The following is a 72089-nucleotide window of genomic DNA, read 5'->3' on the forward strand; positions in this document are numbered from 1 at the left end:
TCAATAACCTTAGTGTTAGTTGTCATTTTATTTTATTTATTTCATTTATTTATTTTTTTTGCGGTACGCGGGCCTCTCACTGCTGTGGCCTCTCCCGTTGCGGAGCACAGGCTCCGGACGCGCAGGCTCAGCGGCCATGGCTCACGGGCCCAGCCGCTCCGCGGCATGTGTGATCTTCCAGGACCGGGGCATGAACCCGTGTCCCCTGCATCGGCAGGCGGACTCTCAACCACTGCGCCACCAGGGAAGCCCTGTTGTCATTTTATTATCCAAGGTCATTGGTTTGATCCAGGTGCCAGGCCTGCAGCCCACTGGCCTCCACTTAGATTCATGTCCTCTCCTTGTGGCTGGGCTCCTTGACAGGTGTGATTCCAGCCCAGGGCGGGATACTGGACCTGAACAAGATGATCAGACGAGTGACGGGGAAGAGACCCATCTTCTCCTATTTTTTCTATGGCTGTCACTGCGGATTTGGTGGCAAAGGCCAACCCAAAGATGCCACAGACTGGTAACTCCTCCCAATCATGCCCTGCCCCTACCCAGGGACCCTCCCCTTTCCTCTCCATCCATTTATTCATGTGGTACTATGTGCTAGGAACTCCGCTGAGCTCCAATCCAGCCCCAGCCCTTCTGGAGGATTCCCCAGAATCTCTAAAGGCCCCCTTGTACTCTCAACCCCAAACTAGTTAGAATACCCACACACTCCCCAGTGCCGTTGAACATTGTTTTTTAAAAGTCTTACCTCTTTTTGCCATGATCACATTTGGTTTTCACAGCAACCCTAGGGATCAGCCAGAGGAGGGATGAGAGCCAGCCAGGCCCGGGGTCAGTCCCCTCATCCACCACTTACAGGCTGTGTGATCTTGGGCAAGTGGCTTGACCTCCCAGAGTCTCAGTTTCTTCATCTGTGAAATGGGGATAATGCAAGCACCTCCATCATAGGGTGGTCAAAAGGCTTAAGAGAGAATTCATAGATAGCACAGGTGCCTGGTACACAGGAAACAATAAGAGTTAGCTAGAAAGAAGACTAGACCCTGCAGGCCTTGACTCTTCCAAGATAGGCACACGATTTCTGCTCTGGGGCAGGGATAGCCAGAGACCCGAGCTGGCCAAGGAATCAACACCACCATCCCCGTGTCCTCTCCCTCCAGGTGCTGCCACACCCATGACTGCTGCTACGCTCACCTGAAGCACCACAAATGCAATATTCACTTGGATCGCTACAGCTACAAGTCTTCCCAGGGGAACATCCAGTGCTGTGAGTGCCCAGGCCTCAGGGTTGGAGTTGGAGGCCAAGGAAGAGAGTTCTAGCCTGCATTGCCTTAATATGCTGTGTGACAATGCACAAGCTACTCAACCTCTGTGTTTTTCTCATGTGTCCAGTGGCAGTAGCTGGGCTGTGGAGGAGAGGCAGGAATGGGGGTAGGAGTATGGAGAGGTCCAATAGGGGCTTTGACCCCTTGTGGATCTGGAAGGCTGGCAGACCTCAGCTTAGATCCCTGACCCACCATTAACTAGCTGTGTGACCTTGAACACGTTGCTTAACTTCTCTGAACCTCCTCTGGAAACTCAGGAAGATAACAGTATTCTACTCCATAAAGTCAATTCAAGAACTAAAATAAGAGCAGACACAATGGGCCCTGCAGATGCATGCTCGATAAATTACACAGGCTATCGACGTTACTGTTAATTTTTTCATCATCATTTGTCCTTAGAGCAGCCCAGCCAGGAGGCAGCACCACCCTGGTGATCTCTATTTTGCAAACAAGGAAACTGAGACTAGAGTGAACTGTTTGCTCAGGGTGACACAGATGTAAATGTCGAAACTTGGGCTGTAACCCAGGTCACCTGGCCCCTGGGTTCATGCACAGAGAAAGGTGGCAGGTCCCAGGGCTGGGAGTTGAATGGGCTCATTAGCTGTCACTGTTAATTGAGAACTTAACAATAAAAACAGTAATAGTCAACATTTACTGACCACTTACTATGTGCTGAGGGCTTTGCCTTCTTGCTTTAATCTTTTATATATACATATATATATATATTCTTTTTCAGATTCTTTTCCCTTATAGGTTATTCAAAATATTGAGTACAGTTGCCAGTGCTATACAGGAGGTCCAGGTCTTCTTACCCCCATTTTACAGATCATGAAACTGAAGCCCCGTGGTCCTTTCCCCAGAGGCTTTGCACATGCTGTTCCACCTGCCTGGAACAGTCCCCTCCTCCACCCTGACTTTCGGGAATGGGGGCAAACCCTTCCGATCTCAGCTCAAATGGCTCTTGACACTGAGTCAGATCCCACCCGTTTCCCATCTCGTAGCCCCTGCATTGTTCCTCACTCCCGGGTAGCACAGTTGCTGGCACTCATTTCTGTGGTTCTCTGATATCTGCCCTCCCCAGGGGGGTGTGAACCTCATGTGTCCATTCTGTTCAGTCCTTTCCCCCCAGGGCCTGCCACAGGATAGGTGCTCAACTGTTTTCTGAAGGGATGAATAAATAAAGGAGCAATGGCACACAGGGAGGCCATGGCCCGCGCCCAAGGTCACAGAGCTAGAGTCAGAGTAGCTGGCAAGGGTACCAAAAGCCATGAAAGGGCTGAGCTGCCATCAGCGTCTCCCTCCAGGGGCCCTGAGACACCCCTGCCCCGGCTGGGGAAGGGATAGATGCTAAGTGCCCTCCTCCTCCACCCCACAGCTGACAAGGGGAGCTGGTGTGAGCAGCAGCTGTGCACCTGTGACAAGGAGCTGGTGCTCTGCCTGCAGCGGAACCTGGACACCTACAAGAACCACCTGCGTTACTACTGGCGGCCCAGATGCAAGGGCCAGACCCCCACGTGCTAGGAGGAGCCCCCTGCACCGTGCCACGCCCCCTACCCCGCTCCTGGCTTCTTGAGCGCCGGAAGTCCTGCAGGACCACTGCCACCCCCCCCAGGATCTAACCCCTGAACCAGCCTGGCTTCTTTAAAACACTCCCTGGAAAAGGGAGGGTCTTGGCCTTCCCCCCACCACCCCACCTTGCCTCTTGGACCTTCTAAATCTTCCCAGCCAAGGCAGCAGCTGTCTCCCCTGAGGGTGGAATGGGGTCTTAGGAAAAGCCAAGGCCAGGGAACCCCCAGGGATGGTGTTTAGGCCAAAGCAGCGGGCGTTGGGCGTGGGGTCTGGGGGCGAGGTGCAGCAGATTCTCCCTCTACTGCCGCTCCAGGCACCCCCCTCCCCAGGTCCCCCCCCGCCACCAGTCCAATGCACCGTCCAAGCTGCCACTGGAGTGGCCTCTCTAAAGGGTGATATTGATCTTTTTGTCTGCATGACTCTACTTCTTAAAACCCCAAGGTCCTCCACCACCCAGGATAGGGGCGGAGTTTGGGACCTGCACTGTCTGGCACTGTGTCCCTCTCCCTTGGAAGCTTGGGGATCCTTGCGGGCATGGCTTATGTCTGTCTTGGACTCAGTTGCATCCCTGGTGCCCAAAGCAGTGCCCAGAACCCAGAAGGGACTCCGTAAATACTTTTTGAGGGAAGGGCTTGTCGACTTAAAAAAAAAAAACACATGAGAGTTGCGAGTTAAGTTTTATTTGGAGCAAAATGGGGACTATAGCCTGGGAGACAGCACCTCAGATAGCTCTGAGAAACTGCTTCAAAGAGGTAGGGGGGAAGATCAGTATATATGTGATTTTGGTGAAGGGGGAGCACAGGCCATCGAGCACATTTTTTTGCAGAAGTTTGCTGCTAGTCTCGTGAAGGTTACGGCCAGTCACGAGGAACAGAAATCACCGTGAAGGATTTTAGTGCTTTTCTAGATTTGAGGAGATGCAAGTATTGGGCTCATAAAATCTTCTCCTGAAAATATCTAACTATCTAAAGGCCTGTTCTGCCAGTTTTTCCCAGAGCACAGAGGGCCTCATTTCTGCTCTCCACCCTGAACTCCTTTCAAGGGGTGTTGAAGGTCAGAGGCTGCAGCAGCTCGTGATTGAGTCCTTGTAGAGGTAGTTGGCAAGGGCCAGTGGCAAGTGTCAATTTGCTGTTGACAGGCTGGACCAAGCAGCCCACCCCCTTTGCTCCAGGCACCTGGTCCACAGGCCATGTGTCCTCCAGGCACCCGTTCCTCTCCCGCTGCCAGGCTTTTGCTCAGCCTGGGCTTCTACAGCGATGCTCCACTGTCCTGCCGTCTCCAGGTGGCTAAGCCCACGCTAGGCTCCTTGGGATCCACGGGCAACTTCCTACAGGAGTCTTCCCTGGCTGCTTCCTCCCTAGTCCTAAGGGCTCACTCCCGCCTTTGAGCTCCCACAGCACTGTATGGGTCTACAACTTGCCAAGCTGTCGCTTGAGTGGGCTATGATGGTCCAGACTGCTCTGACCTCCCTGGACCAGACTGGAGCTCCCGGAAGATGGAGGCCACATCAGTTTCATCTTTGTTTCCTCTGCTGCCCCACATAATGGGTGCTCAGTCAATGCTTTGAGATCAAAGGAGCCCATAATGGAGAGATGGTTGTAGGGGCGGGTGGCGTTCGTGCCAGCTAAGCCAGGTGTTGGCTGCCACGTGCTCACATCGGCCTCCTTCTCTTGAGGGTTGCCCTTGGCTGCTGGGAGCTACCGTGCCCATCGCCCACCCCACCCCACCCACCTCTAACCAATGAGTTGGGAGAATAATACCAGGTAGGGCATAACTGCCCCCCGCCTCGTGCAGGACCATCTGGGTCACACGCTGTGTGCCCCAGTGCTCCTCGTGGGGTCAGGCTAGATGTTTTGCTTTGTCCCCTGGCCTATCCTGTTTTCCTTGTCCTCCTACAGGTTTCTCCTGAGACCACTCCCTCAATAAATCATTCACTTGCACAAGAATTCCCATCTCAGGCTTGGCTTTTAGGGAAACTAACTTTGGATGGATGGATGGATGGATGGATGGATAACATTTTCATATAAGGAGTCACAATCTGTCATTCATATGTGATTAGCGGTATTTCCAGCTACGCGGCTGGGGCACCTGGAGCCACCCACACCCTTCTGCCCGTAACACACATCTGTGAAACAGCTGACCAAGGGGTTTTCCTTCCATGTGAAGCTCAGTGGCTCATGCTGGAGAGCGTAATAGGAATAAAGAACTACGGGTGCTGGGTTCGAATTCCAGGGAATTCCCTGGCGGTCCAGTGGTTAGGACTCCACTCTCTCACTGCCAAGGGCCCAGGTTCAATCCCTGGTGGGGGAGCTAAGATCCGCGACCTGCGCCCTGTGGCCAAAAAAAAAAAAAATTCCATTATACCACTAGCCAGCCAGGTGACCTTATATAAGAAATCTAGGTTTCCTCGTGTGTGAAGTATAGATGGAAATACTAAAATAAAAGAAGATGAGGCTAATGTATTAAACAAGATTAATGCATATTAAGCCTTAGCACAGTGCCTGGCCCATAGTAATCCCTCTTTCAAAATTAACTGTGTTATTACTGTTGTTGTTGTTGTCATTATGCAGAGGCCAGATCTGAAGTCACCCCCAGAATGAAACAGGAGGAGAAAATAGTTAATCAGTGTTGCCCTCTTTCCACCCAATTCCTCTCTCCTTTCTGCATGAAAGCTGTGTTAGATGATGATACACGAGGTCCCTTTATTCAAGACACACAGTCAAGAGCTGGCGACCCAACTTGCCCATCAGAGGTCCCCTGTGCTAGGCTCTGTGGCTCTGTGACAATATCAGTGTTGGCAGATACGGACATTATTATCCCCATTTTACAGCAGAGCAACCTGAGGCTCAGAATGGGAACAGGAACCTCCACAGGTCCCACAACCAACAAAAGGCAGAGCCAGGATGCCACCCCAAACTCTTCCCCCTCTGCTCCCTGGCACCCCCTCCCATTTGTACCGATCAGGAAGCTTCCATCCAAAAACTGTGACTCGATGGGTTTCAACAATGAGGGCACTTATCACCTCACATGACAAGACATCCAGGAGGAAGGTGGCTCTTCAGTGGCTTGATGATGTCATCAGCACCGGTTTCTTTCCTGGTCTCGGCTGGCCACCCTCACTGTGCTGGCTTTGTCCTCTGGGTGGCTCCCCTTCCCGCTCCAAGATGGCAGCCATCATTCAGCCCTCAAGCCAAGGCAGGATAACATCCAGAGGAGAAAGTGTTGTCTGTTCCGTGTCTCTCTTTAGTAAGCCCTACCACCACCACCCAGCAGACCTCTGGCTCAGGACTGGCCACGTTCAACCATGGTGGCCCCAGACCACCATGGACTCACCATGATTGGTTTAGATTCCTCAGGATTTATTTACTCCTGAGAAGGGACAAGGTCAATGTCCCTGAGGGGAGGAGAACTGCCAGAATCAGGGCTGTTAGGGTTATTGATGGGATTGGTGTTGGACGGGCAAGTCCAGGGCTGGGTCAGGAGGAGGACTCTGCCTGGAGAACCCTCTGTGAGCCAAGCACCTTAGTGTTGGTGCCTGCCCATCACATAGTAGGTGATCAATAGATTGTTGAATGAATAAATGAATGAATGAATCCCAGGTTGGTAAAGACATAGGACTTTGGACCATGAGGTGGGATGGGCAGGTGGGATCTCAGGGTAGCCAGGACAGAGTCCCCAAAGTAAGGGGAGAACCTCCTGCCCTGTGAGTTCTCATTCTGGGCCAATTTCCAGCTACTGGAATTGGATAAGAGGCACAAAGGAAGGAGAGGCTCACAGGCAGCTTCTGTCCTCCACCTCGTGTCTCACGTACCCCAGGATGAAGGAAGCAGATGGAAGGACACAGACGCCATGCTTCTTCTTTCCTCCAGAGTCAGACTCAGAAAAGGCAGGGGCTGGGAGGGGCGGACAATGAACCCCTGACACTGAACACCTGTGGCGTCCACTCACGCGGTCCTCTTAACTCACTCGGAACACTGGAATTGTCACCTGCATTTTCCAGCTGCAGAAACTGAAACTCGAGGATGAGTCACTTGCTGATAAATGGCAGGGCTGGTATTCGAACCCGGGTCTCTTTGGCTCCAGGGCCATGTCTCACCCTACCTCCCACACTCTTTATTAGAACAGTTGCTGACTCAGCCCTCCGTGACCCTCAGAGGGGAGCAGCTACCCCCAGGGACAAGGAAGCGAGGTTGGGGTATGGCAAGGAGGGATCCTGGAGGAAGGTATGGTGAGTAATAATCGTATTGACAATAACAGCTGCTCTCAGTTCGAGCCCTCACATTTGGAGCACTTTATCCTGCACTAATCCCCTTCCCACCAGGGGCTGGTCCTCTGTTCACCTGGATGTCGGGTTCCACCTCCATAGGGCAGGAGCCCAGCCAAGGGCAGTGATGGGCCGACGACTTCTCCATGTCTCTGCCAGTTTTTCCTGCTGGGTCTTGCTCCTTCCTTCTTTCCTGGGCTGTGCAGGTGGGGCTGGAGCCCCTGTCCCTGCTCCCCCACTTGAGGGGGGATGAGGGTGTTCCCACCTGGGGTCCTTGACATCCTTGCTAAAGTCAGCCCAAGAGCTGACCTGACCCCGGGCCAGCTGGATGACCCAGAGTCAGGACCTGCTGTCTCTCTCCCTCTCATTTTTTTCACTTAAAATAAAGGAGAGATTTTAAGACAGTTTGTGAAAACTCAAAGCAGGTCAGAGAAGGCGGTGCGGGGGATGCCTCTCTGTTCCCTCTGCTGTAGGTTCCTGGCCAAGCCGTGCCCACCTTGGGGCTTCTGGAAGGCACTTTCCCGAGCTCTTTGCAAAACTGGCCCCTTCTGTCACCCCGAGCTCAGCTGATAGTCACTCCCTCAGACAAAGTCCCCCCCTGCCCCGCCAACCTGAAGCCACCACCTCCCCGCCCTTACTTGCTCCCTGTCTCCTGCCTTATCTTCTCTGCTTCACAGTTTCTGATGGTTTTCCTCGTCACTTCCTCATCCACTTGCCTATATCACCCCAGAGCTCCACTAAAACGTAAACACGACAAACTCAGGGAGGGGCCACCACCTCACCAGCACCCAGAATGATCCAGAATGACGCCAGAGGCACATGAAATAGCTGCTGAACGAATGAGGATTGATAGGGAAACTTACCCTGTTTCTCTCAACTGGCTACTTCCCAGCCGTGTGACCTCGGGCTAGTGGTTTTACTCCTCTGACCCTCACTTTGTGATCAATCCAACGGGGGTGACAACACCTACCTCTTAAGACTGTTTATGATTCCCACGAAAGGGAATTTTTGACCAAATCTTCATCTCTTTCCCGATGAGTGCTTCCAGTTGGTGAGAAGGTTGAGACAGAGTGAAAGGGGTGGGGTGCCCAGATTGGAAAGGGGGCGTGTTTTATCACCTCCCTGCTTCCTCCCTCGGACTATCAGAAATCAGCCACCCATTCTCTGCCAAGAACACTCCCCTACTCCCAGAAGGCCATAGAAGTGAGGTCAAAGGTCATTCTCCAGGTGGGCCGCTTCATCTGGAGCCCCTTCCAGGGGCCGGGCTGGGCCGGGGCCAGCAGAAGCTAAGGCTGTCCCGTCCTGTTGAGGATCCAGCCCTGAGATGAAGTCTGCCTGTGCTCCTGGTTCTGCTATGGCAGATTGCCCCTCCCAGGCCCCAAACACCCCATGTCTGGGAACCACAGTGTAGAAGAAAAAACTCGGCTGTGGTAGCTCCTGGCTTCCCGAAAGGGAGATGGGAAGATGCCATTTTCTGGATTTCCCTGCGCTAAGAACCTTACATACGTTTTCTCATTTACACCTCGTTATACATGGCCCTGCCTCACTGTACAGATGAGGAAACAGGCTCTGACAGGTTAAATATCTTGCCAGAGGTGACTCGCTCAGCAGGAAGTGGCAGAGGCCGGGAGCGGGAAGTAAAGCCATCCTGGCGCCTCCTTCTCCAGCCCAGATGGGGCACTGCTTAAGGCAGTGTGTTTCTAAATCATTATGGCGGACAAGAATCCCCTGGGGGCTTGCTTAAAATGCAGTTTCCTGGGCCTCACACTCAGAGGATCTGATTTTGTAGGTCTGGGGTGGGGCCCAGAGACTTGCATTTTTTTACAAGTGCTCCTGGAGATTCTGATGCATCTGGATGAGAATCACACTCCCCCTCTCCTCTCTCAGTGGGTCTCCATGACCCTCACATTCCCTATGCTTGGCACCTAGAGCAGGTGGAGTCCATCCCCATGGCCAACCCAAGGGCTGACCAGCCCATTAATACCAAGGTTCCTCCTGTGCCTGCCCAGCTCACTGGACTGAAAGATTGGAGACCCACATTTCAGCTCAGACTCTGTGTAAACCCCGTTCTATGGGCCTCCACTGCATCATCTCTCAGACAGGAGGGGGTAGAGAACGGACGTGTGCACACGGCCTTTCACACATTCCCCAGCCTTTCACACATCCCTTTCCTGGTGTTTGGTTTAATATTTCATTTTTACTCTTTTTTTTTCAGGTTTCTTGGCCACACCATGCAGCTTGTTGGACCTTAGTTCCCTGACCAGGGATTGAACCCACGCCCTCAGTGGTGAAAGCGCAGAGTCCTAACCACTTTCCCTACTTTATTATTTTTTTAAAGCTTTCTTAATCTAAATAAATTTATTTAAGAAGGGAACTTACAGCACCCTGGCAAAGGGAAAACTAGCATCAATTGTCATAAACAGAAGGTGACCATGAAAATAAAACTCTTTTTTTTTTAAATTGGAGTATAATTGCTTTATAATGTTGTGTTAGTTTCTGCTGTACAATTAAGTGAATCAGCCACATGTATACATATATCCCCTCCCTCTTTTGGACCTCCCTCCCCCCTGCATCCCACCCATTTAGGTCATCACAGAGCACCAAGCTGAGCTCCCTGTGCTATATAGCAGGTTCCCACTAGCTATCTATTTTACACATAGTAGCGTATTTAGGTCAAACCTAATCTCCCAGTTCATCCCACCCACCCCTTCCCCACTGCTGCCATGTCCACATGTCTTTTCTCTACATCTGGGTCTCTATTCCTGTCCTGCAAATAGGTTCATCTGTACTATTTTTCTAGATTCCACATACATGCGTTAGTATACGATATTGGTTTTTCTCTTTCTGACGTACTTCACTCTGTGTGACAGATTTAGACAGACAAGATGCACAACCAATGGTTGTTGGGTGAAAGAGCAAGCACTTGAGAGGAGCTGAGGACACCCAGCCTCCAAGCTGAGACCACCTTCGCCTTGATGTTGTCTGAAGGATTGGGAAGGAACCAGAAGGGAAAGAGTGAGGCACCCTGTGAGCCAGTGTTATGTGTCCTCTCCTCTGGGAAGCCCCACAACGGGGGAAATGCCGGGCCGGGTGATGTTGTAGAAGGTCCTGGAAATGAAGGATGAGGAACATGGGGTCTGCTCCTGGAGAGCCCAAGCATGGCAAGGGAAGGGGGCAGGGAAGGAGTACTGTGCTGGGAGACAAAAGACCCCAATGTTAAGCCTGATTTTCTCACTCCTCCGCTGCATGGCCTTGAAAGCGATCAGAATATGCCACCCAAAATATGCCACTTTAGCATAAAATTATTTTGAGCTGAAGGCAACTGAGAATTAACAGATGCATGAAGAGTTCTTTTTCCTCCTGCTACCTGCCTAAAAGCAGATAAAAATTTCCCTTTGAGGAAGGTGCCCTCTGCCCACCACCCTTGAACTAGGGAGAGAAATGCAACTTTGATCATCAAAGACGGGGAGTCAGCTCCCAGATGAGTTTGCATAAGCAGACTTTACTAAAATAGCTCTTACCTTCCATTTCCCCCCCATATATTTCCAGGTTATTTCCCTACAATTTATTGTCCCTTGAAATCTAAACCCTCTTTCCTTCGCAAAAAAGGTAGATGAGTCCCTGAGTCTAACCACTTCTTTGAGTTTTACTTCTTTTCTGTGAACTCCTGTGCATGTAAATATTAATAAATATCATGTGCCTTTTCCCCTATTTATCTGTCTTTTCTTAGTTTAATTTGCAGGCCCCCAGGCACTAAACCTAAGAGGGGAGAGGAAAAGCTTTTCCTCACCAACACTGGTCTGCAATTCCCCATTGACACCAAAGTGACCAAGGTGAAAAAGCTCACGTTAAATGGAAAAATAAAACAAGAAGCACAACTGTATGTTCATCTTGACTGTATTGGGGAAATGTGCCACATGAAAGGTTGGCAGGAGAAATGCTCTAACATAGTAGTCAAAAGTGTGTGTTCAGGGTCCTGAAACTGAGCATGATCCTGTGGGGATCCTGGGCACCGAAGCTTTTCTGTATCCTCCGTTCCTTGTTTGTAGGGAACAGACTCCAGCCTCCACGACCTTCCCTGAGTCCCAAAGGGCAGATTCAAACAGTTGCTAATCAGGGAAGGGAGGGGACACAGACAAGAGAGGGGCAGCCAAGAAACAATAGTGCAGCCTCGGGGCATGGTCCTGGTTCCACCTCAAGGGATACAGATAACAATACCTTTAAGCTCTTTATAGAACCAAACCCCCAACAAATGAAAGATGTCAGCATTCTTCATTCCAGAGAAGACCATCTGAGTCCAGATTAAAGGAACCAGAGAAGCTCATCAAGAAATTACCTGAGACCAGATGAAAGGAGTGCAGGCCCTGCACACACCTTAATCTTATCAGCAGCCCCACCCTTGATGTATTGCTATAAAACTCCTCAACAAATCCCCCCAGGATGGGACACACAGTTTTCGAGGGCAGGAGCCTGCTGTGTCCCCCTTTGCCTGGCAAAGGAATAAACAATTCTTTTCTAGTTCACCCAAAACTCTGTCTCTGAGATTTGATTCGGCACCTGTGCACAGAGGCCAAGTTTTTGGCATCAGTCCCACACACAAGGGTCTCCTGACTCCTGGGCATGGGATTTTGTCATTGAACCTCTCTGAGCCTCAGTTTCCTGAGGCAGCTATCCTCAGTGGTGAAGCCTGAGGGAACTCAGGAAGGAAACAAAGAATACCTACCATTTAGCAGTCAGCAGACTGCAGCCACCTGCAAAGGTGCAGCTTGAGGAAACTCAGGATGTGAAAACACAGGATACTGGTCCCAGATAGCTGAGGCGCACATCAAAGGAATGACTTCAGTGAGCTCAGACGCTTGCATCTTCCCATATAGAAAAGGGCTCAATTCCTTAACTTGAGATATCTAGTTTTCTTTTATTAACAGTGCCTGTTAATAAATAATAGTCATAATAATAAATTAATAATAAATAATAGTATTAACTACCTGCCCTTTATTGAAAAACTATATATCCTAGCTCCCCCCTCACCTCCTAGGAGCAGTTTTCTCAGGGTTGCTGGAGATGCTGCCTCCTGGGCTTGAAGTCCTAAGAATGTCTGCTGAATAAAACATAACCCTCAGCTTTTAGGTTGCGCACCTTTTTTCAGTCGACGGCAGTCACAGTGGCTTGGGGGACCAGGGGCAGCCTATGGATGACACTGACAGGTAACTCTCCTGTCTGGGGACAGCAGGCAGGCTGGCTGAGGTCTACACTGAAATCTTTCCTGAGCATCATGTGAACAAGGGGCAGCCACATCGATTCAGCACACCGTTCCTGGGCAAAGAGGGCAGGCTCTGGGGTTCATACCCTTTTGCCCTGTTTACCAGCTGTGCTTCCTGGGGCAAGCTCCTTGACCTCTCTGTGCCTCAATCTCTTCACACACAGGATGGGGGCATTCACAGTACTTCCCTCATGAGTGAATATGAGGGTTCCGTGGAACCGTGGTGAAGCACACTTCAGATACTGTCTACACTGGGCTCTGCTCCATTGTGTCAGGCACCAGACAAGGCAGCGGGATTCATAAAGTAGTCCCAGTCGGTCCTCAAGAGATCACCATTCACACGAGGCACTCGAACATTGCTACAGGGAACCAGCTTGGGTTGGGGAGACTGCCCCAAGCTTCAGGGTCCGAGAACCTGGTTCAAGTGCCACTAACTTGGGTGTGACCTTAAGCAAGACACTTTTCTCTCTGTCTCTCGGTTTCCCACCCAGTAAAATGGGATGTTTTGAGGCTATATTGGATCATGGATTTGAAAATATCTTGAAAAGCATAAAATATTAAAAGGTCTGGGGTGCAGAGCAAGATAAATATTATAGGATATCCCTTACATGTAGAATCTAAAAAAACAGTACAAATGAACTTATTAACAAAACAGAAACAGACTCACAGACATAGACAACAAACTATGGTTATCAAAGGGGAAGGGGAGAGGGATAAATTTGGAGTATGGGATGAACAGATACACACTACTATATATAAAATAGATAAACAGCAAGGACCTACTGCATAGCACAGGGAACTATATTCAATACAGTGTAATAACCTATAATGGAAATGAATCAAAAAATGTGTATATATAACTGAATCACTTTTCTGTATACCTGAAAATAACACAATATTGTGAATCAACTATACTTCAGTTAAAAAAAGAAGGTCTGGAGTGTTCTACATAGAATGGGAGTCTACACACTATTTACAATTGCCAAGACATGGAAGCAATCTAAATGCCCGTGGACAGCCATGGGCATTGATTCCTTTTCAGCCATAAAAAGGAACGAAATTGGGTCATTTGTAGAGACGTGGATGGTCCTAGAGACTGTCATACAGAGTGAAGTAAGTCAGAAAAAGAAAAACAAATATTGTACATTAACACATATATGTGGAATCTAGAAAAATGGTACAGATGAACCGGTTTGCAAGGCAGAAATAGAGACACAGACGTAGAGAACAAATGTATGGACACCAAGGGGGGAAGTGTGGGTGGGATGAATCAGGAAATTGGGATTGACATATATACACTAATATGTATAAAATAGATAACTAATAAGAGCCTGCCGTATAGCACAGGGAACTCCACTGTACAGTAGAAACAAACACAACATTGTAAAATAAGTAGACTGCAATAAAAATAAAAAATAAAAGATTTCATTTTGTGCTTGGTTTGGGGAAGGCTAGAGTGTCAAAAATGTAAAAAGCCTTAGATCTTTTTAAAAGTGAGAAGTCTCATTCTCTTCAATAATCTAGGATATAATAAACGTTAACATAAACCACAGGAAATGATTCTGATAAGGCAAATTTTTGGTTCCTAGGCAGATTACCTTTTACAATCTCATTAAGAGCAGAGCAATATTCCAAGAAATCGTTGTCATTTTAGCAGAGACAAAACCAAAGTCTAATTTTGCACCAGTGTACTTTTTTTTTTTTTTTTTTTTTTGCCATACGCGGGACTCTCACTGTTGTGGCCTCTCCCATTGCGGAGCACAGGCTCCAGACGCGCAGGCTCAGCGGCCATGGCTCACGGGCCCAGCCGCTCCGCGGCATCTTCCCGGACCGGGGCACGAACCCGTGTCCTCTGCATCGGCAGGCGGACTCTCAACCACTGCGCCACCAGGGAAGCCCGCATCAGTGCACTTTTGATATCAACATTTATTTTTTAAAAAACTTTATAAATAAATCAATTCAGTCTTACCCACTTGACCACATATAAAAATCCGTGTTCTGCAAACCTACAACTTTCTACATCCATTTAGGTTTGTCCTTTTTTTTTTTCTCTCTCTCTTTCTCATTCTGGAACAACCAGTCATCTTAATTTAAGACAAAATTACTCTGTTTTTTCTTGAGAAAAACACAGCCATCATACCTTGTATATTTTTCCTTATCAAAAACATATCCTAATTTCCTTGCATACACTGTTCCTCTTATTATTTTTAGTAGTTTTATTGTCATATTTTGATTATAATTTTTAGCCACTAGTAACCTTTATTTAACAGAGAAAACTACAAAGTTTTTTCTGCGAAATAGTGACCTGTCATATACCAGCATTCTGTAGCAGACTAGCCAATTTTACACATACGTGTCACAATTTCTAGAGACGTTTCTTTATAGGTGGTTCCCAACTTACAACTGTTCAACTTATGACCTTTTTGTTTTACGATGCTGCTAATGCCATACGCATTCAATAGAAACCATACTTTGAACTTTGACCTTTTCCTGGACTAGCGATATATAGTGTGATGCTCTCGCGTGATGCTGGGCAGTGGCTGCCACTGCGGCTCCCAGTCAACAACATGATCCTGAAGGTACACGATCAATACACTTACAACCAAGTTGGTGGAGCATATCGTCAGCAGGGGTTTGAGAAGGGAGTTTTCGGTCGACTGAGAAGCTCCCATGTTCTTAATTATCAATTAGACTTAATTAGACTTATGAACAGAGATAACTAGGGCTCCAGCCCAGCTTCTGTGTGCCTAGGGCTCCAATGCAGCTTCTGGAATATACTCAGAACCTTAGGAACCAAAATCTGTCCTTCCTGTGCTTCAGTGAACGTTTGTCTGGAGCACTGGCTCAGGAGTCAGATTCGTCAATGGGTCCCCAATCAATGAGTCAGGAGTGAAGACAAAGGCTTCAAAGAGACCCACTTAGGGTCCTGGGTGAGAAGTCTGGGGGCCCATTGATGAATCTGATCCTATCTGAGTCTCCAGCACTTTAACCGTTAAAGAAAACCAGAGCTGGACAGTAGTCATAGCAGGAAAAGCAGATTTTTAACCAAGAATGATTTCAGTAGAAGAAAAGAGACTTCATATAGAACTGAGGTCAAGTCCAAACACAGCATGGACAAGTGGGGATTGACAGCCAAGGAGCAGGGTGGGGGTCAGTGGATGGAAAATTACTAGGAGGAGAGAGACATCATGGGTAAGGAGGGGATTCTTACTGAAGGCCGCCCAGGATAATCAGACATTACCTGGGGATGGTGGGGATTGGACATCTGATCAGATATGCAGGGTAGGGGATTCTCGGTAAACTGCATTATGATTCTTGCTTTGGAGGACAATGGCCGAGGACAGGGTCCCGTCAAAAAAGGACCGAGAGGAGCCTAACTCAAGTTTGGTCAAAGAAAGTCCCTGTCAGTAACAAAGTCCCAACTTTAAAAGGCAGAGATGTAACACGTTTGAAGAGAATGTTCTATCGTAAAAGATGAACAATTTTTTAAAATAATTTTTTAATTAAAAGAGAAAGTTATAAAACATACACACATTTGGGGGACAAAGACAGGGACACATAATTCTGTTTCCATTAGGAGAACACGTCTTTACCCTGGGGGCACTGTCGTAAATTTAGAAATGTACAAAATCAGGACCAGGACCACAGCTTGTCCCAGCCTCTGGGGTCGACATCAGGCTATCCCCATGGATACATGTGAGTACAGAAGGTAAGCTTTGCTCATCTTTTCTGACCTATACAACCTCCCAGCGTCCCCATACCTGACCACTATCTGCTTCACCCTGGAGCCGGTTTATAAATACAGATTTCTGGTCCCCAAACCAGAAGTGCTGATTCAGCTTGGGGAGTTGTATTTTTAACCACAGGTGATTCTGAGACAGCCCTTCTACCTGTCAGTCCCTAGGGCAGCCTTAGAAGGCATTGGGTTCCACCTGTGCAGAGCTTTCTTCTCCCCACTAGGACGAAATGCTTAACCCTTTCTATCGCTATAGAGACCGTACCTGACACTGGGAAATTGTGGTCTCTGAGCTGGAGTCACCAGGCCCCCCTGTATTGGTAGGTGGGGCTGAGTGACCTCTTCATGGCCTGAGAGTGCATGACCCGGGTCCTTTATGCGCAGTGTCCGTGCTCTTTGCTTGCCCTGGTGGAGGGAGATGGAGTAGAATCTGTAGGGAGGCTGCTGGCCCATGGCATTAAATGATGCCTCCTTAAATGATAGCCTCCTGGTTTAACTCAAAACTCCTTCATCAGGCATCCCATCCTCATCACGTGTGGAGTGCTTGTCTATTGCCTGTCTCTCTCCTTCCCTAGACCAAGCTGAGAGAGAGAGAGAGAGAGAGAGAGATTTATATGTTATTGTTGTCGAATCTCTGTGTCCCCGGGGCCCAGCCAGGCCCAGCACAAGCAGGTGTCCCATAAACGTGCACTGAAGAACTATTGACTTGTCCTCTATGGGGACCCAAAAGAGGAACAATGACCTGTGCTGGGGAAGCCGGAACAGGTGTCACCTGGAAGCAGCATTTAGGCCTGGCCTTGGTGGGTGGGAGGGACGGGGAGACAAATGTTCCAGGCTCAGAAACGCACAGCCCCTGGATTGGCTGTAGGACCGCTTGTCCCAGGCCCAGTTTGGGTCTCCCCACAGCTGCTGCCTCTCACCCACAGCTGCGGCTACTCCTTCCGGAGAGCTCAGCGGCGCTCCCCCAAATGGGACCACTACAACCACTGCATCACCAGTTGCCACATCCAATGTGGTAAGGGCTTCACGGGGCAACCTGGGAAGACGAGGAGAAGACCACCTTCTGCCCTGGACACCAACCTTGGCCCCTAGGGCTTGTGTTTGGAGTCAAAACTCTTGGGCTCGGGTTTAATGGTACTCTCCCATGACAAGGGCCATTTATTGAGTGCCTACTGTATGCCAGGCACTGCAGTGGGTAATTTATGTGCATCGTATCATCAAATATTCCCAACAACCTAGCGAGGAAGGTGTTATTAGTCATTTGACAGCTGAGGCTTAGGGAATGAACTCACAGCCCAGAAGGCATGTGGCGAGGAAATCCGCAGAGCTACAATATGAGTCCCTCTCGGATCCCAAAGCCCTTACACGCTAGCTCCCCATGACTGAAACTCAGTGGCTTGGACCTCTGTTTTCCAATCAGGTGCCACACACCTGTGCTTATGTCCTGTTCCTTTGCTGGGTAGTTATGGAATATTTAGGGACTGATGCTATCACAGGCTTGGAGATCCACTGTCAAAAGCCTAGTCCAAATCTAATATTTGAAGCGTGAGGGAGTCAGACATCGAGCCCCATGGGAGACTTTATGGGGTTTCGTATAATTAAGGCTAAGACATGGAAGCCACTTAGATGTTTGCAACTTCAGAGCCAGGCGGGCCCTGAGAGGTCACATGAACAAGGGTTTCTCAAATCCTTTTGATGGCAACCCGCACAATGTAATAAAATTGACGCCCGGACCCAGTCAACCCACATACACACTCCCGGGATAGAAACACGGTTTGCTGAAGCAGCACTTTATGACTTGTGCTATATCGGCACAAGCACACACACACACATGCATGCACACAAGCGTACGCACGCGTGCACAAGCCAGAAGCAGCCCTCTAAACTCATGTCACGATCCAATAATGGAGCAGGGCTACAGTGAAAACTATCTCTCAGACCCGCGCCTGTGGGAAAGCTGAGGTCAGGCAGGGTAAGGGGCCTGCCTAAGGATACCCAGGACGTGTGCAAAGTCAGACTAGAATCTGGTGTCTAGTTCCCAATACTTCTAGTTATCCAAAATACTGACTAATAGAATGTTAACCCAGGTGAGCGTGTAGGAGGTATTTGGATGCTTTGGGCTTCAGAATCCCTACAGCCAGACAGGGTCATACTGTGCTTCTTGGAGGGCTCAGAAGCTCAGGGCCTCTGGGTCACTTCTGTGTCCATCAGGTTTCACTGATCCATGGGAGTGTCGGTGGCCGGGCACCCCCCAAACCCGATTTTCTGTATTGAGTTCCTAATTCTGACTCTGGGCTGTGGTTTCTGAGAAGACGTAGATGTGACCCCTGCTCTCTGGGCGTCTGTGATCTAAGGCAGCACTGGTGGAAGCAAATGAGGCAGCAATGCGCAGGCAGTCTGACTCATGGACATTTACCAGGCGCCCCCTCTGTGCCGGGTCCTGTAGCAAGCAAGGCAGGGAGTGCTGAGAGCAATGAGGCATGGGCCCTGCCCCTGTGAGCTCAGCCTCTGGATTTGCACAGTCTCAGGGTCAAACCCTCACTCTGCCTTTCTCTGGTTGCATGGCCAAGATTACATGCTCAGCCTCAATTTACTCATCCATTAAATGGGATAATCACTCCCACCTGTTGGGTTGTTTGGGAGGATCAAATGAGATAACCTCTATGAAAGTCCCTGGCACATAGTAGGCAATCAGCAAGTGTTAGCTTTTATTATTATTACTGATAAGAAGAGGATGCAATTCACAGTTATAGGTAGGGAATGAACATTCCAGAAGGGAAGAAACAGCATGAGCGGAGGCAGAGTGGAAAGCATAGGGCAAGATTCAAGGAACAGATGTTTTTGGAAGTAGGGAGTAATCGGGAGAGCAAACTGGAAGCACACTACAGCCACAGGTGGAAAGGCCATTGTCAGACTGAAGAATTTGGCAATAGGGAGCCATTGAAGGCCTTGGAGGAAGGGAATGATGTAATTGGAGCGCATGATAGAATAGATGGATAGAGGACACTTGATCGATAGTAGCAAACCCTGCCAGGAGTTCACTTATCCTATAGTTGTGGCTTTCGGAAATTAGCAGGAAATGGGATTCTGTCACCATCCTGGGAGGCTTCCAGGAGGTGGCAGGATTTCTAATGTTCCCGAAGGAGGCTCTTGCCACTTGGGTGGGATGGGTTGGGTCTCTGTGATTGGCTAACTGGAGCTGAGCACTCCGGTTTCCTTGCTGGGCTGCTACAGGTCCCAGGAGCAAATGCCAGAAGCCGATCTGCAGGAGTGACCAGAAGTTGCCCTTGTGTCAACTGCAGCCAGCCTCCGGACACATCCAATGGCTGGAACCTCATTTTCAAGAGCAAGCCATGCAGGAAGTCCATGTTCCCCTAGTGGACATTAGGACACTGAGTTATCTTCTCCCATCCCCCCGGCCCTCTGAGGATACCACCTAGCATGGCTGTCTAATAAAGTACCCATCCCCTCATCCAGTGCAGGCCCAGACCAGGGAGACATCAGTGACTGGGAGGCCAAAGGTTGGGCCCAGCGCTGGTCCAGACTGCTCCATCAAGGAGGTAAAATGCCACAACCACTGTATTTTCGGCCCAACTTTTCAGTTCTCTGTGCTCCCACACTGGTCTGTGAACTCCTTGAGGGTAGGGACTGTGTCTCATTCATTCATTCATTTGTTCACTCAGTCACTTATTCATTCAGCAAACACTTGTTGAGCACCTGCCATGTGGCAAGCACGCTGTTAGGCACTCAGAATCCCGCTGTTATCAACCAGGGTTTGGTCAGAGTGGCAGAACTACTAAGAGGTACCTAGATATAAAATGAGGGATTTTTTTTTTTTTTTTTTTTTTGCGGTACATGGGCCTCTCACTGTTGTGGCCTCTCCCGTTGCGGAGCACAGGCTCCGGACACGCAGGCTCGGCGGCCATGGCTCACGGGCCCAGCCGCTCCGCGGCATGTGGGATCTTCCCGGACCGGGGCACGAACCCGTGTCCCCTGCATCGGCAGGCGGACTGTCAACCACTGCGCCACCAGGGAAGCCCAAAATGAGGGATTTTAATAGGGCTTTGTCTTTCTGTGATGCTGGGAGCCCATGAAACAGTCTGTGAGAGGCTATTCTCTTCTGTGCTGTTGCTGGCTGCCTGAAATCTTACAGCCCAAGTGGCAGGGCAAACTGGAACTGCAAGGATAGGTGGAGCCCAAGAGGAAAGCCTAGAACACCCTTCTGCATCTCACCACCTCCAAGTCTTCACCCAGAGAAGATAAAGGAGGCGATCTGGCAGGACCCAGAGTTGCCGCAGCCCTGGCTTCTTCGCCACAACAGCACAGTGAGCCAGCAGATACAGGACAACGTGCATTAGCCGCAAAGGTATCCCATGCCGGGCTCCGACTTTCTGATTGTACAAATCAAGTGACGTCTAGTCCACCTCTGCTTCCAAATCTCAGGCCAAACATCTCTTAAGAGACCCATGCTAACCTGGAACTCTGCAGGGATGGGAATTCTGGGAAATACAGCTTCAGCATAGCTAAGTGACACAGTACAGACCCATGACAGTCTACCCCTCGTTGACGTGGCATCCACACACATCTCTTTCAACCATTCTTAACCTCCAAATAAAGACAATAGCAAAATCCTGTTTCTGCCTAACATAACGAGTACAACTTGAAACAAACTAACATCCCCTAAAGAGGATACCAAGTCCTTTTACACATCATTGGGTCATGCTCATTTCTATTCCAGTTGGGTCGTGACCCCCTTTTGATATTCTCTGATTTAGATCCTGAGATGTAAGGTTAGCTGCATGAACACAGCTTCTGCATGACAGGAGGGCCACCCCAGAGGAGGTCTGTAACGTTGCAGCTGCCCACATGCATGGAGTGCCAACACATCGTGGTCAACCATCTGTAAGACAGGCCCAGAACTTTTTCTTCCTTGGGCATCTGGTCGTGGAGAACTTGCCCATGAAGTCACTGGTACAGATTAAGAAAAAGGAGACAATACAGCAGGTCTAGGGGCCGTGGACCTCTGTGCCCCTTACTTATGCAGTTCACCTGGCCTTCTGCTCCTGTTTAGGTCCAGATATTATGATGTGATGATGTAATTGCTGTCATGCACACCCAGTTTCGTAACCTGGTGGGTCAGATAACAGCCAGTCTCATGATAACTTGTTAACCCAAGGTCAAGAATTCAGTCTCCCTGAAGAACCATTAGCAAGCCAGATGTTGTTTCTCAAAAGGAGAACAGTTATCTGCAGCTGGTGGAGGGGCTTTGCTCCAAAATCCTAAGGGTTTACCCTGTGCTTTACCAGTAGGGCCCTGTGAAATCTTCCATGTGACATTTCTACCTGCACACACTCAACAACCATTGGTGTCCTGGGTCTCTTGTGCATTTTCAGTTTGGTAACAGCTATAATTAACACACCCCCATGTACGTCTGCTCTACAGATGATTTTTCATGTTTGAGAGGGTCCCAGTTGTATCTGAAGCCCACTTTCAAATGCCAGTGAGGGCCTGTACTTACAAGGCAACCTGTCCTTAAGTGTCTGTGTATCTGTGTCATCTGCCAACTTCTGTATAAAGATCTATCCAGGGAGGCATTTATGGTCTGGTCTGTACATTACAGTATCTCCCTTGAAAGGGTGGGGGATGTGATTTTGAAAGGGAGACCTTCCTGATGGTTCTCTTTACAGCCAAGGAATAGTCAAGAGAGCAGTCAAGGAGACCAGCTCTTCCCAGGTTACAGGCATCGTGTGACTCCATCATTTCCCCGTGGCTGCTGACTGCAGTGAGAGTGGGGCAGGGGAGCACCATGGAGGACCTCAGTGGGGTCCCCTCTACTGAGGATGAAACCAGTGCACCAGCGAGTCTAACCACCAAAGGACAGACTCTGGAATCCCCAGAGGGAGTCAGAGCAGAGAAGAAATAGAGCTGGCTCTCAGGCTGAATCCAGGGGATTCTCCTAAGAACTGCCAATGTGGGTGAGTCCCTGAACCACTCCAGGTTCCATTTTCTCTCTTTTGGGGCCAGAGTCGAAGACAGTGGGATAGTGGTCAGAACCTAGAGTCTGGAACGAGGATCTGAGGTCTAAACCTACTTCTGCTATTGATGTGCTGTGTGACTTTGGGAAAGTCTCCTAACCTCTCTGGGCCTCAGTTTCTTGGTAGATAAATGAAGGCTCTCCATGAGCCCTTCCAGCTCAAACCCGTGTCAGCCTGTGGTGTTGCTTTCATAATATTGCAACATCCCTCATCCACAAATGCCTGTCTGAATACCAGTGCTTTGAGCTTACTTGGATGCCCCAGTAAGAGGGGCCTGAATGCAGCCCCCTCCTGCAGAGCTTACCAGCAAGACACCACCCTGCCTGCTGCCTGACCCTGACGGGAGAAGGGAGAAGCCTGGGCTGAGGTCTCTTCTCCATCATCCAGAATATCGCAATTGAAGAGAAATGGCATTGAGAGTGAAGCTCTCAATTTCCTTTACATACCTATTTAAAAATGGATTCGGAAAATGGCTCTGATCAAAAAAATTTCATGAGCGAATTGGACATTTGAATTGCTTTCTTTGTTACTCTGTCAAATTTAGACGCGAGTCCATAGCAAACTTTTCGAAAACACTAGTACATTCAGGGTAATTGCATAAAATTAAATTTTATTTTGAAAATGTTCAACATTGGAGGTTTTTAAATATAGATCCCATTTATCATGTGGTTATTTTGGGATTTGTCAATGGAAGGAAGCCAAATGTCCTTTCTTGGAAAGGACTCTCCTTTGTTTTGGGATGTGTCCTTTCTTCTGCAGTCTGGGTATTAGAACACCCTTTCTTTTATGAATAGATAGATGAGGTGGGCTCTTTAGTGTCCTTCCTTGGTAAAAATAAACCCCATAGTTGAACTTTTTTTTTTTATATATAAACTTATTTATTTTTGGCTGTGTTGGGTCTTTGTTTCTGTGCAAGGGCTTTGTCTAGTTGCGGCAAGCGGGGGCCACTCTTCATCGCGGTGCGTGGGCCTCTCACTATCGTGGCCTCTCTTGTTGCGGAGCACAGGCTCCAGACGCGCAGGCTCAGTAGTTGTGGCTCACGGGCCCAGTTGCTCCGCGGCATGTGGGATCTTCCCAGACCGGGGTTCGAACCCATATCCCCTGCATTGGCAGGCAGATTCTCAACCACTGCGCCACCAGGGAAGCCCGAACTCTATTTTTTAATGTCTTGCTCTGTGAAATCCCAGAACCTCAGCATCGCCAGGTCATCATCAAGGTAGCTTTGGGATTCCCAATTTACATCGCAAAAAACATTACAGTTTCTTTTTTTTTTTTTTTTTTTGCGGTACGCGGGCCTCTCACTGTTGTGGCCTCTCCCATTGCGGAGCACAGGTTCCGGACGCGCAGGCTCAGCGGCCATGGCTCACGGGCCCAGCCGCTCCGCGGCATGTGGGATCTTCCTGGACCGGGGCACAAAGCCGTGTCCCCTGCATCGGCAGGCGGACTCTCAACCACTGTGCCACCAGGGAAGCCCTACAGTTTCTTTTTTAAAGAGACCAGAAATCAGAGGGGTTCAGTAATGAGCCTGAGACCACACAGCTGGAGAAGCCAAGTTGGCATTCAAATGCAGTGCTCTCTGGTCTGGAAGCCCAAGACGGCACGATGGCCAATCATCTTCTCCCCGCTCCCTGGAGGAAGAATGAGGTCCAGTGCTTGGCTCGAGTGGACCCAAGGTTTAAGGAGATGAGCCCCAAAGAAGGCTTGGTACTCATCCCAGGAAACCTTCTAGTTACTAATCTGTACCTTCTTCCTCTGAGGGAACATGGTTAATGCTGGGTCTGGTGCCCCAACAGCAGAGAAAGAGGTGCAGGCAATCCTCCACAGCAGGGGAAATACCTGTGTGGTTATTATTAGTCTTGAGAAGGAATTTTATTTAATATCTATGTGGCAGAATTATGGAGTCACTTTTGCTTCCACTTCTGTGAAAATTCTCTACAGGATGGTAGTGATAACCCAACTGCAGAACTGAAAAGTCAATGCATCCCAGGAAAGCCTCCCTCCTGGAGAAGCAGGGCTGTCTTCAGGGATGAGGAGAAACACAGCTGGCCTGGAGTGAAGGGCGAGCTTTCGGCACCAGAGCGGCTGATCTCACAAGTGGAGGCCGGGGACCCTGACCTTGCCAAGTCTAATGACTAGAGTCACTCTCCTGGAACTCTGGAGGATGAAGTGTGGCTGTGGGCCTCCTCCGAGCCCAGTGGAACATCAAGAAAGAATGAGGTCCCAGACCTGGGAGCCTCTCTGGGCATTCCAGCAGAGTGGGTAAGCTCTGTGCTGTAGGAGAGGGTGTAAGAATCTTGGTCCAGGAGGAGCTCACTGAGGCGACTAGATGCAGAGGAAGTTGGGAAAGTATTGATAAAGAGGGTTGTAGCTCCTCATGTTTCTTTTCAGGCAGTAGACGAAATGCCAGTCACAGGCGCAGAGCTGCATCTGGCAGAGGGACCCACGTCCTGCAAACAGGACACCAAATGCAGGATGAGGAAGAAGAGATGCTCTGTGACACTGACTCTGGACTTGCTTCAGTCAGGACTTGCTGCTAGCCTGAGCAGACTCCCCAGTCTCCTTCCTGCCCTCAGTCTGATGTGGGAGGCACAGCATCTATACTGGGGGTGCATAACCTGATGGAAGAGGCACAGCTGCTGCCCAGGGTGAGGTTTCAGCTCCTGCCCTCAGGGAGTCCCCAGTCTGATGGAGGACACGCATTCCCTCCCCATCAGACTGGGAGCTCTCAGTCTGGTGATGGAGACAGCCCTGTCTCTGGAGGAACTTCAGTTCTCAGAGAGGAGACACCATCCCCAGATTCAGCTTTGAACTCAGAAGGACCTGAGCTTGAATCCCAACTCTAGCTGTGTGCACTGGCAAGCCTTTGACTCTGTTTCCTCATCTGTAAAGTGGGGACACTAAAGCCACCCCACAGCAAGCAAAAGGACATATGGAAAGCACTTGACCCCTAATACATGCTGAGTCTAAGATGTTTCCGCCCGCCCCCTAGAGGTCAGATACAGCTGCAATAATCCTGCCCCTGTTGCCCCCATCTCTGCCCCCCCAAGATATAGACTGGCTGACCTCTTGGGGCACCTGACCTCAGAGGCAGCAGGGACCCAGGCTCTTCCAGTGGCCTGAATGGAAGCCCCAGCCTTACCACAGGTGACCAGGCCGCATGCAATTCTGTATCTGTACACCTGTGTCAAGGCATTGCAGCCTTTTTTCTCCAGCCGCGCGTAGCAGTGGTCATGCATCCAACAGCACCTGTCAATGCAAGAGATTTAGATCCTGAGCAGAATGGGCCTGTCCCTTGAGCAGAGGCCATCATGGTTGGTGAGATCTGACCAAGAAAAAATCTCATGATATGGCTGAGTCCTTCCTGCTCTTCCATTAAGTCTGTCCCACACATGTACCAGTTCACGGACCAGCTCTTTCCTCCTGGGCCCACGGTGAGACTACATTTCCCAGCCCCCCTTGCAGGTATGTGTGGTCACATGACGAGGCTGGCACCCTGGAAAATGTACAGCACTTCTAGACCTACCCATAAAAATCTCCCACTCTAGGAGACCTTCAAGATGGCGGAGGAGTAAGACATGGAGATCACCTTCCTCCCCACAGATACATCAGAAATACATCTACATGTGGAACAACTCCTACAGAACACCTACTGAATGCTGACAGAAGACCTCACACTTCTCAAAAGGGAAAAGACACCCTCAGGAGACCTACACACAGAGGTGGGGCCAAATCCAAAGCTGAACCCCAGGATCTGTGCAAACAAAGAAGAGAAAGGGAAATCTCTCCCAGCAGCCTCAGGAGCAGTGATTAAATCTCCACAATCAACCTGATGTACCCTGCATCTGGAATACCTGAAGAGACAACGAATCATCCCAAAATGGAGGCGGTGGACTTTGGGAGCAACTGTAGACTTGGGGTTTGCTTCCTGCATCTAATTTGTTTCTGGTTTTATGTTTATCTTAGTTTAGCATTTAGAGTTTATTACCATTGGTAGATTTCTTTATTGATTTGGTTGCTCTCTTCCTTTTTTATATATATATATATTTATATATATATATATATATCTTTTTTTCCTTCTTCTCTTTTTGTGAGTGTGTATGTATATGCTTCTTTGTGTGATTTTGTCTGTATAGCTTTGTTTTGACCATTTGTCCTATGGTTCTCTCTGTCTGTTTTTGTTTTTTGGGTTTTTTTTAGTATAGTTTTTAGCGCTTGTTATATTTGTGGATTTCCTTTTTGGTTTCGTTGCTCTCTTCTTTCTTTCTTTTTTTAATTATTTTTTTATTTTTAATAATTTTTTTTATTTTAATAACTTTTTAATTTTATTTTTTTTTCTCCCTTTTCTTCTGAGTTGTGTGGCTGACAGGGTCTTGGTGCTCTGGCTGGGTGTCAGGCCTGTGCCTCTGAGGTGGGAGAGCCAAGTTCAGGACATTGGTCCACCAGAGACCTTCCAGCTCCACATAATATCAAACAGCGAGAGCTCTCCCAGAGATCTCCATCTCAAAGCTAAGACCCAGCTCCAGTCAATGACCAGCAAACTACAGTACTGGACATCTTATGCCAAACACCTAGCAAGACAGGAACACAACCCCATACATTAGCAGAGAGGCCACCTAAAATCATAATAAGGTCACAGACACCCCAAAACACACCACCAGACGTGGTCCTGCCCACCAGAAAGACAAGATCCAGCCTCATCCACCAGAACACAGGCACTAGTCTCCTCCACCAGGAAGCCTGCACAACCCACTGAACCAACCTTAGCCACTGGAGACAGACACCAAAAACAATGGGAACTACGAACCTGCAGCCTGCGAAAAGGAGACCCCAAACCAGTAAGTTAAGCAAAATGAGAAGACAGACAAACACACAGCAGATGAAGGAGCAAGGTAAAAACGTACCAGACCAAACAAATGAAGAGGAAACAGGCAGTCTACCTGAAAAGGAATTCAGAGTAATGATAGTAAAGATAACAGAAATTTTGGAAATAGAATAGAGAAAATACAAGAAACGTTTAACAAGGACCTAGAAGAACTAAAGAGCAAACACACAATGATGAACAGCACAATAAATGAAATTAAAAATTCTCTGGAAGGAATCAATAGCAGAATAACTGAGGCAGAAGAACAGATAAGTGACCTGGAAGATAAAATAGTGGAAATAACTACCACAGAGCAGAATAAAGAAAAAAGAATGAAAAGAATTGAGGGCAGTCTCAGAGACCTCTGGGACAACATTAAATTCACCAACATTTGAAGTATAGGGGTCCCAGAAGAAGAAGAGAAAAAGAAAGGGACTGGGAAAATATTTGAACAGATTATAGTCGAAAACTTCCCTAATATGGGAAAGGAAATAGTCAATCGAGTCCAGGAAGTGCAGAGAGTCTCATATAGGATAAATCCAAGGAGAAACATGCCAAGACACATATTAATCAAACTATCAAAAACTAAATACAAAGAAAAAATATTAAAAGCAGCAAGGGAAAAACAACAAATAACATACAAGGGAATCCCCATAAGGTTAACAGCTGATCTTTCAGCAGAAACTCTGCAAGCCAGAAGGGAGTGGCAGGATATTTAAAGTGATGAAAGGGAAAAACCTACAACCAAGATTACTCTACCCAGCAAGGGTCTCATTCAGATTCGATGGAGAAATCAAAAGCTTTACAAAGCTACGAGAATTCAGCACCACCAAACCAGCTTTACAACAAATGCTAAAGGAACTTCTCTAAGTGGGAAACACAAGAGAAGGGAAAGACCTACAATAACAAACACAAAACAATTAAGAAAATGGTAATAAGAACATACATATTGATAACTACCTTAAATGTAAATCAATTAAATGCTCCAACCAAAAGACATAGACTGGCTGAATGAATACAAAAACAAGACCCAAATATATGCTGTCTACAAGAGACCTGGGAACACATACAGACTGAAAGTGAGGGGATGGAAAAAGATTTCATGCAAATAGAAATCAAAAGAAAGCTGGAAGGCTTCCCTGGTGGCGCAGCGGTTGAGAGTCTGCCTGCCAATGCAGGGGACGTGGGTTTGTATCCCGGTCCGGGAAGATCCCGCATGCTGAGGAGCGGCTGGGCCCGTGAGCCATGGCCGCTGAGCCTGCGCGTCTGGAGCCTGTGCTCTGCAACTGGAGAGGCCACGACAGTGAGAGGCCCGTGTATCGCCAAAAAAAAAAAAGAAAGCTGGAGTAGCAATTTCTCATATCAGACAAAATAGATTTTAAAATGAAGACTATTACAAGAGACAAAGAATGACACTACATAATGATCAAGGGATCAATCCAAGAAGAAGATATAACAATTGTAAATATTTATGCACCCAACATAGGAACACATCAATACATAAAGCAAACGCTAACAGCCATAAAAGGGGGAATCGACAGTAACACAATCATAGTAGGGGACTTTAACACCCCACTTTCACCAATGGACAGATCATCCAAAATGAAAATAAATAAGGAAACACAAGCTTTAAATGTACATTAAACAAGATGGACTTAATTGATATTTATAGGACATTCCATCCAAAACCAACAGAATACACTTTCATCTCAAGTGCTCATGGAACATTCTCCAGGATAGATCATATCTTGGGTCACGAATCAAGCCTTGGTAGATTTAAGAAAATTGAAATCGTATCAAGTACCTTTTCTGACCATAATGCTATGAGACTAGATATCAGTTAGAGGAAAAAAATCTGTAAAAAATACAAACACGTGGAGGCTAAACAATACACTACTAAATAACCAAGAGATCACTGAAGAAATCAAAGAGAAAATTTAAAAAACCTGGAAACACATGACAATGAAAACACGATGACCCAAAACTTATGGGATGCAGCAAAAGCAGTTCTAAGTGGGAAGTTTATAGCAATACAAGCCTACTTCAAGAAACAAGAAACATCTCAAATAAACAACTTAACCCTACACCTAAAGCAATTAGAGAAAGAAGAACAAAAACCCCCCTAAGTTAGCAGAAGGAAAGAAATCATAAAGATCAGATCAGAAATAAATGAAAAAGAAATGAAGGAAACAATAGCAAAGATCAATAAAGCTAAAAGCTGGTTCTTTGAGAAGATAAACAAAATAGATAAACCACTAGCCAGACTCATCAAGAAAAAAAGGGAGAAGACTCAAATCAATAGAATTGGAAATGAAAAAGGAGAAGTAACAACCGACTCTGCAGAAATACAAAGGATAATGAGAGATTACTATAAGAAACTCTATGCCAATAAAATGGACAAACTGGAAGAAATGGACAAATTCTTAGAAAAGCACAACCTTCCAAGTCTGAACCAGGCAGAAATAGAAAATATAAACAGACAAATCACAAGCACTGAAATTGAGACTGTGAATAAAAATCTGCCAACAAACAAAAGCCCAGGACCAGATGGCTTCACAGGTGAATTCTGTCAAACATTTAGAGAAGAGCTAACACTTATCCTTCTCAAACTCTTCCAAAAGATAGCAGAGGGAGGAACACTCCCAAACTCATTCTCTGAGGCCACCATCACCCTGGTACCAAAACCAGACAAAGATGTCACAAAGAAAGAAAACTACAGGCAATATCACTGATGAACATAAATGCAACAATCCTCAATACAAGTAAACAGAATCCATTAAAAGGATCATACACCATGATCAAGTGGGGATTATCCCAGGAATGCAAGTATTCTTCAATATACGCAATTCAATCAATGTGGTACACCATATTAACAAAGTGAAGGAGAAAAACCATATGATCATCTCAATAGATGCATAAAAAGCTTTTGACAAATTCAACACCCATTTATGATAAAATCCCTCCAGAAAGTAGGCAGAGAGGGAGCTTACCTCAACATAATAAAGGCCAGATATGACAAACCCACAGCCAACATCATCCTCAATGGTGAAAAACTGAAACCATTTCCTCTAAGATCAGGAAGAAGAGAAGGTTGTCCACTCTCACCACTATTATTCAACATAGTTTTGGAAGCTTTAGCCACGTCAATGAGAGAAGAAAAAGAAATAAAAGGAATCCAAATCAGAAAAGAAGAAGTAAAGCTGTCACTGTTTGCAGATGACATAATACTATACATAGGGAATCCTAAAGATGCTACCAGAAAACTGCTAGAACTAATTAATGAATCTGGTAAAGTAGCAAGATACAAAATTAATGCACAGAAATCTCTGGCATTCCTATACACTAATGATGAAAAATCTGAAAGAGAAATTAAGGAAACACTCCCATTTACCATCACAACAAAAAGAATAAAATACCTAGGAATAAACCTACCTAAGGAGACAAAAGACCTGTATACAGAAAACTATAAGACACTGATGAAAGAAATTAAAGATGATACAAACCAATGGAGAGATACACCATGTTCTTGGATTGGAAGAATCAGCATTGTGAAAATGACTATTCTACCCAAAGCAATCTACAGATTCAGTGCAATCCCTATCAAACTACCAATGGCATTTTTCACAGAACTAGAACAAAAAATTTCACAATTGGTATGGAAACACAAAATACCCCGAATAGCCAAAGCAATCTTGAGAAAGAAAAACGGGCTGGAGGAATCAGGCTCCCAGACTTTAATCTATACTACAAAGCTACAGTGATCAAGACAGTATGGTACTGGCACAAAAACAGAAATATAGATCAATGGAACAGGATAGAAAGCCCAGAGATAAACCCACGCACATATGGTCACCTTATTTTTGGTAAAGGAGGCAAGAATATACAATGGAGAAAAGACAGCCTCTTCAATAACTGGTGCTGGGAAAACTGGACAGCTACATGTAAAACAGTGAAATTAGAACACTACCTAACACCATACACAAAAATAAACTCAAAATGGATTAAAGACCTAAATGCAAGGCCAGACACTATAAAACTCTTTGAGGAAAACCTAAGCAGAACACTCTATTACATAAACCACAGCAAGATCCTTCTTGACCCACCTCCTAGAGAAATGGAAATAAAAACAAAAATAAACAAATGGGACCTAATGAAACAAAAGCTTTTGTATAGCAAAGGAAGGCATAAACAAGACGAAAAGACAACCCTCAGAATGGGAGAAAATATTTGCAAATGAAGCAATTGACAAAGGATTGATCTCTAAAATTTACAAGCAGCTCATGCAGCTCAATATCAAAAAAACAAACAACCCAATCCAAAAACGGGCAGAAGACCTAAAAAGACATTTCTCCAAAGAAGGTATACAGATTGCCAACAAACACATGAAAGAATGCTCAACATCATTAATCATTAGAGAAATGCAAATCAAAACTACAATGAGGTATCACCTCACACCAGTCAGAATGGCCATCATCAAAAAATCTACAAACAATAAATGCTGGAGAGGGTGTGGTGAAAAGGGAACCCTCTTGCTCTGTTGGTGGGAATGTAAATTGATACAGCCACTATGGAGAACAGTATGGAGGTTCCTTAAAAAACTAAAAATAGAACTACCATATGACCCAGCAATCCCACTGCTGGGCATATACCCCGAGAAAACCATAATTCAAAAAGAGTCATGTACCACAATGTTCATTGCAGCTCTATTTACAATAGCCAGGACATGGAAGCAACCTAAGTGTCCATCAACAGGTGAATGGCTAAAGAAGATGTGGCACATATATACAATGGAATATTACTCAGCCATAAAAAGAAACGAAACTGAGTTGTTTGTGGTGAGGTGGATGGACCTAGAGTCTGTCATACAGAGTGAAGTAAGTCAGAAAGAGAAAAACAAATACCATATGCTAACACATATATATGGAATCTAAAAAAATAAAAATATAAAAAATGGTTCTGAAGAATCTAGGGGTAGGACAGAAATAAAGACGCAGACGTAGAGAATGGACTTGAGGACACAGGGAGGGGGAAGGTTAAGCTGGGATAAAGTGAGAGAGTGGCATGGACTTATATATACTATCAAATGTAAAATAGATAGCTAGTGGGAAGTAGCCACGTAGCACAGGGAGATCAGCTCAGGGCTCTGTGACCACGTAGAGGCGTGGGATGGGGAGGGTGGGAGGGAGACGCAAGAGGGAGGAGATATGGGGCTATATGTATAGCTGATTCACTTTGTTACAAAGCAGAAACTAACACACCATTGTAGAGCAATTATGCTCCAATAAAGATGTTAAAAAAAAAATTCCCACTCTGTCCTCCACTCTCTCTTTCTCCATCTCAGCTGGATGGAGATGACCCAGCCAAGGACTCTGAGGCCATGGGGAAAGTCATGAGACAGGAGAAACCTGGGTCCTGGAATTGATATGTGATTCACATGGTCAAATGAGCAAAAACTAAACTTCAATTGTGATAGCTGTGGGCAACTGCATTTTTTTAAAATTTAGATTTACAGAAAAATTGAGAAGATTGTACCAAATGCCCCCTTTTACCCCACACCCAGTTTCCCCTATTATCAACACTTTTTATGAGTATAATATGTTTGTTACGGCTAACAAACCAATACTGATACATTATTAAATAAATGTTAACTAATTAAATAATAATATATCACTATTGATTCATTAATTGTAAAAGTCCATAATTTCTTTAGATTTTCTTAGTTTTTACCTAAATGTTCTTTTCTATTCCAAGATCCAGTGATGGACACCATGTTACATGTACTTGTCCCGTCTCTTTAGGCTCCTCTTGCCTGTGGCAGTCTGTCACACTTTCCTTGCTTTTGATGACCTTGACAATTCTGAGGAATGGTGGTCAAGTCTTTTGTAGGATGCTCTCCTACTGGGATTTCTTTGATGTTTTTGTCACGATGAGATGGGTTATGGGTTTATTTTGGTGCCATGTTGTTCCAGTTTTGGCCATTAGGGGGCTCTCCCAGTTGGCGCCTGTGCTCTTTGACATATTCCTATCAATGAGGGATTTGGTTTGGGTTTGTTTTGTTCGAGCCCTTCCTTAATTTGGGGCACTACAAAAAGCTCCAGGTTCCTCTTGTATATTTCCTGCCCTCGTCCTAGGATCAGCCATCTCTCCAAGGAGCCTTGGTTCCTCTTATTGGAGAATGGTGTCAGAAACCAGGTCTGGGCACTAGGTGCTGCTTCTTGCTTCTGGGGTATTGTTTCTTTTAGGGTCTCTCAGACGACAGAGCAAAAAAAATATGTGTCTATATTAACCCACGTAATTACACATATCTCTACATATTTTTATATGTAACCATCTGCATCTATATACAGCTAACTAGGAGTTTATACTGAAGTCTCCAACTCTAATCCATTATCACATAGATCATTCTAGCTTCCTGTCCCTGCTTGTCTGGTCTGTAAACTCCCACTCCAGCAGCGACAAGCTTGGCTCCAACCATCTGCCCTCCATTTGTTTAAGCCCCTCATCCCCTTATACGTGTCTAGCTGTATAAGAATTGTTAACCCAGCAGATTGTATTTTTCAAAGAGCAATCTCTCCCATCTCACATGTTCTTCTAGAACATTGCCACTTCCCAATCAAGAGGTGGAAACTAGGCCCCCTCTCTCTTAGAGCCTTTGTGACTGCCTTGATGAAGAGAACAGTGGAAGTGACACAGTAGAATTTCTGATGCTGGATCACAAAAACACCATGCTCTTTTGTCATGCCGTTCTGGAACACTCACGCTTGAAACCCAAGAGGCACCGTGCTGTGAGGAAGTCCAGACAACCTTAGAGAGGCTTAAGTGAGAGGAACTGAGGCCCCTGGCCCACAGCCTCAGCTGAGCTCCCAGCCAGCAAACAGCAACAACTTGCCAGCCATAGGAGTAATCATTCTAGAAAGCAGATCGCCCAGCCTCAGCGGAGCGGCCCAAGCCGAAGCCAGGTGGAGAAGAGACAAGCCATCCCGCCAGGCCCTGCCCAAGTGGCAGAATCTTAGCAAAATAAGGGGTTGTCATCGCTTTAGGCTACTACATTTTGGGGTGGTTTGTTACGTAGTGATAGATCAACTGATATATTAGGCACTGAGATTCAGGGAGTTACTAGATGTATCTTGGGCAAGTCAGTTAACCTCTCTAAGACTCAGTTTTCTTATCTATAAAATGGTGCTTTAATACTCATCTTTCAGAATTGATATCGAATTAGATGAGATAATGTGGATACAGAGCCTGGGGCGTAAAGGGCAGTTATGACAATTAACTCACCAATCAGTACAATCCTTGGGGGTTCCTTGACCCCCCCAGCCGCAGTAACAGCCGTAGAAGCCATAGCTCATCAGGGCGGGCTTCCTAGTCACCTTCTCAATCATCACCTTCAGCTGCAGCAAGCTCCCTGGGACAGCAGGCACACCTGAAAGACAGCCCAGGCAGACCCGCTCCAGGCCCACTTTCCCACGTGCTCCCTCCCTTTCTTTCACCTTGAGGCTTGGAGGGACCAATGTGTCCCTTTTTTATCCTCCCCATTCATGGGAGAGGAATGAGAAACGTGAGGGCAAACAGATAGAGAAGGGATTAGAAGTTTGGATGTGGACGATCCCAGCTCTGCCACTAATTCACAGTATGATGTTGAATAGGTCACTTCATCTCTCAGAGCCTCAGTTTCCTCATCTGCAAAATGCGGGGGCGGGGGAGGGCCTAAAATGAACGCCTACCTTTTGGAGATGTCATGAGGGTTGAAAAAAGATAAAGTATGTAAATTTCTAGCACAGTGACAGACACATAGTAAGTGACCAAGAAATGTTCAGGATAATGAATATCGTATCAGTATGAAGCAGGCAGACAGGCACTTCCTGTCTCTCCTGATGATACACCCGTCCCTTCCCGCGGTTGACACCATCTGGAACGGGAGGCACAGAATCTTAGAGCAGTGTGGGACCCGTAGAGATCACTGGAGGCAGCTCCCTCATCTTACAGTTGGGAAACTGTAGCTCAGAGGGGAAGGTGACTTGCCCAGGGTTTTGCAGTGAGCCAGAGGCAGTCTCGCACTCTCCCTGCAGTCTCCAGGGATCTGGCGAGGCATCAGTAGGACAGCCTGTCAGAGGTTGTGTACATGGTGACGGGGCTGCAGGGGAGGCCTAAAGCCAGGCTCCCCCCACGCTGGGCAGTTCCCTCCAGCTGGGAGGTGGCAGCAGGTGGGACATGTAGAAAACCTGGACAGGCTTGAGCAGAGAATGCCCAGGAATTGTGGAATGGAATATTTATATAAGGATCTTGTGTTGTGATAGTTTTATCGTATTTTATTTGGCATCAAAGTAAAAAATCTGCCTCCCATGTCTACAAGCACCATGTCTTCCACATGGCACAATCTTTCCATATCCCCTCCTAGAATCCTGCAGCAGCCCAACCTGTCGACTATTATTCTGTGTCACAGATAAGGAGACAGAGGCTCGGAGAGCCCAAGGCTCTTGCTGAAATCGACATGGTCAGGGTAGGGCCAGGATTCAAAATCAGGTCGCCAGGACTTCCAAGACTGGTCTCCTTTCCACTACCCTATTGTTCCTGTGGGGTGAAAGGTCAAAAGTTCAGAGGTCTCGGGGCAAGCACTTACTACAAGCCAGGAACCAAGCCAGTGTGAGGAGGCCCTTCATCTCCAGGGTTCTGGAAAAGAAAACACAGCCCATGACATGTCGATCGGGAGAGGCCCTCATGGCCCATTCAGACCCACTCCTGGCTGGGGAGGGCCACTCCATGGCCCACCAGGCCCCACCCTCTCAAGTTGGGCAGTAAACAGGCAACAGCAGCTGGAAAAATGAGGCAAAAACCTCAAGGAGTTGACCCAAGGGGTCCCTGGGAGGAGAGGGGCACCCTGGGTCGTTGTCCCCATTAGAGATGGGAGAGAATTTTACCATGGCAAATACCCCCAACACAATCGCTCCTTCCTGAAAATTCTTTTTCAATTATATTTTACAGCTGTGTTGGTATAAATACAATCCAGGCTGGATTCATTCTTATACGTTCATTATATTATATTATTTTTTCTCCTGATTTTAAAAGAATTTAAAATTAAAACATTTTCATGGGCCCCAGGCACCATGTCTACCTACAAAAATAAGTCAACCCTGGGTACTCACAACAGCTCTGAAGGGTAGGTATCATTGTTCTGTAGGGGAGCAAAATTTGAACCCCAAAGTGTGTCTCTTTGGCATAAGGATTAATTTAGGCTGATTAATTTTAAGAAACAGAAGATTAGGGGAGCCTTTCTTTTTACCTCTCCCTTAGCTGCCTTAAGAATTTAGATAAAGGTTCTGTTCCCGGCACAGAACTATTATAGAGGTATCTGTAAGGAATACGGGAATAGCTGTGGCTGGAGAAATTTGACAGGGCCTAGAAACCAGAGTCGACCCTGTGTTCCATAGTCTCTGCAGACCCAGCAAACATTTGCATAGCAAACATCTGCTTTTCCAACTCTATGTGAATTGCCTTCCTCCCCTTTGAAGTCCCAAACCCCTACCCCCAACATCCTCTCTGGTCTTTAGCAGAAGATCGTATTTAAGATAAGGGCTTGGGCCATTTTGGTGAGTTCCTTAGTTTTCCTGGGTCTCTCCCATGTGTCCGTGTTACTAAACTTTGGTTTGATTTTCTCCTGTTAGTGTATCCCATGTCAATTTAATTCTTAGACCAGCCAAGAGAACTTAGAAGGGTAGAAAATGTCTTCCTCCCCAACAGTTCTCATTTTGCCAGTGCAGAAATGGAGGCTCAGAGAGCTCAAACAACCTGCCAGAAGTTACACAGCTGATAAAAAGTGGAGGTGACGTTCCAACCCAAGCCTGGCGCGTCGCTCACTGCCCCATACATCCTCCCTCCCTAGAGGGATGTGTTCCCCTCTGAGCGGAGCGGGCTAGGGTCCTTCACATGCTCTATCCCATGGGCCTGGAGGCCCCAGCTTCCCTCCCCAGCATCTACCTTTGACAAACGCATGAATCACTAGCCGCAAGTCCAAAACAATCACACCCAGAAGGCAAGGGAAATTCCTTATGTCTCGGGCCAGTGATGGATTCTAACTTGGCCTCTTAGGAGTTCCTTACCAGTGGCTGCCTGCTTCCCTTTCCTCTCTGGATCCCAAAGTCCTTGTTCACCCAGAGCTGCTCAGCTGACCTATAGTCTGCCAGGATTCCACTCCGATGCCCTGCTGTCTCTGATCCCTGAGTTCCGTGGTCACTCTGCCAGAGCTCTGCCCCGGGCCCTGGTACCTCCTGTGGCCTGGCTCCAAACACACAACCTCCAGCTCCCCAGGGCTCCCAGCAGCTGGGCTGGCCTCTCCATGCCATCCTTTGTCCAGCAGCTCCTCTGAGTTCCAAGAACATTCCTGAGGGTTCTGTCCGCCCACAGCCTCCGCTCTGAGGGCTCTAAACAGACAAGGAAAATGACCCTAGACCTTACCCTTCCAAGCCAATCTTCCTCACTGCTTCCTGGAGCTGTGACAGGAGGAGGACACCAGCTACCATGTACTGGGCACCTAAGACATGCCAGACACCGTCCACTGTCTCCTTAAACCTGCAAATGACCCTAACACGTGGGTACTGTGAAACCTGCTGGCAGTGTCTGCCCTGTAACAGGCATTTATTGAAAGAGAGAATAGCCGTTGTTGACTTTACCGGCGAAGAAATGGAGCCTCAGGAAGGGAAAGTGAGTTGCCCAAGGATTCAGCCCAGGACCGTGAATCTGCTCCTTTGACTGACCCTACTCCGCTGCTTCTGAACAGCCCCTGTGTACTAATCATCTTGTTCATTTTCTATATTTCATGACACTTTAACATCTTGGGGACCTTGCTGGGCTGGAAAGAGACAGCCCCTCCAAGACTAGCTAATCCCCAGATAAAGCAAAACACTCTCCTGTGAACACGGCTTTCAAGTGCAAACCAACCGATCCTAAACTCCCATGCCCAACCACTTCCTCTATCTCAATTTCACACCCCCAGCCAATATTTCCCCTGGCCTAAATCGCCCCAGGGCCGGGACCAGCCCACCGGGGACCACCCCTACGGCCTGAAGTCCACTGAAATTATTCAAGCTAGCCTGTCCTAAACGGTTTACCCTGGCCTGTCTTGCCTCAGCCACAGAAGACACAATGCAGGCTCTGGGCCATGCTTTCCCTCATTTCTTCTGTCTCCTGATCAACCCTGCTGCTTCTCTGTGTGGCCCTGCTAGGTGTGGTACGTCCCCTTCTCCTGGAAACTGTAACAAACTAGCTTTTAAACGCAATCGTCTCCTGATCTGTTGCCTTCACCATACCTGAAGAAAACCAAAATCCCAGGTGCACATTAGATCATCTTGGGACATGGCTGTTGACGTGAGGGAGCAGTGCCAGGTCCCACACAGAGGAGTCAGGAGGTGCACAAAAGAAGTTTCACAGAGGACGTGGCAGAGGCATTGAAATAGCTGCTCTGGAGGCCGGGAAAGTGGACCATCAATGGATCCCAAAGGAGGCTTCCAGCAGAAGGATGTGGGGTTGGATATTTTTATCAGGCAACCACGGAGGAGAATGAGCGAGGCCAAGAGATAATTGTGGAGTGGAGCTCTGGCTGCGGTAATGTGAGGTGGGGAGAGTGGAGACAGACAGCCTGACAGAAGCATGGAGACATGGGGGCCGGGGAGTGGCCGGGTCACTGGAGAGACAGGTCCTCCAAGTCTACATACAGCAGCCCGCCTGCTCCCAGGACCACCCCCTGCATCCCAGTTCATGTCTCCTGGGTGGAGATGATCAACAGCACCAAACCCCCACTATACAGAAGGTGCTACTGAGACCTCCCCGAAATCTAGGGGAGGCCATGAGGGGCCAGAGGTCTCCTCTCACAGCCCCGTCCCTCTATACGCCCTGACCCCACCCCCTCGGGCAAGGCAGCCCCCAGAATGAGATTCCTCACCAGTGACACCTTCTCTCTGTCCTCTGTCTGGAGTAGAGGCAGGAGCTGGGCCCAGCTGGTTTTAAGGGCCTCCCTGCCCACCTCTTACACCCCACCTGGGCCAGCTCCAGGATGCATGGTAACTCCCACAGAAAGCCTTACTTCACCCCTCAAGACCCCTGGGGATATCTTTCCTGTCTGCACTCAGAAGTAGCTATTTCCTGAAGCACACCAGGCGCCTGGGAGGCTTCCGGGAGAGACACAGAGGAGGGAATAACCACAGTCAGGGTTATTCTCCATCCATGGCCCATTTTCCCTGACACACCCCCCCCTCCACACACAATTTTCTGAGAAGATGTGGGTGTGAGCTCCTTCCTCTCCTTGCTCTTGACTCCCTTTTCTCTCCCCCTCCCCTCACGGCAGTATCAGAGAGAAGCCCCTCCTTGGGCTCCGATGAGCCCTTCTCTTCCCAGGACCTACGCACCAGGCACCCGCAGGAACGCTGTGAATTCATTTCAATACGGAAAGTACTTACCGAGTGTCTAACCCCTGCCAGGTTACTGCTGGGGATCCACTGTGAATAGGACAGCTTCTCTTCTGGTTGGGAAAACAGATAGTAAAGGCAGCCAGTAAATATACAGTACGTCCAAGGGCAGTAACTGCTGTGGGGAAAAGTCCTCTCTGTTCTGCATTTTCATTTCCTTTTCTCAACCAATTCCTTCCTCTGCCTATACAAACTTCACCATCCTAAACCAAACAAAAGGAAGCCAAAACAAAAAAAAAGGAAAACATCGCTTGCCTCTGCTGACCTCTCTCCAGCTCTTTTTCCTCTAAAAGCCAAAATTCAAGACAGAGGCACCTCCTCTCGTCCATCACCCACTCTCTTCTGAACCCCTTGCTGCGTACCTTTTGTTGCATCCCTAAGCCGGCCCTCAGGGATCCCCCAAAGCCTGGCATTGCCCAAGCTTGGGCTTCTCTTGAACACTCCATCCCACTGATCACCTCCTCCTTCTTGAAACTCTTTCCCTCTGGCCTTCAAGAGGCCACAGTCTGCCATCTCTCCTCCGGCGGCTCACCCCCCATCTCTGTTGACCCCCAAATGCAGATGTTTTCAAGGGACCTGCTCCTCTCTCTCTACCCCTCTCTCAAGGTGAGTTATCCGTGTACAGGGATTTAGGTCTTATTTCTAGGCAGATGTCCCGAGATATCCCAGGTCAAGCAGTATCTGGCACTAACTCTCACTCAACAATAAACTTTCAGCCCAGGGCAACAATAAACTCCCAGCCCAGACCTTGGAAATGCTTTGCTTGTCCTACCAAGTGACTTTAAAACATGGAATTAGTAGGGCTTCCCTGGTGGCGCAGTGGTTCAGAGTCTGCCTGCTGATGAAGGGGACAGGGGTTCGTGCCCCGGTCCAGGAAGATCCCACGTGTGTTCATCGGTAATGGGACAGGGAGTGCCTTGAGAGTAGAAACCATCTCTTCTGCAAACACGTGTTTGAAGTGCTCAGCTCAGAGCCTAGTCCATAGTAGTTGCTCAGTAAATGTTGTATAAGCACATTAAAGGAACCCATCCCAGGATGAAGAGGTCACTGAGGGCTTTCTAGAAGAGGAGGCACCTGGACTGAATCTCTAAAAGTAGGTTTGAGAAATTGGAACCCTTGTGCACTGTTGGTAGGAATGTAAAACGGTACAGTTGCTGTGGAAAACAGTATATGGCAGTTCCTCAAAAGTTAAAAGTAGAATTACTATACACCCCAGCAATTCCACTTCTGGATGTGTTCCCAAAAGCATTGAAAGCAGAGTCTCAAAGAGATATTTGTACAACCATGATGATAGCAGCATTCTTCACGTAGCTAAAACATGGAAGCAACCCAAGCGTCCACTGACAGGTGAATGCATAGGTAAAATGTGGTGTGTACATACAATGGAATAGTATTCAGCCTTAAACGGGGAGGGAATTCGGAAATAAACCAGTCACAGAAAGACATAGACTGGGCTTCCCTGGTGGCACGGTGGTTAAGAATCCGCCTGCCAATGCAGGGGACACAGGTTCGAGCCCTGGTCCGGGAAGATCCCACATCCCGTGGAGCAACTAAGCCCTTGTACCACAACTACTGAGCCTGCGCTCTAGAGCCCGCAAGCCACAACTACTGAGCCTGCGCGCCGAGAGCCTGCGCACCGCAACGAAGAGTAGCCCCCATTCACTGCAACTAAAGAAAGCCCGTGTGCAGCAACAAAAACCCAATGCAGCCAAAAATAAAATAAATTGATGAAAAAAAGAAAAAGACTGTATGATTCCATTTACATGATATACTTAATCAACATCATAGAAACAGAAAGTAGAATAGTGGTTGCCAGAGGCTGAGGGAGGGAGAATGGGGAGTTAATGTTTAATGGATGCAGAGTTTTAGTTTTATAAGATGAAAAGAGTTATGAAGATGGTTGCTGGTAATGGTTGCACGACACTATAAATGTAGTTAATGCCACTGAACTACATACTTCAAATGGTTAAGATGGTAAATTTTAGGTTATGTGTATATTACCACAATTTTTAAAAATGAAAAAAAAAAGAGAGCGAGAGAAAGTAGATTGGAGTTCACCAGGACAAGAATGTGAGGAAGGGCATTCAGGTAGAAGGAACAGCACATGCAGGACTCATAGGCATAAATTATAAGGGCTCATTCAGGGAACTGCAAACAGATGGGGTAGCTGAGGGTGTTAGGCAGCGATATTCTAGTAAATATTTAATAAATGACCCTCCAGGGGAGTAAAAAGCCCTGATTTTTAACATTTGCCAATTTCTGTCGTGTAAATACTCTCACTCTGAGCAATTTCATGCAACTCACATCATGTCACTGAATGTAGAAATGGGAACACACACTTACCAGGCAAGGATGCTTGGTAGCTAAGAGCCCGCATTCTGGAAGTGCCACTTATTAGCTGTGACCTCGGGCAAGTGCTCTGCTCCTCAGTTTACCCACCTGAATAATGGGGTGAATCATTTTACCTGCCTCATCCCTATGTTCTGAGTTGACACATGGCAGGCGTTTAGAATTGTGCTGGCACAGAGTAAAGGCTCAATTCATGTTTGCTCTTCTTCCTAGGAAAGACGGACATGCGCGCTCTTGACTTCTCAGAAAAGGAAAGTTCCTACGTGTACAGTAGGAATTTAGGAATGGTGGGAAAGGCTAGCTGAAGAGATGCAACTGGGTGTGTCAACAAAGAATCTTGGGTGTCAGGCTAAGGAGTTTTACTCTTCTGCTGAGTGTCCCAGAATGACCTCGATCAATAGCAAGATGATGTGACTTCAGTAAGAAGAGACTGAATAGGTCTTATCCTAAGATCCCCAGAACTGAAGCACACAAGGACAGGGGTGGGTGACACAGCTCAGCAGTCATATGTATGGTCCCCAAGCCTGGTATCAGTCAGATCACAAAAGCAACAGCTGTGTCGGCAGTGACGGCAGGAGTGGGTGCCCAGAATGAGGTCCTAGCTGACCTTACCTGGAGGGGAGTGCCTGTTCCTGAGCCCCATCTCCAGGAGGGCTTCTTGAAACCTGGGGGTGTCTGGGTCACAGGATGCCTGTCAGATAGATGGAATGGGGGCCGACTGGTGTTTGGAAGGGGGTTTGGGGTACCCAGCCTCTGTCTCCAAACTTCTGAAGGATATTCAGGGGTAAAAAGCAGCATCGTTGTCCCACGTGGCTCCACTGCAGAGCTGGCCCCAAGTGTGGGCACCCCAAGGAGTCAGGTTTGAGCTAGAGACAAGAAAGATTTTTCTAGCAACTCCAGTGTCCTGGGGAAATAATGAGCTGTCTTGGGAGTGGTGAGTTTCCTGTGTCCAGGGGCACTTTTTATTTACCACTTTTTAGGAACAGAACTGTAGTAGGGGCAGGGGGGGGGGGGGGGGGGGGGGAGTCACGCCCTCACATGATTTCACAGGAAAAGGAGCTTTCTTTAGGTGTTGGGAACACGAGAGCCTCATCAGAAACACATGAAGTCAGTCATGCCAGTTACGAAGATTAGGTTCATAGGTTTGTAAAAGTGTAGAAAAAATATTACATTTTACCAAGATTGAAAAGAAAAAAAAAAAACCCAGAAAACTCAGGACCCCTTCAGTTGCTCTATGGCATGGAAAAATCTATCAAATATTCTCTGCTCCCCACCTTCTTGGGGGTCCTGCCCCAGCACTGATTCACGCCCAAGTCATGTCCAGGGATGTTGCAAAGAGCAACATTAAGTCGGACACGGGCTGGATGAGCTCCAGGGCCGACCTTCTGTGACAGTGGGTGCTCTCATGTTAACCTGTTCCTGAACATTCCAAGCTTTTCTACTGAGGACTTTGGCACTTGCCGTTCCCCCTGCCTAGAATACTGATACTTAGCAAGACATGGTGCTCTTCATTCCTAATCCTCTAGGTCTCATCTTAAATGACACCTCTTCCAGGAGGCCCTCCCTGACCATCTACCCAAGGTAGCTCCTCCTCCTCCCATTAATCCCATATCACTGTTTTCCCCCTGCACAGCACTTACCACCATCTTTTTTTTTGATGTTGTATGCAATATATTATTCAACAAAAATTTTTTTTCCTTCTGCAAATATACAGATGATTTATCTACTTAGGTACAAATGATGAAAATTCTATATAGTTGAAATGATTTCACATTCAGTGATCATATTCCTCAAGATTAAACCAACAAATCATAGAAATATTCTGACCCAACTCAATAAACTACTAAATTGGATTTTTTTCCCTTTATAAGCTTTTGCCAATTATCAACATTCAGCTAACTTTAACTTCTCCCATTAACCTAGCCAAACCTAAGTAATTTAGCAATTTCTCATGCCCATTTCACCTTTCTACAACTCGACAGCCCTCACAGCACTTTGACATCAACTTTCACTCTCTTTGATGTATTTCTTTACTTGTTTATGACGTCCGTCTCCTACCCCTTCCCCTAGAGAGCAGGAAACTTGTCAGTCTTGCTTTTCATCACATTATCAGCCACTAGCCCAAAGCCTAATACATATTCGCTGGTTGATACTTATTTGTGGAGTAACAGCAATTGGATTGGTAAACCAATTAACTCCGGAGGGAGTAGCAGCCTCACTGGATTTCAGCCATTCTGTAGGTTGGCAGTTTGCTCTAAGGACGCACACAGCCAGCCCAGTCTTTGTCTCAGTCTATTGGTACATATGTAACAGGCTCAAGTTCAACTTTCACCAAAACTTTTGCTAAAAATGCAATCCAAACACCTACTTGGTAGCAAGGACATGTTTTGCTTTGTCTTTGAAAAATCAATTCAGCTGTTCGTTCTCGGGAAACATTCCCTGAACGAGTCTTCCGTTCTGACTCTGTTTCTGTTGGTCCCTCCATCTGGAATGGAGGGACCAACATCACTCTCTTTTTCACCTGGTAAAAGCCTACTGTTCTTCCATGCAGTAATGCCACCTCTTTTTTGGAGGCAGGAGAAACCCTAGAACAACCTATGGCTCTGACTGGCAAGATCCGAGACCTAAGAGCAAAGCTTCTAGGCTCCTGATCCTGAGATACTCACGATTCCAGGCCAATCCGCTTGTCTTCAACCCCAATCCAACCCAGCAACCATTTCCTGAGCAAGTCCTGCGGACAGAGCTGCAGTGAGGCACTAAGGAAACAGACGCAAAGCGAAATCAAGAGATGGTGATCCGGCGCCTGTTAGCATGGGGGAGATGAGAACAGGGCTTTAGAATGCCCACGGCACCTAGAAGGACGTTTGAACTCCTTCCCAGAGCTTAAGGGGAGGAGCCACCTCTTCCAGACGCCTCCCTGATATCTGCCTGGCAGAGTTCACGGCCTCCCCTTCTGCTCCTGGGTCGATCGGTCTCACCTCTATGACAGCACGGGCCACAAGCTGCCAAAGTACCCCGGCAGGTCCGTGGCCGATCAGGACCTGCTGCCACGCCTCTCCAGGCTTGCCTTGGATCCGCACACAACCCAGCGCTTTGCTGGGAAGGAGACTGATGCCAACCCCTTCCAGTTCTCAGACACACCGTCTTGTGCTCTCTCTCTCTCTCTCTCTCCACCCCCTACTCGCCTCCCTCCCTCTCTCTTTTTTCCTCCTTCTCTTTCTTCTTTTACTCCCCCCCACTTTCTTCTCTTCCTCTATTCCTTCTCCTCTTTCTAGATTTAACATGCTTAGCATTCAGTAACTCTTTTGTGAGCACCTACTATGTGCCAAACTCTGTTCTGGGGAAAAGCAATGAACAAAACAGATGAGAACTCCACGCTCATGGCCCCCAGAGACCTTGCATTCTGGTGGGAGCAGACAGAAATAGACAAGTCAATAAATAAAATATATAGAGTTTGGCAGGTGTTGATAAACACTGTGGAGAAAAATCAGGAAAGGAGGAGAGTGGTGTGTGTGTGTGTGTCTGTGTGTTGTGGGGAAGAGGGCTGATGGTGGGAGCAGACAGTTTGAATAGGGTGGCCAGGAAACATCTCAGGGCAGAGGGAACATGAAGGAGGGGAGGGAGCAGGCTGGGGGGACACCCTGGAGAAGAAGGCTCCAGGCAAAGGAAGTACAAAGGTCCTGGAACAGAAGCATGCTTATGAGTTGGAGAAATAATAAGGAAATTAGGTCTACCTTTGCCAAAAAGCCTTCTTCTGGACCCATCGTCCTGCCCCAAACTGGAAAAGTTCTGCTTCTCTGTGTTCTCCCAGCAGCCTGTGAGCTCCCACATCATAGCATCAATCACAGTACATTACAACGTCTCCCCACCAGACAGGGAGCAACTTGGGGACTTTTGACTTTCCAGCACCCAGCATAGGGCTTAATACATATTTATTGACTGTCTAACTGAATCAATCAATGAATAAACAAACTAGGCTATGAATCCTGGAGGATGTCTCATTCATCTCTACCCCTGGCAGCATCTAGTACACAGTATGGCACAGATTGGGCCCTAGAAAAAAAAGTTTGTTGAATGACTAATAGAAATAGCTAATGCTTATTAAGCACAGACACCACGCTAAGTCCTTTATGTGGCTTACCCCATTTATCCTTAAAGTGATCCTATGAGGCAGGCACTACTGTCAGATGCAGTTTGCAGATTAGGACAGCGAGGCTCAAAGGAAAAGAAATGACTCACCCAAACCAGACAGCTGCTAAGTGGCAAAGCTCTGAGTTGAACCTCGTTAGTTTGACTCCCAAGGCCATGTCTGCTCAGCCCAAAGCTAAACTGCCTTCCAGAGAAGACAGCCTGGGAGTGGAGGGAGGGAGGGGTAGGGAGAGATAGAGGAAAGGAGAAGAAAGATCTCCCTATATGGGCCAAGAACAGCATCTTCCCCATCTCTGTATTCCTCTCCACATGTACCAAAGTGTATGGCATACAGAGGAGTTTAGTAAAAGTTAAGGAATATTAAGTAGATGTTGATAATTCCTTTTCCTAAAAAGGAATAGTTTTGTTTGGTTTAAGTTAAAGAGAAATTCCGGCAAGGCCTCAGATTAACACGAACAGAAGTCCCAACTTGAATTCTACGGATAACCCTGCCCAGCTTTGCCCCTAATCTTAGGAATGATCTTCTGGGTAACCTCCACCTCCCTTTAGGTGTGGCCTTGCCTCTTTAAGAATGACACAGCTCACAAGGTTTGACACATTCTGGGTAAAGGACCCTGCAGCCCGAGGGATCTCCTCTTACAGGGTCTGTGCCTTGCCCACCCCTCCCAGGACCCCCTCTTTGGCTTCCTGGACCCCATCTTCTCCAGTCTCACCCACTCCAGCTGGTTGGCCTGCAGCCTCCATGCCCACAACTGACCTCTCTGGCCTGGCCTCAGCTCCTGTTCCCACGAGCAGCGTCATCGGGCAGAGCCTGGAGCCCCAGGCCCTGCTGGCTCCCCTCCTGCAGCCACAACATTGGGGTCCACGGGCTGCGGATCCCAATGGATTCTAGGCTTCCAGATTCTTAAAGTCGTGAATGAGAACGAGTGGTGAAGACAGGCCTGGAGGTGGTGAGAAGGAACTTCTGCCCAGACCCAGCCGGGCATCCGCCTGCTCAGCCCACAGCTGCCCTGGCAGGTGCAGGAAGTCCAGCAAAAGCCTGGAGCCTGGAACTGGCTCTCCTGCCAAACAAGCCTGGGCAGTCACCCAGAGAATTCCAATGAGGGTTGATGTGAGTCCTGAATTATCCAGGTCACAGCCTTATCCGGTTTCACAGGCTTTGCTAATCTCCTCAAGCCTGGAGGGATCACCCCCACCCACCCACCTCCTGGGTCCTGAGCTCAGAACTTTCTTAAGGATCCGACAGTCTGCTAAGTAACTCGGCTATTTTAGTCCCTGGGGTCCTCAGTCTTGACAGAGGCAGAGGCCTGAACACAGAGCCTGGGGATGGATGGGATGCCTAGGAAAACAGATGGGGAGGAAGGTGGTCAGAGGGGGAGGTACTGGAGCCGTCAGGGAAGCAGATGTACTTCTGGAAGTGAGTTCTGAGAGTGGGGACCAGTGGCCAGAAATCAGGTGGTGTCATTCATCTCTGAATACCTACCATCATTATTTCCTGAATACCTACTGTGTGCCAGCTGCTGGGCTGAGAGGCAGGTACAGAGATGAATAATGGAGGGGGCGGTGCGGGAAGGTCCTTGCTCTCAAGGAGCTCAGAGTTTAATGCTGGAGGAATGAGCACACCACCGAAAACACTGCAAAAGTGCCGGGATAGATACGCCCGGAGCAGCAGCGGGGAGAGGGAAGCCCCGCCCAACCAGCACAGGCTGGGGACTAATAACTCAGCAGCCACAATAATGATGGTAGAATTAACGTTTGTGGGTACTTACTGTGCACCCTGCTAAGTGCAACACATGATTTATCCCGTCTAACATAGGCATTAACTCCATGGGGGAAAGGGCTATTCAGACAGTGATCCAGGAACTTGGCCAAGGTCACACAGCTAACCAGAGCCTCCCGTGAGCTTAGAAGGACCCTTTATTCAGATTGGCAGGCCCTGCTTTGACTGGTATAGTCCTTGACACAATACAGATACTGTCTTTTTCTTTTCTCATCATCAGAGAGGGAGATAAAAGCCTTAAAAAACAATCCAGAAATGCATAAAGTTAAAAGTGAATCAGAATCCCCCCAAGATAACCACTTTTCAGAATGATTTCTATTCTTAAGAATAATATTTAAAATAGCTCTGATTAAAAATAATTTTTATCTCTTTCTTTGAGATTTTGTCCATATTGGCTTTTATTTTATTTTATTTTTTAGAATTAAAGCCTTAAAGATTGAATTGGAATTCTTCCTTGACGCTTCTTCTGCCCTATTTCCAGCCTTCCTTCCCTATCCACAGATAAACAAATCATGAAATTGAGGTGTAGCCACAAAATTAATAACATTATTTCCTGGTTTTTATTTCTACACAAATGGAATAATAGTGAACTTAACATCTTGCAAGGTGCTTTTTTCACTCTCTCCACATTGATCCCTATACAACTGATTGAAGGTATATAATGAAAAAGGCAATGTTGGGTCATAGACGATCCACATGTTTTCTTAAAATTTTATCTTGAAAAATTTGAAATCGACAGAAAAGTTGCAAGATTCATGTCATTAATACTCATAAATCCTTCAATTCACCAATTGTTGACGTTTTGCTATAATTGCTTTACTCCTGTCTCACACACACACATTTGAGGGTAAGTTGCAGAGACTTCATTCTAAATAATTCAGCATCTATCGTCTAAAGATAGACATTCTCTTACATAACTTAACGCAGTTATGACACTCAAGAAATTTAACATTGGTAGAATACTATTATCTAGTATACATTAAAAATGTCTAATATCCAATTTTCCCCTGTTGTCTCAATAATGCTCTTTATAACCAATTTTTTCATTTTTTTTCCAATCCAGAATCCAAACAAGAATCAGGCATTGCATTTAGTTGCAATCCGTTGTGTCTGTTTGGTAATCTTTCATCTAGAATATTCCTCAGTCTTTTTTGTTTGCTTGTGTTTATGACACTGACGTTTTTGAATCCAGGCCAGCTGTCTTACAGAATCCCCCTCCATTTGGATTTTCCTGATTGTTTCCTCATGGTTAATCAGGTAAAACGTTTTTGGTAAGAATACTCCATAGGTCAGGTGGGAGGTGAGTATGGTATGAGGTAGGAATTCTGTATCTCTGTAGGGAAGGTTGATGATTTCAGTACCTTTTGTCAAACAGTACAATCTTTCCCTTCTGATTTTAATGCTCCCTCTATCACCTAAGTTTCCAGCTATGCTTGGATCTGTTTCTGGGCTTGCTTTATTTTACTTTGATCTATTTGTCTACACTTGCCCTAATATCACTCTGCCCAATTACTATGGCTTTTTAAGTCTTCATGTATACTGAAGACATCTCTCTTCTTCCTCCTTCTTCTTTAGAAATGTTTTGGTTATTTTTAAACACTTATTCCTCCACATGAATTTTAGAATCAGTCTTTCAAGTTCTATGACAACTCCCATTGGAATTTTTATTGGAACTTCATTGAATTTTGTAGATGATGTGACGATATTTAGTCTTGCTAACCCTGAACATGACATGGGCTTACTCTCCATTTACTTAGGTCTTCTTATATGTCCTTCAATAAGGTTTTATGATTTTTCTTCCATGCAGTGAGATACTATTCAGCAACAAAAGACATGAAGCATCAGGCCTCAAAAAGACATGGAGGAACCTTAAAAGTATATTACTAAGTAAAGGAAACCAATCTGAAAGGTCTACATACTGTATGTTTCCAACTATATGACATTCTGGAATAGGCAAAACTATTGAGAGTAAAAATATCTCTGGTCGTCAAGAGTTTGGGATGGGGAGAGCACATGAGTAGGTGAAACACAGGGGGATCCTTAGGGCAGTTAAACCATTCTGTAAAATACAGTGATGATAGATACATGACATTGCCCATTTGTCAAAATCCAGAGCATATACAACACAAAGACTCAACCTGAATGCAAACTATAGACGTTAGTTAATAATAATGCATCAATATTCCTTCATTCATTGTAAGAGATGTCTCACGCTAACGTATGATGTTAATAGTAGGGGGAACTATGTCTGTGTCCGGGATGGGAGGAGGTTTATGGGAATTCTGTACAATTCTTCTGTAAATCTAAAACCTTTCCTAAATACAAAAACAAAACCAAAGTTTATTAACTTATAAAGAACTGTTATTGTAATATGTGCTTTTACATGATTATACACATTCTTTTTTAAAATATTGAAATACAGTTGATGTACAATATTACATTAGTTTCAGGTGTATTACATAGAGACTTGACATTTGCATACATTATGAAGTGATCACCATGATAGATCTAGTAACCATCTGGCCCCATACAAAGTTAGTACGATATTATTGACCATATTCCTTATGTTGTATGTTACATTCCCATGGGTTATTTATTTTATAACTGGAGGTTTGTACTTCTTAATTCCTTTCACCTATTTCATCCAACCCCCAACCCTTCCCCTCTAGCAACCACCCATTTGTTCTCTGTATCTATGAGTCTGTTTTCATTTTGTTTTGTTTTTTTGACTTTCCCCATATAAGTGAGATCATAGACTATTTGTCTTTCTCTGTGTGATTTATTTCACTTAGCATAAAACCCTCTAGATCCATCCATGTTGTCACAAATGGCAATATTTACTTTTTTATGGCTGAGTAATATTCCATTGTGTGTGTGTGTGTGTGTGTGTGTGTGTGTGTGTGTGTGTGTACACCACATCTTCTTTAGCCATTCATCTATTGATGGACACTTTGGTTGTTTCCATATCTTGACTATTGTAAATAATGCTGCAATGAACATTGGGGTGCATATATCTTTTTAATTTCATGTTTTTGTTTTCTTCTGGTAAATACCCAGAAGTGAAATTACCGGATCATATGGTAGTTCTACTTTTAATTTTTTGAGGAACCTCCATACTGTTTGGCTGCACCAATTTACATTCCCACCAACAGTGCAGGAGTGTTACCTTTTCTCTACATCCTTGCCAACACTTGTTATTTGTTGTCTTTTTTTTTAAATTTATTTTATTTTTATTTATTTTTGGCTGTGTTGGGCCTTTGTTGCTGCACGCGGGCTCTCTCCAGTTGCAGAGAGTGGGGACCACTCTTCCCTGCAGTGCATAGGCTTCTCCCTGCGGTGGCTTCTCCTGTTGCAGAGCACGGGCTCCAGGTGCACGGGCTTCAGCAGCAGTGGTGTGCAGGCTCAGTAGTTGTGGCTCGCGGGCTCCAGCGTGCAGGCTTGGCAGCTGCGGCCCTAGGGCCCAGTTGCTCTGTGGCACATGGGATCCTCCTGGACCAGGGCTCGAACCCGTGTCCCCTGCATTGGCAGGCAGACTCCCAACCACTGTGCCACCAGGAAAGCCCTTGTTGTCTTTTTGATGAAAGCTATTCTGACAGATGTGAGGTGATATCTCATTGTGGTTTTGATTGGCATTTCCCTGATGACTTGTGATGACTATCTTGATTACAACACAAGTATGGCGAAGATTTTATTTTCTTTCTTTGCCCAGAGCCCATTTTGTGTTTGACTGGCTTCCATGCTCTCGGGCAGTGTTTCTTAAATTTTATTGTGCCTACAAATCACACAAGGATCTTTTTAAGACGCAGATTTTGATCCCTGGGTCTTGGGTGAGGCTGGAAAATTTACAGACAAGCTCCCTGGTGATCCCAATACTGTGGGCATGTGGTCCATACTTGGAGGAGCAGGACATGCAAACAGACAAACAAACAAGACCGGAAGACCCAGTCTCTGCCCTCTATAATCTAGTTCCTAAATAAGGGGGCAAGAAATATCTAATTTCATGACAATGCTACCAGTGTTTCTGTGTTGTTTTCTAAATCCACCTTTTTTTTTTTTTTTTTTTTGCAGTACGCGGGCCTCTCACCGTTGTGGCCTCTCCCGTTGTGGAGCACAGGCTCCAGATGCGCAGGCTCAGCGGCCATGGCTCACGGGCCCAGCCGCTCCACGGCATATGGGATCTTCCCGGACCAGGGCATGAACCCGTGTCCCCTGCATCGGCAGGCGGACTCTCATCCACTGCGCCACCAGGGAAGCCCCTAAATCCATCTTTAAAGGGCTGTTTTCACTGCCCTTTCTTTCTGAATCACGTTCAGTTTCTATTTCCAAAGACGCTGGAACTTCTTGCTTCAACTCAATGAGTCATCTGAGATTGGAAGTTTGTATGTCTGAATGAAACTCAACAAAAGGTCTATAACACCCCACGGCAGTCGATTGGGCCAACAAATATTTGTGTTTGTATAAGTCAAGAGCATATCGTGTTCTAAAGGCTGTGAAGGTCACAGCTGGGGTCACCCAGACAATGGCTGCTTTGGGGCTAGTCAGAACATGCTGCTTACTTGAATGAGAGTCTTAAGCCAGGTGGCAAACACGATGAGAGGGAGGTGGTTGCAGTGAACAAAGCTTATGTTTGCAGACAGCCATAGCACGGTGCAAGGACTCAGGGGATTAGAGTTCCGGTCCTGCCACAAACTTGCTGCGCCTCAGCTTCCCCATCTGTAAAATAAGATGATTGCACTCCATTCTAGTTAAGGGTACTTCTAACTCTGCATTCCTTCTTTTTATTCTAAGCACATTCATTCCAAATAAGGGCCTGGATCTTCCTTTTCCAGGGCAAATGCTTCAAGTTTCCAGCTGCATCCTCCACCCGCTTCCGCACCGCCCCACCTTGCTCATCCCACCTTTGGTCCATTGAGCAGCAGACAGATGAGGCTCTGGCCTTCCAGATGCCTGACTTCATGTCTCAAAAGCAAGGGGAATCCAGTCCCGGGACAGGTGGCCTCTCCTGGGCAGACCCCAGGATGCTGATCACGGATAGAATACCTCCAACCACATTTTCCACTGATCTCAGATGGCCTGAGGGACATCTGGCTGGAGAAGTTCCTGGGTCCATCCTGGAACCAAAGAAGATTTTGCTACAATTGAATAGATTCAGAGAGTCAACTGAGGAAATGACGAGAGAGGCAGCTGGCTCAAACCAGAGCCCTTATTTGCTATGGGGAAATCAAACTCTTGACTTAAACCAAACCATGGCTTCAAGAAGCCATGAGCGGGCATTTCCTGAACCTTCCTTGGATCTTCTCAGCTTCAGGTCCTGGGCCTCTAGAAACTTCAGACCATAGTTCTGTCCAGGTGTGAGCCAATTGTGACCCGGAGAAGCAGCTTATCAGTCAGCTCAGAGTCTTCCTCAGGCAGGGCCTAGAGTTAATCTTGTTGCCCTACTACTTGGTGTCTGGGATGGGCCCTCTGTACTGTTGACTGAAAAAAAAATGCACAACCTAAAAGTTGAGAGTTATGTTTTATTCGGCGGACAAATCTGAGGAGGACACAGCATCTCAGATAACTCTGAGAGACTGCTCCAATGAGGCGAGGTGGGGAGCCAGGATATAGAGGAGTTTTTGCAGCAAAGACCAGGTAGTTGGAACATCAAAAGATTACTGTTAATTAAAGAAAACCAGATATCTCAAGTTAAGGAATTTAGCGAATTTAGCACTTTTCTATGTATGGGAAGATGCAAGAGTTGGGCTCACTGAAATCTTTTCTTTGATACGCACCTCAGCTATCTGGGACCAGTATCTGGGCTTCTCACTCTGAGTCTCCTCAGGGTGCACCACTTGGGGTGGCGGCAGCAGCTGACTGCTAGTTGGGGGGTCAACCTGCCTCCATCCTGGGTTCCCTCAAGGCTGCTGTAATGTGATGGCTTGACGGCTGCCGTGTCCTTTGTTTATTGCTATGGCTGGCAATGTTTTTCATTCACAGTACCAACATATTTACTGTTCATTCATTCATTCATTCACTCAACACACATTTATGGACCCAAATTCAACAGGCCCTGTGCTATGTGCTAGGGGAATGAGATCACAGTAGCTGACCACCTCACCTTGTCAGCCCATAGCGAGTCCCCTCTGAGTTTTCAGCTCAGGAGAGAAGGGTATGCTCAACTTGATCTCCCTAATGCTGACAGAGGTTTTACTCTGCACAGGACTTCCCTGCTCACTCTGGTGTCCTGGCATTCTCCATGTGGTTTGAATGGAAGGGACAAGTTTCTTACACCTCCTTGGAGCACAACACAAGGAAATATAAGACTAAGAGATGCAGGGAGTTTCATGTCTGATGGGAAAGTCATTCCATATTCCCAAGGGGTTCTCAGTCATCAGGGAGATACACAGCTCTGTGCTTGGAGGGCTCCCAGACTTCAGAGAGCTCCTTGTTTGGTGGAAAGATTGGATACATAAATACTAATATCCAAAGATTTGCAGCACCTTATTAAAAAGCAGTGGGCTGGCTTACTGCTGAGGGAAGGAAAAGAGGTGACTAATCCCTAGGTGAGGTCCTTTGAAATAAGATATGTGGAAACAGCGTTTCTTTTAGGCCCTGCTCAATTCAGGCATGAAGGAAAAGCCCACAATCATAATTGTGCTGAGAGATTTATAAGTACAGCAGGCAGGCCAGGGTGGAGCAAACGTGAGACGACCATTCTAAGTGGCAACATTTTAAAGTGGAACACAGAATGAAGTATGTTCTCTGGAAACGACGGAGAGGTGGTTTTATCTGTGTCTCTGGATCAAACCCCAGAGAGAGGTCTGAGCAATGGAGAGATGTAACCAACCCAGAAGAGAGGTAAGGAATCACCAAGCTGCAGGGTCCGCGAGGGGTCATGAAATCCAGCCCCCGGCTATAATGAAAGACTTGCTTTATCTAGCTCCCAAATGGGCTCTTGGCCTCTTTCTAAATGTCATTCCAACACTAGCCATCTCCAAAATGAGAGTCACATCTAGCTTAAACCTGTCATTATACTGTATCTGCCTCTCTCTTGAAAATACTGAATTGGTTGAAGATAAAGGCAGAGCGATAATTCCATCTTTCCACAATAATTCTATCTTGTACAGTATGGCTTCAATGTGCCATAGGTTGAGCCAAGAAGGCCAGAAGAGCTGCAGTAATCTGGCCCCTTCCGACCTCTCCACCATTATTTCACTCTCTGAGCTTTGTCCATCTGGCCTTTTCTCACTGCCTCCAACAGCATACTTTCTCCTGAACACAGTCATAGTGCTTACAGCTTCCTCTGCCTAGACTGGCCCCAGCAAACTACACTTAGGGCTCCACTTAAGATTGGAGGTCTAATTTATTTAGAAAACTATTTCCAGAAGGGCAGTGCATCCTGCAATCATTGGGAGTGGGGGTGCTGGAAAAGCAGGTTGAGTTTCCAGAAAAGACTCCCAGAGTCACACCACAGAACTAATCTACCAAGGGAGCTGCTGCTTCTGCCACAACAGGAAGCTGTTTGTCAAACGGTGAAGCTGTCGTCACATCACGCCTTCACTAGAACACTCTGCCAGCAGATTGATGCCTTACATCTTGCTCTTTTCCCATTCACTCAGTTCTGATTTCAAATCTCAGACAAATATACCTGATAGGCAGAATCTTAAAACACATGGAATCTTACCTGCAAGGAAGTCTTATTTAAGTTTTCCTGCCTCTGCAGTGCACTAGAAGGAGATGAAATAGATGCTGAACAAGCCAGTTCATAGATATCTTCTACAGCCTGTCTTTTTGTTTATTCAAGTGCTATACACACCCTTCTTCCCATATCTGTACTTCACTTTCAACTAAGTGGTCTCCCTTTGAGCCTATTGTTCCAGTGACATAAGGACCCCAAAATGACCATGTGGTAATTCCATATGCAATTAACTTCCAGTTTAACTGAACCAATTTTGCATACCCTAGTGAAGGTACTCCTTACCTGGACACTAATATATTTAATCTCCCAACTAGGCCACAGAGGGACCTGCAGCCCCAGACACAATCAGGAAACTGACTTGTCAGATCGAGAAGCTGCTGCTGGAGCTACAGTTCCCAAATCACAATGCCCCTGCTACAAGCTTCTCCAGCCACATGGATGCCACAGAGCCCAGCTCTCTCTCCCATTAAATCCGCTCTGAATTCAAGACTCATATGATTGTAACTTATTTATAGAACCTATATCTAATTCAGAAACCTAGCTGCAAAAGAGACCAGGAATGTTGTCTACAAAAACCCACTTTAAAGACACATACAGGTTAAAAGTAGAGGGATGGAGAAAGATACACCATGCTAACACTAATAAAAAGAAAGCAGGAACAACTATATTAATTTTAGACAAAGCACGCTTCAGAGCAAGGAAAATTATCAGGAATAAAGAGGGGCATTTACACAATAATAAAGAGATTCGCTTTCTAGGAAGATATAACAATCCTTATTGTATATGTCCCTATCAACAGATCAGCAAAACTGAACAGCACCATCAATCAACTGTACCTAATTGACATCTATAGAGTACTTCACTCAGCAACAGCAGAATACACGTTCTTCCCCAAATCCTGTGAAACATTCACCAAGATAGACCACATTCTGGGCCATAAAACACCTTAAATTTAAAAGAACAGAAATCATACAACATATGCTCTCTGGCCACACTAAAATTAAACTAGAAACGAACAACAGAAAGATAGCTGAAAAATCTCAAAACACTTGCCGATTAAACACTGCAGTTTCTAAATAATACATCAGGAGAAATTAAAAGACATTTTGAGCTAAATGAAAATGAAAACACAACCCCTCAAAATTTGTGGGATACAGTGAAAGCAGTGTTTGCAGGGGTGGAATTTATAGCATTAAATGCATACATTAGAAAAGAAGAAAGATCTAAAGTCAATAGTCTAATCTTCCACCTTTGGAAATAGAAAAAAAAAGCAAAGAAAACCCAGAGTAAGCAGAAGAAAAGAAATAACAAAAATGAGAGAAATCAATGAAACTAAAAGCAGGAAATCAGTAGAGAAAAGCAATGAAACCAAAAGCTGGTTCTTTGAAAAGATTAATAAAATAGGGCTTCCCTGGTGGCACAGTGGTTAAGAGTCCACCTGCCAATGCAGGGTACATGGATTCGAGCCCTGGTCCGGGAAGATCCCACATGCTGTGGAGCAACTAAGCCCATGCGCCACAACTACTGAAGCCCGTACCTAGAGCCCGTGCTCTGCAGTAAGAGAAGCCACCGCAATGAGAAACACACGCACCGCAACAAAGACTAGCCCTCACTCGCTGCAAGTAGAGAAAGCCTGCCTGCAGCAACGAGGACCCAACACAGCCAAAAATAAATAAATACATTTATTTAAAAAAAAAGAAAAGATTAATAAAATCAATAACCTCTAGTGAGGCACCTAAACAAAGAGAGAATATACAAACATTGATCTTAAATGAGGAGGCAGAGTCAAGAGGGTGGTGTGGGAAGACGTGGAGTTAGCGGCTCCCCAAAACTAGGGTGCCTGCCGGCTGCTGGTGAGGGACTCTGACAGCCAAGGAGATGGGAGGAACCCCAAGGTAAACTGGTAGGATGTAGGGGGACTGAGGGGGGAGGAGAAGTGAAGGCCAGACAGGATTGGCACCCCTGAGGCTGGGGAGATCAGGAGAGGCAGGTGGGAGGGACTCTCTGGGAAGAGCAGGAGAGGAGCTGAGGGTGACTGCCCCACCCACTCGGGTCCAGGGAGCCTGCTGGGCTCCCAGGTGAGGACCCCCGTCCTCTGAGACCAGGGGTGGGGGACACGCCTGGGCCCCTTCTGTTCCTTGAGCCTAAGCCCCACCCCCCAGGGCCTTTTCCAGCCCTGTGAGTCCTGAGCCTTGGCCCCGCACACTACCCAAAACTCACCCTTGCTTAGGCCCCACACTCCACAGCCAAGGCCTTCCCCCCCAGTTTTTCTTTTTCCTTTCCCTCCTCCTCCTTTTGTGGTACTGTTGTGGTACTGTTGTACCTTCCAATGGTTGATTCATCTATATTTTTATTTTTATATTGTTCCTAACACATCTGTTAGTTTCCTAGTCTAATTTTATTTTTTACTTTGTTATTGTTTATTTTGTTGTTTTTTTGGGGTTTTTCTGCCACCCCAGGCAGCTTGCAGGATCTTGGCTCACAAGCCCGGGGTCAGGCCGAAGCTCCTGCAGTAGAAGCTCTGAGTCCAAACCACTGGGCTAACAGAGAACCTCAGACCCCAGGGAATATTCATTGGAGTGAGGTCTCATGGAGTTCCTCATCTCAGCATCAAGACCCAGCTCTACCTAATAGCCTACAAACCCCAGAGTTGGAAACCTCAGGCCAAACAACCAGTAAGACAGGAACACAGTCCCACTCATTAAAAAAAAAAAAAAATTGGGACGTCAGAAAAATATGTCACAGATGCAGGAGCAAGATAAAAACCTACAAGACCAAATAAATGAAGAGGAAACAGGCAATCTACCTGAAAAAGAATTCAGAGTAATGACAGTAAAGATGATCCAGAATCTCAGAAATAGAATGGAGGCACGGATTGAGAAAATACAAGAAATGTTTAACAAAGATTTAGAAGAACTAAAGAACAAACAGAGATGAACAACATAATAACTGAAATGAAAAATACACTAGAAGGAATCAGTAACAGAAGAACTGAGGCAGAAGAATGCATAAGTGAGCTGGAAGACAAAATGGTGGGAATAACTGCCAAGGAGCAGAATAAAGAAAAAAGAAAGAAAAGAATTGAAGACAAACTCAGAGACCTCTGGGACAACAATAAACACACCAACATTCAAACTATAGGGCTGCCAGAAGAAGAGAAAAAGAAAGGGTCTGAGAAAATATTTGAAGAGATTATAGTTGGAAGCTTCCCTAACATGGGAAAGGAAATAGTCATTCAAGTCCAGGAAGCACAGAGAGTCCCATACAGGATAAACCCTAGGAGAAACACACCAAGACACATATTAATGAAACTAACAAAAATTAAATTCAAAGAAAAAATATTAAAAGCAGCGAGGGAAAAACAAAAAATAACACACAAAGGAATCCCCATAAGGTTATCAGCTGATTTTTCAGTGGAAGTTCTGCAGGCCAGAAGGGAGTAGCAGGATATACTTAAAGTGGTGAAAGAGAAAAACCTAAAACCAAGATTACTCTACACAGCAAGGGTCTCATTCAGATTCGATGGAGAAGTCAAAAGCTTTTCAGACAAGCAAAAGCTAAGAGAATTCAGCACCACCAAACCAGCTTTACAACAAATGCTAAAGAAAGTTCTCTAAGCAGGAAACACAAGAGAAGAAAAAGACCCACAAAAACAAACTCAAAACAATTAAGAAAATGGTAATAGGAACATACATATCGATAATAACCTTGAATGTAAATGGATTAAATGCCCCAACCAAAAGACACAGACTGGCTGAATGGATACAAAAATAAGACCCATATATATGCTGTCTACAGGAGACCCACTTCAGACCTAGGGACACATACAGACTGAAAGTGAAGGGATGGAAAAAGGTATTCCATGCAAATGGAAATCAAAAGAAAGCTGGAGTAGCAACAGTCATATCAGATAAAATAGACTTTAAAATAAAGACTGTTAAAAAAGATAAGGAGGGACACTACATAATGATCAAAGGATCAATCCAAGGAGAAGATATAACAATTATAAATGTTTATGTGCCCAACACAGGAGCACCTCAATACATAAGGCAAATGGTAACAACCATGAAAGGAGAAATCAACAGTAACACAATAATAATAGGGGAGTTTAACACCCCACTTACACCAATGGACAGATCATCCAAACAGAAAATAAATAAGGAAACACAAACTTTAAATGAAACAATAGACCAGATAGATCTAATTGATATTTATAGAACATTCCACCCCAAACTGGCAGGATACACTTTCTTCTCAAGTGCACATGGAACATTCTCCAAGATAGATCCATCATGGGTCACAAATCAAGCCTCGGAAAATTTAAGAAGATTGAAATCGTATTAAGCATCTTTTCCAACCACAACATTATGAGATTGGAAATCAATTAGAGGAAAAACACAGTAAAAAACACAAATACGTGGAGGTTAAACAGTGCACTACTAAATAACCAAGAGATCACTAAAGAAATCAGAAAAGAAATTTAAAAATACATAGAAAAAAATGACAATGAAAACACGACGACCCAAAACCTATGGGACACAGCAAAAGCAGTTTTAAGAGGGAAGTTTATAGCAATACACTCTCACCTCAAGAAACAAGAAAAATCTCAATAAACAATCTAATCTTACACTTAAAACAACTAGAGAAAGAAGAACAAAGAAAATCCAAAGTCAGTAGAGGGAAAGAAATCATAAAGATCAGAGCAGAAATAAATGAAGTAGGAATGAAGACAACAATAGCAAAGATCAATAAAACTAAAAACTGGCTCTTTGAGATGATAAACAAAATTGATAAACCCTTAGCCAGACTCATCAAGAAAAAAAGGTAGAGGATGCAAATCAATAAAATAAGAAATGAAAAAGGAGAAATCATAGTTGACACTGCAGAAATACAAAGGATTATAAGAGACTACTACAAACAACTATATGCCAATAAAATAGACAACCACAAAGAAATGGACAAATTCTTGGAAAGGTACAATTTTCCAAGACTGAACCAGGAAGAATCAGAAAATATAAACAGACCTATCACAAGTAATGAAATTGAAACTGTAATTAAAAATCTTCCAACAAACAAAAGTCCAGGACCAGATGGCTTCACAGGTGAATTCTATCAAACATTTAGGGAAGAGCTAACACCAATCCTTCTCAAATTCTTCCAAAACATTGCAGAGGGAGAAACACTCCCAAATTCATTCTACAAAGCCACCATCACCCTGATACCAAAACCAGAAAAAGATATCACAAAATAAAAATTACAGACCAGTATCACTGATGAACATAGATGCAAAAATCATGAACAAAATACTAGCAAACAGAATCCAACAGCACATTAAAAGGATCATACACCATGATCAAGTAGGATTTACCCCAGAGATGCAATGATTCTTCAGTATATGCAAATCAATCAATGTGATACACCACATTAAGAAATTAAGGAATAAAAACCATATGATCATCTCAATAGATGCAGAAAAAGCTTTGGACAAAATTCAACACCAATTTATGATAAAAACTCTCCAGAAAATGGTCATAGGGTACCTACCTCAACATAATAAAGGCCATATGTGACAAAAACCACAGCAAGCATCATACTCAATGGTGAAAAACTGAAAGCATTTCCATAAGATCAGGAACAAGACAAGGATGTCCTCTCTCACCACTATTATTCAACATAGTTTTGGAAGTCCTAGCCACAGCAATCAGAGAAGGAAAAGAAATACAAATTGGAAAAGAAGAAGTAAAACTGTCACTGTTTGCTGATGACATGATACTATACATAGAAAATCATAAAGATGCCACCAGAAAAGTACTAGAACTAATCAGTGAACTCGGTAAAGTTGCAGGATACAAGATTAATGCACAGAAATCTCTGGCATTCCTATACACTAACAATGAAAAATCAGAAAGAGAAATTAAGGAAACACTCCCATTTACCATCGCAACAAAAAGAATAAAATACCTAGGAATAGACCTACGTAAGGAGGCGAAAGACTTGTACTCAGAAAACTATAAAACATTGATGAAAGAAATCGAAGATGACATAAACAGATGGAGAAATATACCATGTTCTTGGATTGGAAGAATCAATATTGTGAAACTGACTATACTACCCAAAGCAATCTACAGATTCAATGCAATCCCTATCAAACTACCAATGGCATTCTTCACAGAATTAGAACAAAAAATTTTGCAATTCGTATGGAAACACAAAAGACCCCGAATAGCCAAAGCAATCTTGAGAAAGAAAAACAGAATTCGAGGGATCAGGCTCCCCCGATTTCAAACTATACCACAAAGCTGCAGTAATCAAGACAGTATGGTACTGGCACAAAAACAGAAATATAGATCAATGGTACAAGATAGAACGCCCAGAGATAAACCCATGCACGTGTGGCCACCTAATTTACGACAAAGGAGGCAAGAACATACAATGGAGAAAAGACAGCCTCTTCAATAAGTGGTGCTGGGAAAACTGGACAGCTACATGTAAAGGAATGAAATTAGAACACTACCTAACATCATACACAAAAATAAACTCAAAATGGATTAAAGACTTAAATGTAAGACCAGACACTATAAAACTCTAGGGCAAAACATAGGAAAAACACTGTTTGACATAAACCACAGCAAGATCTTTTTTTGACCCACCTCCTAGAGTGATGGAAATAAAAACAAAAATAAACAAATGGGACTTAATTAAACTTAAAAGTTTTTGCACAGCAAAAGAAACCATAAACAAGACAAAAAGACAACCCTCAGAAAGGGAGAAAATATTTGCAAATGAAACAACAGACAAAGGATTAATCTCCATAATATACAAACAGCTCATGGAGCTCAATATCAAAAAACAAACGATCCAGTTAAAAAATGGGCAGAAGACCTAAATAGACATTTCACCAAGGAAGACATACAGATGGCCAAGAGGCACATGAAAAGATGCTCAACATCACTAATTATTAAAGAAATGCAAATCAAAACTACAATGAGGTATTACCTCACACCAGTCAGAATGGCCATTATCAAAAAAGCTAGAAACAATAAAAGGGTGTGGTGAAAAGGAGTTCTCCTGCACTGTTGGTGGGAATGTAAATTGATACAACCACGATGGAAAACAGTATGGAGGTTCCTTAGAAAACTAAAAATAGAACTACCATACGACCCAGCAATCCCACTACTGGGCATATGCCCTGAGAAAACCATAATTCAAAAAGAGACATGTACCACAATGTTCATTGCAGCACTATTTACAACAGCCAGGACATGGAACCAACCTAAGTGTCCATCAACAGATGAATGGCTAAAGAAGATGTGGCACATATATACAATGGAATATTACTCAGCCATAAAAAGAAACGAAATTGAGTTATTTGTAGTGAGGTGGATGGACCTAAAGTCTGTCATACAGAGTGAAGTAAGTCAGAAAGAGAGAAAAAAATACCATATGCTAACACATATACATGGAATCTAAAAAAAAAAATGGTACTGATGAACCTAGTTGCAGGGCAGGAATAAGGGGATAGACATAGAAAATGGACCTGAGGACATGGGTTGTGAGGGTGAACCTGGTGCGAAGTGGGAGTAGCATTGACATACATCCACTACCGAATGTAAAATAGTTGGCTGGTGGGAAGCAGCAGCATAGCACAGGGAGATCAGCTCAGTGCTTTGCGATGACCTAGAGGGTGGGATAGGGAGGATGGGAGGGAGACTCAAGAGGGAGGGGATATGGGGACATGTGTATGCATATGGCTGATTCACTTTGTTGTGCAACAGAAAGTAACAGTATTGTGAAGTAATTATACTCCAATAAATATCTATTAAAAAAAAGTCTTAAATGAAAGAGGGGCCATCATTACTGATCCCATGGATATTAAAGGGATAATAAACAAATATTATGAACAACTCTATGGTGACAAATTTGATAGATTAGGAGGAATGGACCAATTCCTTGAAAAACACAATGTATGAAAACACACACAAGAAGAAACAGATCATTTGAATAGGTCAATATCTATTAAAGAAATTGAATCAATAACTAATAACTTTCCAAAAAAAAAAAGCCAGGTCCCGATGATTTCACTGGTCAATTCTACCAAATATTTAAGGAAGAAATTATACCAATTCTCTACAATCTCTTCCAGAAAATGTCTTCCAGAAACTCCCTAACTCATTCTATAAGGCCAACATTATTCTGATACCAAAACCAGACAAAAGCATTACAAGAAAGGAAAACTACAGACTGACATCTGTCATAAACATAGGTGCAAAGTTCTTTAAAAAAATTAACAAATCAAATCCAATAATATATTAAAAAAGAACTGTACCTCACAACCAAGTGGGATTTATTCCAGATATGCAAGGTTGGTTCAATATTTGAAACTCAATTGATGTGCTCCATCACACCAACAGGTTAAAGAAGAAAAACCACATGATCATAACAACAGATGCAGAGGGCATTTGACAAAATCCAACACTCATTCATGATAAAAACTCTCAGAACCTAGGAATAGAAGGGGACTTCCTCAGCTTGATAAAGAACATCTATAAAAAATCTACAGCTAAAATCATACTTAATGATGAGAAACTAGATGCTTTCCTACTAAGAAAAGGAACAAGACAAAAATGTCCCATCTTACCATTCCTATTCAACATCATACTGGAGATCATAGTTAATGTAATAAGGAAAAAAAAGAAAAGTATACTTATTAGGAAGAAAGAAATAAAACTGTCTTTTTTCACAGATGACATGATTGTCTAAGTAGAAAATCTCAAAGAATCAACAACAATAGCAAAAAACTATTAGAACTGATAACCAATTACAGTAAGATTGTAGGGTACAAGGTTAATATACAAAAGTCAATTGCTTTTCCAGGGAATTATAGCCATTATCTTGTAATAACTTTAAATGGAGTATAATCTGGAGAAATACTGAACAACTGTGCTATACACCTGAAACTAATATAATATTGTAAATCAACTATACTTCAATGAAAAAGTCAGTTACTTTCCCTATATATCAACAATGAACAATTAGAAATTGAAATGTTAATATCACTTACAGTAGCACTCAAAAAATGAAATACTTACATATAACTCATACTAAATATGTCCAAGACCTAAACAAGGAAAACTACAAAACTCTGATGGAAGAAATCAACTAATTAAATAAATGAAGAGATAGTTCGTGTGCATTGATAGAAAGTCTCAATACTGTTAAGATGTCAGTTCTTCCCAACTTGATCTACAGAGTCAGCGCAATTCCAATAAAAATCCCAGCAAGTTATTTTGAAGATATTGAAAAGCCAATTCTAAAGTTTATGTGGAGAGGCAAAAAAATCCTGAAGAGCCAACACAATATTGAAGGAGAACAAAGTTGGAGGACTGACACTACCTGACTTCAAGACTAACTATAAAGCTACGGCAATCAAGACAGTGTAGTATTGCCCAAAGCACAGACAAATAGATCAGTGATACAGGATCAAGAGCTCAGAAACAGATGCATACAAATATAATCAACTGATCTTTGACAAAGGAGCAAAGGCAACTTAATGGAGAAAGGATAGTCTTTTCAACAAATGGTGCTGGAACAACTTGACTTGCACATGAAAAAAAAGAATCTATACACCGACCTTACACGCTTTGTAAAAATTCAAAATGGATCATAGACCTAAATGCAAAACATAAACCGATCAAACTAGAAGATACCAGAGGAGAAAATCTAAATGATCCTGGGTTTGGAGATGACTTTTTAAATAGATTGGACTTCATTAAATTAAAAACTTCTATACTTCAAAAGACACAGTCAAGAGAATGGGAAGACAAGACACAGACTGTGAGAAAATATTTACAAAAGCTAATAATTTTTTTTTCTCCCAGAGACATGGGTTTGCAATTCTGAAACTACTTGATTTGTCCTAGAATTGAATAAATAAGTAAATATGTTGTGGATAATGAAGCTCTTGTTAGAGAAAGGAGTTCTAAACAGGGAAAAGGGGAAGGTTACATTGAACCCTGCGGTGTTGGATTGGAATTGGAGATATCAGTGTAAACTAATTGTGTGAGTGCATGTGAGTGTGTGTGTGTGTGTGTGTGTGTGTGTGTGTGTGTGTGTGTGTGTGAGTGATTTCCCAACTTTGACTGCTGAGAAGGCCCAGAAGCAGTGATATCCAGGTAGCAATGGTCACCCAGGTTATACGGAGGGGAGGCAATTTACCTGTCTTAGAAACAACAGTATTCTGAAGCTGAGGTGCTTATAAAAAGGCCAAGGTCTAGCCCATCACCTCTGAACCTTCATTTAGGCCTAAAACAAATGGCATGGGAACAAAAATCTGTTGACTGAAAAAAAAATGCAGAACCTAAAAGCTGAGAATTCTATTTTATTTGGGGCATTACTGAGGACTTATGCTCAGGATACAGCCTCTCAGAAAGCTCCTGAAGAAGTAAGGAAGACCCAGGATAAATAAGAGTTTAAAAAAAATAGTAGTCAAACATCAAAAGATTACTGCTAATTAAAGAAAAACCAGACATCTCAAGTTAATGAATTTAGTGCTTTTCTCTGTATTAGAGAATACAAGAGTCTATGCTTAATGAAATCATTCCTGTGATATGCACCTTACCTATCTAGGGCCAGAACCCTGTTTTTCTCCATCCTGAATCCCCTCAGGATACACCACCAGGGGTGGCTGATGGCTTGATGCCCACAGCATCCTTTGTTTGCTGAGATGGTAGGTAACATTCTTTGTCCACAAATCCCAGATTGTGAAGGCCCACAGAGATCCCCGGAAGTTGTGTTAATTTGCTAAGAATTTGAACCAGGTGACAGGTACCACAAACTGAGTAGCTTAAACAACAGAAATTTCTGGTCTCACAGTTCTGGAGGCCAGAAGTCTAGGATCAAGGTGCCACTGGGGTTGGTTCCTTCTGAAAGCTGAGAGGGAGTGTCTGTTCCATGCCACTCCCGGGGCTCTAGTGGTTTCCTGGCCATCTTTAGGATTTCTTGGTGTACAAAAGCATCCCCACCCAGATCTTTGCCTGCATCTTCAAGTGAAGATGTGTGTGTGAGTGTGTCCAAATTTCCCCCCCTTTTTTTTTTGCGGTACGCGGGCCTCTCACTGTTGTGGCCTCTCCCGTTGCGGAGCACAGGCTCCGGAGACGCAGGCTCAGCGGCCATGGCTCACGGGCCCAGCCACTCTGCAGCATGTGGGATCCTCCTGGATCAGGGCACAAACCCGTGTCCCCTGCATCGGCAGGCAGACTCTCAACCACTGCGCCAGGGAAGCCCCAGATTTCCCCTTTTTTAAAGACACCAGTCATACTGCATTAAGGCCCACACTAACAACAGTATCTTAACTAATCACTTCCACAAAGACCCTGTTTCAAAATAAAGCCACATTCTGAGGTCTTACTGGATGTTAGGACTTCAACATAGGAATTCCGTGGGGGACACAATTCAACCCATAATACAGGTCTAGTACTTCAAGGAAATTGTATCTTCAACATGAAAGCTGCCTGGGGTGAGGTTAGTCGGTGTAGATTAGGTTATTGTAGTGGAAACCCTGACAGTTGTTTTGGGGGTTTGTTTGGTTTTTTGTAATGTAAGTGCCTGACTTAACCTTTGATTAGTGCCTGACAACCTTGATTAGTGCCTGATAACCTCTGATTGCCAGGCATCCACTTCAAAGACGGCTATCTTCAATAAACACATTGCCAGCCACACACGCCTACATAAAGGGCCAGGCTGCCTCCCCTCACTGAGGCGCCTTTGTTTTAGAGATTTTGGTTAATCTGAATATTTGGGCCACCTGTTTTTATCTCATCCCATGCTTTACATTACCACTCATGTGTTTTAAATTCACCAGTAAAGAGAGAACACACAAAACCCTAGCCCCCCACTCTCAACCCCAATAAAAGCAGAACCCCAGGCCCGTGATCTCCTGCTCTCTACCCAAGACCTCGCTGTGGGGACCCAGGTGTACCATGTAATTTCCAGGTCCTGTAAGTAATAAACCTTTATTCTGTCAAAGTGTTCGGATGGTAATTGCTGAGGGGCATCTTGCAGTCATAACAACCATAAGGGCTGGTCCAGCCAAAACACTGGTTATTGATAGGCTGAAACCAACAGTTTACTAGTCACTGATCTCAATATCAGTGGTTTAAAACAACCAAAGTGTATTTCTCACTCACACAAAGACTGCTGAACACCTGCGGGAATTTCCCGGACGGGTGTCCTCCATGCTGTGACTCAGGGATCCAAGCTGCCTCCATCTTCTGGTTCCACCATGAGGAGCAGAGAAAGATTGGAGCATTGCACGTGGTTTTTACCTTGTTTCAGCCTGGCAGTGGCCGTCAGCACTGATGCATATGTTTTGCTGGCCAGATTCACTCTCCTTGGCCTTGTTACCTGGAGGGGGGCCTGGAGAATGTGGGGAGCAGGTGGAATGGTGACAGGTACCACCATAGCCTCTGCCACACTGGCTGTTTGGGGACGGGTATTGGGGAGAGTTAACTGAAGGCCATGGGAGCTAAATTCTTAGCAATATTGAAGGACAGGAAAAAAGGCATCTGTTTTAGAAATGAAAGCTAGAGTCACTGTCTCCCTAAGGCTGAAGAAGAAACAGCAATAGATCCAAGGAGCGTCAATCAGCTCCGTCTCCAAACACGTGAGGCCTGGGGATGAGGTGGCGGCTGTACGTGGAGGGGAAACTCCAGGACGGTCTCTGGCTTTTTCCAGAAGGGGAGGAGGAAGAAGAAGAGAAGAAAGAGGGGTAAGAAGAGAAGGTGGAGGTGCTGATCCAAGTCAATGGGAAGGGACCATCTGCCCCATTCCACTCCTTCCCCTGCTGGGGTCCCCGGGGTCCCTGGGGAAAGGGCAAGTCTCATCACCTGCTGAGAGGCTCTCATGGGTCCTGGCACTTTGCGGAGGCTTAGTATGTACTTCCTGTGAATGACTGATAGATCGAATAAATGAATAACACTAAATGCCTTGTTTCTTATTCCTGAATAAGATTTAGCCGAAGAAAGGAACCGATCAACAGCAGATGGAAGTGGGTTCAGGAGGGTCATACCCAGAACTGGTTATGGGGCTTTATTCACTCAGGAGAGAGGCCCACGGGAAAGATTAAAAAACAATCTAAAATTTTGGCATCAGCTAACAGCACATAAGGTTTTTCCATCCTCAGTCTGTCCTGCCAGCTGATGAGAGGGAAAAATGAGGATTGCCTAGGGGCAGAGGCATGCCAAACTCTGAGTCCACCAATGGCCATTCCCCCACCCTATTCCCCTGCACCACCAACTCCTAAGATCCCAGAGGGATCAGCTGTTTAACTGGAGTTCAGAAGAAACAAGGCAGTCGCTTGGAGATATCAACTTGGGATCCTCTGAGAAGTAAATACCCGGAAATTAATACCCAATCCCTGATCGCTGGCTGCCTTCAAGAGTGGCTATGTCCTGGGTGAGGGGAAGAGGAGTTCCAGTGGGAGCATGTTGAGTTTGGAGGCTTCCAGAACACCCAGGGAGATGGGCAGCACGCAGCTGGATGAAGGAACTCGCAGCTCAAGGGCAGGGTCTGGACACACATTCAGGAGGCGGCAGCAGAGAGCTGAGAGTTGGATGTACTCCTTTATTTGATGTTTAAAGGCCGAGAAAGGAGACAGAGGAGGGACAGTCAGAGAGAGAGGAGAAGAACCAAGAAGGTCAAGGAGTTGGCAAGAGGAGATGATTAACGGCAGCCAGTTTAACAGAGGAGTCCTCAAGGATAAGGGCTGAGCCGGCTCCTTGGATTTAGAGGCAGGAAGACCACTGAGGACATCAGTGGGAGGTTTCCATGGAGCAGTGAGGCCAAAGCCAGATTAGAGCAGGTTGGAAGGTGGGTGGGAAGCGAAGCAGAGGTAGTAAGTGTAGACACCCTTCTGGAGCACGTTTGGCTGTGAAGGGGAGGAGAGAGATGGGTGGTGGCCAGAAGGGATTGCTCAGTGCCCCCAGACAGTTGACCCATGAGTAGGATTTTGAGAAAGCGTGAGTTCCCCAATAGCCTGAGCTCTCTACGATCAGATATAAGGTCTCCCCATCATGACCTTTCCATAGGTCATGTGTCTTTAGCAGGCTTCGGGTGGCAAGCGATAAGATGTCCAACTAACAGAGGCTCAGACATTGAGGAAGTCTATATCTCCCATAACAGAAGTCTGGAAGAGGGCAGTGCCAGGACTGGCACACCTTCTCAACTATGTTGCCAAGGACCCAGCCTTTTCCCAGCCTTCTACTCTGCCATGTTGGCAATGTAATGCCAAGGCACAGGCTGCAGCTCCAAGGGTTATGGCTTCACCCTACAAAAGAGGCTTTCCCTTTGCATATCTCTCTTTCTGAGGGAGGAAATTAATCATTCCCGGAAGCCCACAGCAGACTTTCCCTTGTGGCTCCATGGCCAGAGCAAGGTCACATGCTACCCAGAGACTAATCACCACAAAAGAAATGAGATGACCATGACTGGTTTACACCAACCAAGACCCATTCCCAGACCCCAGGGGCCAGGGGCTTTGCACCTGAACACATCTGCTAGGGAGAAAAAAGAGACAATAGCTAACAGGAAGGCTTTTAACAGAATCCCAGTGCATGGCTGCAGGTGTCCCCATCAGACTGGGTGTGGGCTTCCTGAGGGCAGGAATTCTGTCTCCCCACCAGTCAGAAATATCTGGGACATAGGTGCTTGTCCCAGACTAGAAACCCTGGGAGAACAGGGGCTGTGTCTTCTCCCCGAGAATTCCCACAAGAAACCATAGAACATTAACGAACACCTCTCCCGTGTTTATTTTCTTGTGATCAGGACTACTGTAGGAGTCAACTGTGTCAATGTGATAAAATAGCTGTCAATTGTGTTGTGAGAAACCAGAAGGCCTATAATCAAAAGCTCCAATACTACAACCTGCAGAGCAAAGGGGTGGCCCCCCGGTGCTGAGAGGCCCCTGATCCCGGAGACCTTGCCACCCAGTGCTGAACTTCCTTCTCTAGCACCCCACTCCCCACCCTAGGCAAGTTCCCTGGCAAATGAAGGAAACTGCCTCTCCCATCCTGAAGACAAGCCAGGAGCCATTCTCTCCCCAGACAGAAGCCTTCTATCCAGAAGGAAAAGCCCAAATTCTGCGCGTGTATGCCTGGCCCCTTCCCCCTGCTTCCTTGGGCAGCAGGAGATTTTTTCCCCATTTCCACTCTTCTTCAAGTCCAATGTCATGTTTAGCAGTAGCAGCTACAATCCTGGTGGGCTCTTCTGAATAAAGCAATTCATTTGGCAAACTGTATGTGACTGTGTGTGTGTGTGTGTGTGTGTGTGTGTGTGTGTGTGTGGTGCACACACTGCCCCAGGCACTTCTGGTGTGAGAACAAACTAGTAAAAGGCAATAGACTGTAAGGGGTTAAATATACAAACCTTAGAGTCAGACTGGCTGAGTCAAAACTCCACCACCTCCACTCCCCGAGCCTTAGCGCCCTCATCTAAACGGAGATGGCTTTGGTGCAAAGCGCATGGGCTTGTTGGAGAAGTAAAAAGGATAATGGTTGTAACGCACTGAGTCTGGCATGTCTGCATCTGTCCTTATTATTACAAGTAAAACCCAGCCATCTACCTCTCCTTCCCTGGGCAAGAGCAGCTCCTGCTGGCCTGTTGGAGAAAAACAGCAGTACTGTTCTTGACGTCTGGGGGTGCTATAGTCCACATGTTCTGTGTGGTACGTTCTTCTATGTTGCCAGCCTGGTGAAGGTGGGTCATTGTAACGCGGGCCACCAGCGGGACTCTCACAGCATTTATCCCCTCACCCAGGGCTGGCTTCCTGGGCTTGTGACCCATGCAGAGTCCCAGTGGGCACTGCACTTAGTTTACTGCTCTGCCCCAGCCATCCCCAAATTCTTTTTTTTTAATTTATTTATTTATTCATTTATTTTTGGCTGCATTAGGTCTTCATTGCTGCACGCGGGCTTTCTCTAGTTGCAACAAGCAGGGGCTACTCTTCATTGCAGTGCGCGGGCTTCTCATTGCCGTGGCTTCTCTTGTTGCGGAGCATGGACTCTAGGCGCGCGGGCTTCAGTAGTTGTGGCACAAGGGCTCAGTAGTTGTGGCTCGCAGGCTTTAGAGCACAGGCTCAGTAGTTGTGGCGCATGGGCTTAGTTGCTCCACGGCATGTGGGATCTTCCCGGACCAGGGCGCGAATCCGTGTTCCCTGCATTGACAGGTGGATTCTTAACCACTGTGCCACCAGGGAAGCCCTCAAAATTCTTAATGACGTAGAATCCTACCTTTTATTTTACACTGGGACCCACAAATTAGATAGCTGGTCCTACCCTTACCTGGATGCTACTTCCCCTCTTGTCATCCAGGGTTCCTCTAAGATATTCCCACCTGGACCAGCCACACCTAATTCTTTAACAATCATCATCAGGGCTGCTGGCTGTGGATCCCACAAAGGCACCCTGCTTACGGGGCATGGATGGGAGCTGAACTTTAGCAAGCTCTGCATTCACCCAAAGATAGTGCCTTTCTGTAATTCATCTTCTCAGAATGGGAGTCTTTTTTTTATTGGAGTACAGTTGCTTTACAATGTTGTGTTAGTTTCTGGGAGCCTTTTTCTAATTCTGCAAAAAGAGGCT

At 45.8% G+C, this 72089-nt stretch overlaps 2 protein-coding genes across 4 annotated transcripts in view; one reads left to right on the top strand and one right to left on the bottom strand.

The window, feature by feature from the left end:
* The window catches only part of LOC113622425 (group IID secretory phospholipase A2), a 5667-nt gene extending 2828 nt beyond the window's left edge, over positions 1 to 2839 (top strand). Inside the window, exons 2-4 of the mRNA XM_027110718.1 lie at positions 364 to 508; positions 1152 to 1258; positions 2692 to 2839. Of these exons, the coding sequence (XP_026966519.1) occupies positions 364 to 508; positions 1152 to 1258; positions 2692 to 2837 (398 nt within the window). The 3' untranslated portion in view covers positions 2838 to 2839. The remainder of the gene's footprint in view (positions 1 to 363; positions 509 to 1151; positions 1259 to 2691) is intronic.
* Positions 2840 to 23576: 20737 nt separating this feature from the next.
* On the bottom strand, positions 23577 to 46978 carry PLA2G5 (phospholipase A2 group V). Of its 3 annotated transcripts, XM_027109921.1 has the most exons (5): positions 44827 to 44969; positions 44515 to 44651; positions 35662 to 35711; positions 34320 to 34464; positions 24515 to 25426 (listed from the first exon to the last, which is right to left on the bottom strand). In XM_027109921.1, the coding sequence occupies exons 3-5, from the start codon at positions 35699 to 35701 to the stop codon at positions 25144 to 25146; spliced, it is 468 nt and encodes a 155-aa protein (XP_026965722.1). In that variant the 5' UTR covers positions 35702 to 35711; positions 44515 to 44651; positions 44827 to 44969; the 3' UTR covers positions 24515 to 25143. The 3 variants fall into 3 exon arrangements, with proteins under 3 accessions (XP_026965721.1, XP_026965722.1, XP_026965720.1); XM_027109920.1 differs by lacking the exons at positions 44515 to 44651; positions 44827 to 44969 and having other exon boundaries at positions 23577 to 24627; positions 25320 to 25426; positions 35662 to 40888; XM_027109919.1 differs by lacking the exons at positions 44515 to 44651; positions 44827 to 44969 and adding an exon at positions 46755 to 46978.
* Positions 46979 to 72089: the final 25111 nt, after the last annotated feature.

The sequence above is a fragment of the Aethalodelphis obliquidens genome, unplaced genomic scaffold, assembly GCF_003676395.1.
Source record: "Aethalodelphis obliquidens isolate GAN/ISIS:26980383/991018 unplaced genomic scaffold, ASM367639v1 scaffold9, whole genome shotgun sequence".
NCBI classification, from domain to species: Eukaryota; Metazoa; Chordata; class Mammalia; order Artiodactyla; family Delphinidae; genus Aethalodelphis; species Aethalodelphis obliquidens.

Excerpts from the sequence above, each read along its gene's own strand:
- PLA2G5 (XM_027109919.1), bottom strand. The coding sequence starts at position 46,798 with ATGACGCTGCTCGTGGGAACAGGAGCTGAGGCCAGGCCAGAGAG. Across the intron at positions 34,465-35,661 it reads GGCTTGGTTCCTGGCTTGTA|GTGTGCCTGCTGTCCCAGGG; the intron begins GTAAGTGCTTGC and ends GCTGTCTTTCAG. Across the intron at positions 25,427-34,319 it reads CCCAAGGATTGTACTGATTG|GTGCTGTTGGATGCATGACC; the intron begins GTGAGTTAATTG and ends TTGCATTGACAG.